At 38.0% G+C, this 72,089-nt stretch overlaps 3 protein-coding genes across 3 annotated transcripts in view; 1 reads left to right on the forward strand and 2 right to left on the reverse strand.

The window, feature by feature from the left end:
- Positions 1 to 2,882, reverse strand: part of LOC110864911 (endoplasmic reticulum-Golgi intermediate compartment protein 3) — a 6,400-nt gene extending 3,518 nt beyond the window's left edge. Inside the window, exons 1-5 of the mRNA XM_022114078.2 lie at positions 2,710 to 2,882; positions 2,357 to 2,485; positions 1,593 to 1,675; positions 1,437 to 1,512; positions 1,275 to 1,342 (exon numbers count right to left, since the gene is read on the reverse strand). Coding sequence (XP_021969770.1) covers positions 1,275 to 1,342; positions 1,437 to 1,512; positions 1,593 to 1,675; positions 2,357 to 2,444 — 315 coding nt within the window. The 5' untranslated portion in view covers positions 2,445 to 2,485; positions 2,710 to 2,882. The remainder of the gene's footprint in view (positions 1 to 1,274; positions 1,343 to 1,436; positions 1,513 to 1,592; positions 1,676 to 2,356; positions 2,486 to 2,709) is intronic.
- An 8,253-nt stretch (positions 2,883 to 11,135) lies between these two features.
- On the reverse strand, positions 11,136 to 31,655 carry LOC118479506. The gene is made up of 2 exons (XM_035974056.1): positions 31,617 to 31,655; positions 11,136 to 11,897 (listed from the first exon to the last, which is right to left on the reverse strand). The coding sequence occupies exons 1-2, from the start codon at positions 31,653 to 31,655 to the stop codon at positions 11,136 to 11,138; spliced, it is 801 nt and encodes a 266-aa protein (XP_035829949.1).
- Positions 31,656 to 62,663: 31,008 nt separating this feature from the next.
- Positions 62,664 to 63,143, forward strand: LOC110944475. Its single transcript, XM_022186139.1, has one exon. It carries the CDS (start codon positions 62,664 to 62,666, stop codon positions 63,141 to 63,143), a length of 480 nt encoding a protein of 159 aa, XP_022041831.1.
- The last annotated feature ends 8,946 nt before the right edge of the window (positions 63,144 to 72,089 follow it).

Raw genomic sequence — 72,089 nt, forward strand, 5'->3', positions numbered from 1 at the left:
GGTGGCCGTTTCTCAAAGATGCTTAACTGAACCCTAGAATCTGTACCAAAGCAAGCATATTACCTACATTCTGTTGATCCTTATCCCTAGAGTTTCTTAATCAATAAATACATATGTTGCCCTTTTAACTAATTAACCCTAGAGTCCTAGACGTAAAAACTAGCTTGGGCTGAGGCCCATGCATGGGTCTAAGACTATACGGTGTGGGAGGGCATGAAAAGAGGGCCATGTGGCAGCCATGTCAGCACCTGTCAGAAAAGTAGCGTGGTGCCAAAAAGTGTGGGGTGAGATGGGGCGTGAAAGGGTGGCGTGGTGTGACACGTGGCATTCACTTTTTATTATTATTTTATATCCAAAAAAACAAACAAAACTAATAAAATTTAAAAAAAAAAACATTAATATTCGGCCAACCAACAAAAATCGGCCACGTCATCACCATCACCTCCACAATGCCGGTCGAATCCTTGCCGCCCCTCCCCCACGCCATCATAAACGCCAACGACAGAGTGGTGTTCCGGCATGGTTGAGGCTTCCACGCCACCACACCGCATGGTCTAATAGTTTCCTTTGCCTTAAATTCAGCTATTCTGCCACAACTGTATGTTAAATATGTGTGTACTTTACTTGGAAGGACCCTAGAGATGGATTTCATGGTTCTAAAGTTATGTATCATTCTAATTAACAATAGCATATGCGTATTACCGTGATTGTACAGTACATCTAGATATTAAATGGGTTTGAAGTGAGAAAAGAACAGCAGAAACTCTATAACCATTAAGCCAGCATGATTCTATATCCTGACTCCTCAGATGGAATAATAGGTGTTGATCATTCCAAACAAAACAGAGGTATAAAGTTCAGAAAACTAGAAAAAGGGGACACTGCAAGATTATATCACACTCTAATATTATCCTCAAGAGTCATATTATCACTTATCAGGAACAAGCAGTTCCTGATAATTTATAATAAAAAAATTATTCATCTAATTCTATATACCGTTTCTAGAAATGTGTATACCTAATATTAATGTCAACGCACTTTGGTAATTAATGTAAAATAAAGTAGGAGATCCATAGTGAGACGATAATTTTTTTTCTTAATATGTGATTCTTAAACGTGAAGTTTAGCAACTGAACAAGCAAATCACTGCTTAAATAGTTAAAACATATTGCTACAGTAAATGTCAAGGTCTTGCATGTCTACATAAATATCAAAAATCTTATTCATCTACATAAAGAGCATGTTAAACTGTAACAACATAACATAAACCATACCTTCCATATATTTGTATCTAAATCCACTTCATGTTTGCCAGACATATCAATAGCATCTACACTCAAAACTGTCCAAAAACAAATGTGAAAAACAGAGGTAACTTCTAAAATCTAACTATATAAACTAACCAAGGGAGTTAATTTTACTACACAGTTAATAACCTTGACAGGGTAAAGAAGGGAATGACATATTTATATGGATTGGTAATGTTTCTCCACGTTTCAGGTCAACAGCCATCTGCCAACATGTTAATATTTAGAACATATATAATAATATAAGGCACATGCTCTAGTAAATGTAAAGTTGTGACCACAAACCTCGTGGACTTCATATGTAGAAATGTAGTATGTTAACTCATGCAAGAATAATGTTGCCATTATGAACAAACCTACAATTGAAACTAAACCAAAAAACAAGATGGTAAGAGATAAACAGAGACTCCAATTACTAAGATAAATCATTGAATTGGTTATAATACCAAGAATATATACCAAAACCAAATTCAATCCATACTATCCTTAGGGCCGGCTCAACCTTTTTAAGGGCCTAAAAAAGCCGATTCTAAAACCAGGGTCCTTTTTGTTAAAAAAAAACTATTTTTTTTGCAAGATCCTAACACATTGTAATATGATGACACACGTTTTTTGTATTCGATTTCTAAGAGGCACAAAATCACACAATTCCATCAGAAAAATCGAGAGACCGAGACCTTAGAGAGTTGTGGTCTGAGAGGAAGGTAGTTAAACCCAAAAAAAATTCAGGTTATTTTTTTGTGCATTCAAAGCACCCCTAACTATCCTATTAATAAGTTGTGTAATTGCTTTTTTAGTTGCAAAAACTACAGCAACGAAGCGACTTGCTACAACATAATGCCTCTCATTGGGGACTGAGTTCATGTAAATTTGACAGTATTCTTTCCGATTGCTAACAAAACTAAAATTCATTTAACTTTCTTGAAATAATCACATTTACTTTGAAAAGCTTGAACCTTTATGGCAGTCATCTATGTGAAGCCACACTCACTATCACAAGTTCATACAAAGATCAAGCAAGGGATCCTTAGTGTCAAATGAAAACTTACCAACAGCACCAGATTGTGTTTTCTGTAACAAATGATCTTCTGCACGCGGAAACGCATCCAGATTCTTTATAACTTGCTTCATACCCATGATGTATATAATAATCTTTACAAAAAAAACTTCACACACACCTGTGATTTTTACAATAATTAAACAACCATTCTTCAAAATTAAACTGAAAAACAGCCATCGTGCAATCCAGCTTAAAACAGTCAAAACCTAACAGAAATTATCAATATCGTTTAGAGGGTTCTATTAATGAACGCCCAATATTTCAATTTCAACAGCACAATTATTAATTATGTAATTAATCAATCTAAGATTATAGAATAGAAGAGAAACAATATGAGCAGACCTGAAAGGACGAAGAGAAGGTGAAGATATGGTGCAGTGATCCGACCAAAGAAGACGCGGAAATCAAGACTGGAGGATTTGACCGGTGACGAATCCGAAGAGGACGATGAGTTGCGAGATGCGTCTTTGGTTTTGCAACAACGGGGTGTTTGGCCTACATTTTATTTTTTTTGGTTATATTTTATTTTCTTTCATTTGATAAGCTATTTTTAAGTGTTTAGATTAGCTTATATTCTACAAGTTGATAATAAAAAGAATATTGTTTTTCTCATCCGAATACAATAGATACAATTGACATATATAGGACCCAACCGAATTTCTTATTTCGGTGGAGATATACACAATAAACCTATACAATAATTTCCTATAATACGAAGATATACAATGATTCTATTACACCCCCGCAATCGAAGCGTAGGGCGGACGGATGCTGAGACTGGACCTGAAATCATCAAACAGAACACGTGGGAGTCCTTTTGTAAAGATGTCAGCTATCAGATGACGCGAAGAAACGTGGAGGATACGAACACAGCCGCGCTGAACATGTTCCCGGACGAAGTGAATGTCAAGCTCAATGTGTTTGGTGCGTTGATGTTGTACCGGGTTTCCTGATAGGTAGATAGCACTGACGTTGTCGCAGTAGACGAGAGTCGCACGAGTCAACGGGTGATGTAACTCAAGAAGAAGATTGCGAAGCCAGCAGATCTCGGCAACCACATTTGCTACGCCGCGGTATTCAGCTTCTGCACTAGAACGAGAGATGGTGGACTGTCGCTTAGATAACCAAGAGATGAGATTGTCACCCAGATATACACAATAACCAGATGTAGAGCGACGAATGTCGGGGCATCCGGCCCAATCGGCATCTATGTAAGCAAGGAGAGAAAAATCCTGAGAAGGACCTAGGTGAAGACCATAGTCAGATGTGCCCTATATGTATCGAATAATACGCTTTAGTGCATTCCAATGGTCGACACGAGGAGAATGCATGTGTATACAGATCTGTTGAACCGTATATGCTATATCAGGTCTGGTGAATGTAAGATACTGTAATGCTCCAGCTAGACTACGATAAGTGGTGGGGTCATCGTGTAGAGGGCCTGATTCTGCCGATAGTTTAGCTTGAGTATCGACAGGAGTGGCAACTGGTTTGCAAGAATCCATGGCGGCCCGATGTATGATGTCTTTAACATAAGCTTGTTGAGACAAAAACATATGATTACCAGTACGCGTTACCTGTATGCCTAAGAAATAAGAGAGGGGACCAGATCCTTCATAGCGAATTCCCCAGATAAGGCGAGCATGAGCCGCTGACGTAGGGAATCAGAAGAGGTAGTCAGAATAATGTCGTCCACGTATATAAGTAAGTAAGTAAGCAATGTCTGACCCGCGGCGATACACAAATGAGTTGTCAGATTTGCTTTGTTGAAATCCCTGCAAATAGACAAAATCAGTGAACCGCTGGTACCACGCCCGTGGAGCTTGCTTAAGACCATACAATGATTTCTTTAGAAGGAAAACATGATCCGGATAATATCTGTGACGAAATCCCATCGGTTGATACATGTAAACTGTTTCTTCCAAGTTACCGTGGAGGAAAGCATTTGTCACATCGAGCTGATGAATGTTCCACGATTTGGCTAACGCAAATGATAAAACCAAACGTATGGTAGCCGGTTTGACAACCGGACTGAAAGTCTCCCCACAATCAATTCCTGTCTGTTGCTTTCGACCATCACAAACCAACCGAGCTTTGTATCTCTCTAAACTGCCATCAGATCTATATTTATGTTTGAACAGCCACATGCTACGAATTGTCACACCCCCAAAATCCACTCGCGGAGTATCACCGCATGGAGGCGTGACTGACCAGGATTAAGCCACCAATCATATTGAACATAGGAAGTAATTAATAAAATTCAACCCATCAATACAAAAGGTGTTCAAAACAAAACATAGTTAAGTGTTTAGCGGAAGCATAATTGTGAAAACCCAAACATAAGTATTAAGTTCAAAATGTCATAATGTTTTTAACATGGTATCCACTGTCCATGTCCCACAACGACCGCGCCTCCATGTGCAAGCTCCATGAGTACCTATCGACCTGCAAGGCATGTAACAGAGAGTCAACAACAAAGTTGAGCGAGTTCACAGTTGATTGTTCAGTTAATGAGTTCGTTCAGAAATCGTAAGTTCGTTCATAACCATGCGTTTACCCAGTACCCTTGTTCCCAAACCTTTACAGTAATAAGTGGGGGCTTCCCATGTTGTATGTACTAGACTAGTTGTATCTATAGGTGTCCTTCCCAATCCGAGGACAGTGGTAAGTATGAGTTTACGTAGGTTTTACGTAAGTGCCCTTCCCTAACCAAGGACAGTAGTACGTATCAAGTACGTAGGTTTAGCGCTGGTGTCCTTCTCAACCCGAGGACAGTAGTACGTAGGTTTTACGTAGGTTTTAACACTGTTGTCCTTCCCAAACCGAGGACAATAATACGTAGGTTTTACGTAGGATTTAGCACTGGCGTCCTTCCCAATCCGAGGACGGTAATAAGTAGTCTAGTAATGATGAAAGTACGGGTAGTCATACAAATCCCATTCCCAACCCACCGGGAATCCCATGCCTTGGTAAGAGTGTGAACTCACCTTGGTTTGCTCGGTTTGGTTAACTACTTGGTTCCAATTAATCAGTCAAGGCCTATGGTATGCACGTGTACATAATCAGTTTATATTCACGAAGTTCACGTATAAGTACAATCACAGTGGGTATTGAATTCAGTGATCACCAAATAACACAAAGCACAAATTCAATCTCATGCAAGTCATGCTTATCATTTAACAATAGTTAGCTAACCCAGTTAACCCTTAACAGAATTAAACTAAGTTACTGTGCAGTTTACCCACTCGACGAAACACACTTGTTTCATCGTGCAACCCTTCGACGAAACCCATTCCTTTCGTCGTACATGTTCTCGGCGAAACACCCTTGTTTCGTCGTGGCTATCCTCCGGCAAAACGCCCTCCGTTTCGTCATATTTACTCTCGGCGAAACACCCCCTGTTTCGCCGTGATTTGTGTTACGTCTACAATGTCAGTTACGTCGCGTAACTGACGATTACCCAGAAACCCAACCAATAACCACAGCCGTTATACACTAACATCGATCATCATCATACGGCAAATCATACAGTCAGTAATCATTGATACACCCAAGGCTAATACATGTATTCATTTAACATTCAATCCAGTGACGATTATGGTATACAGATATCCAAATCAAACATGAACAATAGCATAACGATTTCATTCATGAGCATCGGGCTTAGTCTAAATGGTTCGAGACAGAACATCGAGCCCTAACTACTAACCGATTAATCATCACGCAAAACCAATCTCGACATACGAATCTATAACCGATAATCTAGACCCTATTATAATCAATTTATCATCTAAACATGACATGAACATAACTTATTAATCAATCCATACTGATTTCGATTAAGTGGTTAGCGATGATTTCACCTAAACAACCAACAAAGATTAAACGCTAACCTAGATAGAAGGAATGATGGTTTGAACGTTAAAGAGGGCTTGGTAGACACAAAGCTGCCGTCACACAGAAGAGGGGGCTCTAGGGTTTATCAATTCTGCTAAAAAGTGTGACGAATGAACAGTGGGACTCAATAAATATCCGTGCAACGTATTGGGCCCTTAATGGGCTTCGGCGAATCATGGGCCGGCGAAACACCTCGTTTCGTCGAGGTGTGTGTGTGACGAAACACACTTGTTTCGTCACCTGTTTCGTCGTCAATGTTTATGGCGAAACACTTTGTTTCGTCGGGTATAGTTCTAATCTCAACAGTATACAAGTTCATGTTCATGAAACATGAAGCCAAACACTTTAATCACATTAAACAGATAACATATCAAACAACCATCTCAACTTATAATCCAGTGTACAGTTACAAGGCAAACAAGTCGTGTAAGCAAACAACTAAACAATTAACATGCAATTAATGCGAAGATGGAATCTTGGAAACTCGAGTTGTCACACAAATGATATTCATATTAGGTTGCCTCGATACAAGCTCCCAGGTCTTGTTTTTAATAAGGGCACTAAATTCATTGGACATGGCAGCGTACCACTCGGGAGTGGCTAAGGCGACCTGAGGGTTTTTAGGGAGAGGCACAACTGTGGTGGTGTTCAAGTTAAAGTGTTGTTTGGGTTTTATTATGCCGCTCGTAGAGCGGGTGTGGATGGTGCGAGCAGGAGGTGGTGGAGGAGGGGGTGGGGAGGTAGAGGGCGGTGAGGTAGTGAGGTGTTCGGGTGAGGGCGATTGGGCAGGGTGGAGTGGAGAGTGAGCTGGAGGGCTTGAGGTAGGTGGTGGGCTGTGAGATGTAGGTAGGGGGCTGTTGGGTGGGGACGGGTGAGGAGATGGGCTGGAATTTTCGGACGGGTTCACTTGGGCTTGGGTGGTATTGGATGAGCTGAGGTGGGTATTGGATGGGCTGAAGTGGGGTTCTGGGCCGAGACTGTTATGGGGAGTGGCAGTTGTGTAGTTGTTGTTGAGGGATGGGCCGTTGGTTTGGGCTGAGGAGGAGGAATTGGTTTGGTTGTGTGGAGAATGTGGGGTAGGTATAGTGGGTGTGGGGTCACTGGTACCGATATGATCCCATAGGGATGAGTGAATGGTAGGATTAAGGAATTCATAGGAGGGGGGATTGAATAGTATATGGGAAAATTGACTCTTCAAATTGAACATGGCGGGATATAATTATTTGGCGAGTGGACAAGTCTAGACATTTGTAGCCTCGGTGATTGGGCGGATACCCAAGAAACACACAAGGTTGGGATCGAGAACTGAGTTTATTTATTTTGGTGGGTGGGGAAATGGGGTAGCAAAGGCAACCGAAAACACGAAGATGTTCATATTCGGGAATGCAATTATAGAGGAGGGATGTAGGTGAGCGAAAATTATGGGTTTGGTAGGTAAACTATTGAGGAGATATGTGACGGTTTCGAGAGCATGATGCCAAAAATTAGGAGGTAAGGAGGCTTGAGCCAAAAGTGTTCGTATCATGTTATTAATGGTACGGATTTTGCGTTCTGCTTTCCCGTTTTGAGATGAGGTGTAAGGGCACGAAAAACGGAATTGCATGCTATTTTGATTGCAAAAAGTAAAAAATTGTTGGTTAGCTGATGTAGGGTAAAATATACATATTTGTCCCGTGTAAATTGTATAGTTTTAGTTTAGTTTTTATTTATTCTTTTTAGTTTTTAGTATTATGTTATATTATTTTGTGATGGTTCAGGTTTTGGTGCAAATGGAGCGAAAAAGAGTAATAATTAAATGACCAGCCAGTTGAGCAGAGTAGAACGCCAGTGCCTGAAAGAAAATTCGCTACTATTTTCTGTGAGTGGGCCGAGCCCGCTATCTATATGTTATAAGAAAGGCAATATGAATTATATAGTTCATATATATAGACGTGCCATATGTGAAGCCTATTATTAAAAGAAAAGAAAGGGACCAGTTGGGCTGCACTTTATTTATATTCGTTGGCAAAAGGAACGAACAGTGAGAATATATGTTAATAAGGATGGTGGCTATTATAATAGAAAAAGTAGTTGACTTCTTTTCATGTGCTATGGGCCGCCAAACTGCCAAAGACATTCAAGGCCAGCAGAAACCATAAATTATGAGTATTGGACCTTTTAATTAATATATGTAATATTATTATTATTATTATTATGATGAATTCTAAAAGGGAGCCATATACCTCCACGCAATATACATTGGAATGGAAAGAAAGAAAAGAAGGCGGCTATATTGTTGGGCCGAAGCCCATATATACTTGGACGGCTGAAGGGTCCAATATAAAAAGAATCACATGGACGCCACTTTTGGAGGACAATTAAAAATATCATCATCACATTGACGGCTGGGTGATGGGCCGCCAAAGATAAACAACCCAACAGAATTACATCTCATTGGGCCGCACATGAAAGACAATTCAGCGAGACTTTGTGGGTTTATTTTGTGGGTTGTGATTTCTTTTATAATATATACACATTAAATTTGGCGGCAAGATATGCAGACAAAGAGGGGAAGCAGTACACGTGATGTTATATTTGGCGGCTAAAGGGCCCTCACGAGTGGGCTCGTAGACTTTTGAATCTTTTTGGATTGGGCCTATTAACAAAACACATCATTATATACGAAGACATCAGAGGTGCGTGAAAAGAGGAGATCAGACGCAACATTAGACGGAGCCGACCTTGGAGACGCACAGAGAGACGAACTTAGGCGATTTTTTGGAGCTGGTAGAAGGCTGTTTTGGAGTTCTAGGACATTCGGGAAGCCAAGGAATCATCGGGGAGCATTCGGGAGCACTCGGGATCGAAGTTCACGGGTTATATCTTCTTGTTCTTCGGTTTTCGTTTGTTTTTGATTGTTTAAAGATGAATTCAGATTTGTTTAAGTTTGCTATTATGCTTTTGACAATGATTATTGGCTAGACTTCTTGTTACTACCTAGACATGGATGATTGATTGCTATATGTTTTGATTATATTATGGATTTTTGGAAGCTATGGTTTATTCATAAATTGTAAACGGCTTGTTCTATCAGTTAGATGTGTTTGCGTGCTTGATAGTATTTAAATATTGATTATTGCTTCGCATGAATCTTGGTGACGATCTTTATCACATAATAGAGTCATGCTAGGATTTTAGGTTTTGGTGAGTGTCTATATCACATAATAAATCTCTAATCCTTTAGGGTGAAAATTGCATAAGTAGCCTTAGAAGTAATAATTGGTAATCTTATAAAATCAAGTGTTCTACTAATCGTCAATAGCTGTAAGGTGCGAGATTATTGCTAGGTCTAAGTGATTAAACCGCAAGGTGGGTCCTTTTTAGGAAGTTAACCTTTTGGCTGCTGTCTAGCAAGTCTAGCTGAGGAAACAAGCCTATCCTAGGTTTAGGTCTCGTAAGGGAGTGAGCCTTTTAGGATACTTTTATAAACCCATTAGATGTCTTGTAAAGGAGTCTAATAATCGGTAATTTAACAACCTTTAGGGGATCTTAGCGTGCTCTTGAGAAGGGTTAGGGGTCCTTAGATTTCCCGAGAGGTGAGAATTTTAAGATCCCGGTTCCATAGCAGCCAACTTCCAATTATACTCATAACTAAAAGCAATCAGGATTCCTGTCTAGGTAGTTCCTTCACCATCCTTGAGTTCAACCTTCGTGTGAGTTGCGTCTGGTTCGTCTAGTTAGTTTATTTTTAATTATATTTTTAGGATATTTAGAAAACCCCCCCCCCCAATCAAATACACAATTAGTTAAGTCCGTGTCAGTCTAGGTCTAGATAGAGTCATTAGCGTAATTTATTAGAGTCTCTTGGGTTCGATACTCGGACTTCCTTAGGCTATACTGCATCGTTCGGTACACTTGCCGGTCGTGTGGTTTAGGGTTTAGAGAGTCTTAGTTTTATAAATTTAAAGCTTAGAGAGTGTAGAATTAGGGTAATTTTAGTAGTTTTTATTTAACCACTTTTAACACATCATTAGCATATTCTTTACCGTTATCACACTGAAATTGCTTGATTTTTCTTTCAAATTGGATGTGAATTAAGTTGTGGAATTGGGCAAAAACATGGAACACCTGTGATTTATTTGATAAGGGAAAGGTCCACAAGAAATCAGTAAAATCATCGAGAAAGAGGATGTAGTAACGGTGACCACCTGTGCTAATTTTGGGTGATGTCCAAAGGTCACTGTGGACAATATCAAATGGTAAATGAGTACAATTTTAAGAATCATAAAATGGCAAACGCACACTTTTACCAAAAACGCAAGGTTCACATAGAGTCTTATTAATTTTTCCACAATCAATAAAAGAAGACAATTTTAACGGATGCAATAAAGTGTTGCCAGGATGACCCAAGCGTTGATGCCATAGGTGCCCGTGTTTTGAGATCCTTCACAAGAAAACCAAACGGATCAAATTTGATAGACACTAAATTATCAGTGGTTAGACGACGGACAGAAATCAGGTTTTTGATAATTTTAGGGGCAAAAAGGACATTATTTAATTTTAAAGGTGGAAAAGGTGGGGGTAAAGTTTGGTTTCCAGTCGCCACAACCGGGATACGCATGCCATTACCAAAAATAATATTCATATTAGTGCAAATTAGACGGGGAGTATATACCTTGTTCGTTGGTGGAATGGGAAGTAGCTCCGATGTCCATGAGACCATGATCTGGCGGGTTCAATGCCATAGAGTAGAGTGCCTGCTCGATATTAGTCGGTGTGTACCCGGTGTTGAAAGCTTGATCGGGTCTCGGACCGAGGATGCCCTATGAATTATGGTTATTCTGTTTCGAAGGGTAAGGGCATGGCGGGGTTTGCGAGGACTGCTGCATGTTCTATGGAGAATTGTTAAGAAGGCCGGCCCATTGTGCGGCGGTCCAGTTGCTTGGAAACACAATATATGGGTGAGCCGGTGACTGAGACGAAGTATTGTAACCGCGTCCACGACCATTGGAGCTGCGTCCACGACCGCGACCTCTTTGTCTTCCATGATCGCGTTTTGAAGTAGAAAAATATGGTTGTGAACCGGAGTTCTGGTTGGACGATGAAGCCGTAGCCGCCAAAGCCGTGGCTGACTGTTGAGCCGCACGTGAAGCTTGTCGTTTCTTCTTGCTTTCTTCCATATTCAGACGGGAGCGGACCTCATTAAAATCAGGAAGCGGGTCTCGGTTCTGTAGTACCGTGGAAATACCGTCATATTGATCGGTGAGACCCGTGAGGATGTTAATAACCAACATACGGTCATCGACCGGAGCACCGACGCTCTCAAGTTGAGTAGCTAAATCTTTTGCGTGTTGGCAATATTTAGCCATGGAAGAGAAGTTATCCTTATTGTCGTTGAACTCGTTCTTGACAGCAGTCCAGGCACTGTACGCAGATTGACCGGGCTGCAGAATGACACGAAGAAGAGGCTGAGATATTGTTGCGTAGGTCCACTGCAGCACGATGGCGTCGAGACGAGCCAATAGTGCTTTGGCAGCGGCAACAACAGTTTTGTCGGCATCAGAGGAGGGTGGAGCGGCTGTAGCGGGTGGAGAAAGATGGTCCAGTACCTCGAAGGCTTGGCAATGGACTTTAAAGAGGGTGGACCAAGTAGTCTAGTGAGTGATCGATGTCGTAAGGTCAGACAAAAAATAAAGTAAAGTGTCCTATTCACCTTTTACTAGTAAAGGGTAAGTAGGGTGTCGAATCCACGGGGAATCAGTGGAAAGTATGAAAGTTCGTTGCTTTAATTACCATCTACGTCTAAACTAATTGCTTTTTGCAGTTTTTAGAATGACTGTGAAAACAAAATAAATTAGAGTTGTAAACTATTGTGATAAAAGGGACCAATCTCTGGGTTTCAGGTTATGCAGAAAATCAGTTTACTTAGTTACTACCAATTGGAAATCACATGGACATGATTTGAAAACTTGTTTTGATAAATAATTAACGGACAATATATTTGATTGCAATGATCCACGATCGAAACCGAAAGATTGATGCAAATGAATAGTAGTCCAATTAATTACCAATTTTAGATTTCATAAACATAATCCAGTTCAATGATTAAAGGTTTAAAACAATGACATCCTAGAATCTAATCCCGGTTGTTGATGAACAAACCAAATAATTGATGAACAAGAATGATTACGATAATCAAATATTGTTTAATCAAAACAAAAACAATAGGAACGACTAACCAAATGTTTAACCGAATCCTAATCCAAAAAAAATCGTAACATACGCAAACCCAATGTTCAAGCATAAACCCTATTCCCGGAGACAGTCACGGGAAATCTAGCCGCTCATGAGGCTTGTACGATCTTCCGAAGCTTGGTAGAATGTTGAAGGCATGATTGACTTGGTGGTTTGCGAGATATCTGTGATAATGAATGATCTTGGACGATGAGTTTAGAGCCCCCCCAAAAATTATGTTCTACGGCTGCCCCCTTATTGATCATATCAAGGTATGTCAAATATTAGGGTTAAACCCTTTTAAGATACCCCCCCATGCATAAGCATGTGCTGCCCATATGATATAATATTCCAACCGTAAGTCTCATGTTGAAACCGTAAGCCACATGTTCATGTTTCTGTTCACAGTTTTGTGATACCATGCAAACAGCCTCCAAAAGTCACGTGACTAGCTGCCGATTTCTTCCCAAAGTGTGCATGCTTGTTGACTTGGTTAATTGTAGGAATGATTATTATGATGATGTTAATTATGAGAGCCACAAGATCGATGTTTGCTGCCCAAAGTCAACCAACCCCTTTTTTACTTGCACCAATGATCGATGATGATGATGTATTATATTGATGATATATTGCCATGACATATGATGAAGAAATTAATTGAATAACCCTCCAACAATCTGCCAACCCTCACGTTTTTCATATATTATGTGTGAATGGATGGATTTATTATATGGTCCAATCCAAAACAATCCCTCCTCATCTGTGTGTATCTCTTTGATAATCATCCGCGCTTATTCCGTTTCATTACTAATCTCTCTACTTCGTCATATTACGCGTTTCATCTGTAAAATCATAAATACCCGTAGTTATCATACTCACGACGCGTAATCACTTAAAACACAATAAAATACGTAATTTAGCACATTTAACGCTCGTTCTTTGCACTCTCCATCACATCCCCACACTTATCTTTGATTGTTCTCAAGTAAACCGATACGAAACTACTCATGATAGTAACAATACCTCTAAATCCCTAAACCGATTCAACAGTTTAAGTCCCAAGTCATACCCGTTCCATAGACTAACACAATCAAGATTGACAGTCCGACAAGCAATTGATGCAAATTCTAAAATTTGAGACTTATTTATTCAGAACTAACATGCTTAGGATTATACACATGCTACACGCCTCTCACAATAAACTCTCCTCTCGGTTTAAAAATATGAACTAGCTTGTAATGTGCTAGCATGTATGTCACGGCCCCCTGTCACACCCCAACCAATGGCGGAAACATCGGGATGAGACGAAGTGTGAAGATTGCTAGAGACATCATAACGCTATTTGTGACAATATTTAGAAAATCCAAATTTCATTTCATTTCATAACTTCAAATAGTCATCATTACAAGAAATTCAAATACAACAAGTTTAACGAAACAACATGATAACATAACAAAATTTGATACAACATATTAAACCCTAACGTCTATATGTGTATCTAGGCATCAACGCTATTTCTTTTCTTAGCATCGTCCTCATCAACCTGTAACATGTTTAAAATAATTCAATGCAAAAGCAAAGGCGAGTATACAAGTTTGGTACATACATAGCATAAGATAAAAGTGTGAACAATTCCTCATAGCAAGCATGCGATTCAAGATAAACATTAAATATGGCATGTGTATAACATATCAAACCAAGAAAAACGCAACTTGCTCATGACATAACCAAAGTTTCAGTAGAGGCGGGTCGTTAATCCTATAGCGCTACATATGTCAAGGTTTGGCTCGTACGAAGTTAATGATAAGTTCTACACATAAGAATCACCCAAATTTAAAGTATCAAGCCATCACATATACAAGCATGTTATAGGAATGTTCATGTGTTTAGACAAAAGTTCATGTGTAAGTTTCAATAGGTAAACATGTTACACCCCAAAAGTGATAAAAGTAAAAAGGGGGAATACGAGTATACTCACAAAGTTTGCATATGTTTTCCGATTATCCAATTGTTGACGAGTAGAGATTTAGAGTCCGAATGTATAAGGGTTAAGGTTCAAGTATGTTTAGAGTCGAGATTCGGTGTTTAAAACAACATAAAAATAAGATATGAGAATAACATGGAAAATAATCATTTAGTACATATGATGCTTGTTCTTGACACTAGGAAACTCGAAGGAGTTTAGATGTTTTCATGGAACAAGGTTCCATTAGAATCGTGACAAATTATCATAGTCTAGGATGATGTAATCTAGTACCCCGACATATGAACACTAGTTCATCATCAAAGATTCGATTATTCGAATAATATATTTAGGTTATATAATATATGTCCAATAGTTCAAGCATGAGGTAGAAGATTAAAATCTTCATTTTGGTACCTCTAAATGTCATAGAAGTCATGTAGGAGGTAGGAAGATCAAGTCTTCCATTTAGGCACCTCTATGTGTTCACCACTACACTTGATGTAAAAAAAACAACCAAGGAGGGTCATGAACATACAATAAAGAATAAGAAATATACACACTAACTAAGAGAAATCATCAAATCATGTGAGGATTGTATGTTTGGACAACCCAAGTTGTTCCATAATCACTCATGTATCAAAGACAAAGTTTGACATGACTTGTGGGTTAAAAACCCTAAACAAAACACCAAGTTTATGAGGTTTAATCCTCTGATTTTAAATGTCTCAACCTTGTTTTTAAGCTTAACCAACCATGGGATAAGTTGTAAGCATTAGGACATAGGTATGAGATGTGTTAGACACAAGTTGCATAGGTTTAAACAAGTTTTTGATGAACATAAAAACAAACAGAAAGTTTATGGACTATTTCGGGGCATTTCCAGGTCTGATTTCTCCAAGGAGAAGTCTAGGAATCGAACCCCATGATTATACAAACAAGTAGGAAAAAGAATCGAGTGAATCGGATAAGAATTGAGTGAGTTATGCTCATTTTCGTGAAGGGGTGTCAATCTACTCGAACCCTTACTTTCAGCTACGGTTTGGTGGATGTTTTGTGAGTTTTTAGGGTTGCAAAAGTGGTAGGGAGGCTGGTTATAAGTGGTATTTATAGGGAGAAGGATTAGGGTTTCAATGGGTTGGGCTTTGGAAGTGTTTAGAAGGGGTTACACCTTGAAACTAGCCCACAAAACCCAACTATATGGGGCTGAATTTTGCTGAATTGGGCTGCCATATTTCTTTATTTTTTTATTTTTTTAAAACATTATAATGAGTAATTTTGTTAATTAAGTTGTGTAATAATATGCAACAATGTTTCCCCTAACTTGTAACAAGGTGAAATATGAAATAAAACATGATTTAACTAGGTAAAAAGTGTAATGTACAAGCTTTATTTACGAAGCAAGTTCCGTATTTTACAACGATAACGATGAAAGAATGGTTATAAGAACACAAGATTTCCAAAGATAGAATTTCACGTAAGGTTTCTAAATGTAGGATGTTTGAAAACGCAGGGCGTTACAGTCTCCCCTCCTTTAGGAAATTTCGTCCCGAAATTTATTCAAGAGGAAGGCTTGAAAGAGTTTTTGGCATAAAGGTGATCATTAAGAATTGAAACTTGGGAAGTTTGAAAGTTTTGAAAAGTACCAAATTTTGGAGAACATCAAGGTAGATTTGCAAGGGGAAGTTTTTAAGGATAGTATAAAAAAATCATACTTTCGTAAATCCTGTTTATTGAGAGGAACGAAAAGGTTTGTTACTTTAAATAAAGCAATAGAGGTATACTAAGTATAGTTACACAAGAATCAAGAATAGGGAGGCTATTTTATAGGTAATGAGGTAAGTTAGGACTCAAATGTTTAAACAAGCTGGATTGCGAACGAGTTTTGTATAAAATAATACGAGTATAGAATGAACGAATGGCTCTTAAAGAGTACAAGTATGTGAATAGCATAAGTGTTGGATAGATGAACATAGTGTGTTAAGGATGAAGTCTCGTCATGAATAATCGGATATAATGCGTTTGTGAGTTGCGTGAAGTTGTATTAGGTCCAAAAGGTCTGCAACACACTGAATTTCTCATGGCACGTTTTACGAAAGTTTGGTAACATGGTGAAAACACTTATATATAGGAAGTACCAGCGGCGTATCCACCATGTTTTAACCACATTACGTCCGTTTCGTTACTCGGGGTCATGTTACGTTCCGTGTCTTACCATACACAGTAGTACACTCTATGGTTCTCATACGCCTATCACTATAATCCCGTGTGCACCCGCGATTATACTGATCGTCGCATGATCCACATAGCTTGTACTAGTTATGTATGAATCAAGGTATACATGAATTTGAAAATAAGAATGTGTACGTAGAAGAATGTCGTATGTAAGCATCTTTATGTTTAAGCATGTATGGGACCCACGTAAGCGAATCCCTCGGATTACGCTCGCGTATAGGTACGAATGTACGAATCATGAGTAAGGATGAAAGTATGAGCATAAGTTCAAGTATGAATACGCATGTATATATGAGCATAAACATAAAACGTGTAAGTTGTATGTGTACAAGTAGAAGCGTAAAACGTATAAGTAGTATGTGTATGAGTACAAGCATAAAACGTATGAACATAGGTGTAGGTATGAAAATAAATATTGCGTATATGGTGTACGTTGAGACATTGCGGAGAAAAAAAAAGTTAAGTATGTAGGTACGAACGATATAAATGATGTTATCGCGAGATATCGACTAAAATGTGTATGATGATGTGCATGTATAGTTGTTTAAACAAAACGTTGAGTTTGCCGAATCAAAATTAGATTGAGCTTGGTTTGAAAGGTAGAATATAGTTTGTATATGTAAAGGAACATAAAGTACTCATTGGTCATGCTTAACGTATTTTGTGATGATTGAAATGCTACTTTTGTTTAAAAAAAAAGTTCACGTATGTTGAAAATTTTCGGTCCCCATGAAGTCTTCTAGCCCACGTGTTTTGAAATTTGGATGACGAGTTAAGCGTTGTAGAGAAGGTTTTTTTTTTTTTTTTTTTTTTTTTTTTTTTTTTTTTTTTAAATAACGGGTTTGTTTCATTTGCATCAAAACATGAAAATTTTGGACTTTGAAAGTTCTTGTGAAAACGTCGACCCTTAGAAAAGAAATTTAGTAAAAGAATTTAGTGATTGTTTAAAAATAATTTTAACAAAGGATTTATTGATGTTGGAAAGAGTATTTGGTAAACGGTCATATAACATCTACGAGGTCTTATAAGTAATTGAGAAAGGTTAGTTTGATTTCGATTAAGAGTGGAAGTCTCTAGTATGATGATATAATGTGAACGTGTTTCAATTAATAAATCAGATGTGAAGTTCATGGGCAAGAGATTCATTAGACCGATTAAATTGATAGGTAGCATTTCGTAAGGTTTGGAAATTCGTGTAGTAAAACGGTAAAGACATGATTAAGAATCTCGTGTATATGATTTGAGTGAAAATGGATGGTAGAATAAGAAGTACGTTTGATAAACAATGTATTTTGAAATCGGTATAAGTAGGTATTTTGAATAATGATAAATGATTTAGGTATAAAACATGATCGGGTTTGCATAATAAAATATTTTGAAAGATAAGTTTTGGGTAACGGTCACCTAAGTAAGGGAATCACCCCTAACTCGTTGGTGAAGTCGTTTTAAGGGAAGAGGGGTGGAGTCAATCGTCAAGGTAAGGAAGTCACTCCAATCTCGATGATACATCTCCACTAGTTGTTACAAGGAATATGAATTTAAATTATATGAAAATCATGCGTATATAAGTGTATCGAAAAGGTTCGATATGTTGTGCGTGTGAAAAGAGAAATCAAAGGTAAACTCGAGGTTGAAAGATTGCATCGTATAAAATGAACAATAGAAACACATGTTTGACCAAAGTTTGGAGTGTTCCAAAACGGAACTTTGACTAACCAAAGTGGTCGAAAAGTCTTTTGAATTTGAGGAGCATGTTTTGGCCTAATAGGTAAAATACTCTCGCTGACAAGTCGGTTAACGGTATTTACCCTTCCGGTTACTACATGTCCCAAATCAATCAAAATTTCGAGACTTGGCGGGATTTATGAAAAAAATGCCAAGGAGTGGAACTAGTCGACAAGGTGCGGGTTTCACCCCTAACTTGACGATTTCGTATCCTAAGTGTGGTTGGTACTCGTCGGGTCAAAATTTAACTTCGACGTGTTGACGAGGGTCCACTAGAACTTGAAATTTGAGATTTACCATTAAGATGTGGATTTCACTCCTAGCTTAATCGCGATATCTCGTGTAAAAAAAAAGAATAGGTAGATTGAGAGTCGTTCACCAAATTGTGGGTTTCACGCCTATTTTGGTGAATTCGTCCCATTTGTATAATGTGAGGGTTTACGGATTTAGAATAGTCAAGTAAAATGCATGAGGAAAAGTGTATATTAAAGATTAAACAAACAAGTATAACATGTCAAGATTATCACAATAAAAGTGAAATGATGAAACGAATATTAACGCATAAAAAAGTATGTCAAGAACACACATAAAGGATAAAACGATGAAACAAGTATTAACACATAATAAAAATAAGTATAGCATGTTAAGTGTTAACACATAAGTGACACATATGCTTACAAGATCAAAAGAGAATAAATAAAAGCAAATAAGATAGCATGCAAGTAGTTTCAAGTAAAACGTACGAATAAGGCTCTACAACTATAGACTAGGTTAAAGCATTCCTACTTTTCCTAATTCCCTATAGTTATGGCTCTGATACCAATCTGTCACACCCCAACCAATGGCGGAAACATCGGGATGAGACGAAGTGTGAAGATTGCTAGAGACATCATAACGCTATTTGTGACAATATTTAGAAAATCCAAATTTCATTTCATTTCATAACTTCAAATAGTCAACATTACAAGAAATTCAAATACAACAAGTTTAACGAAACAACATGATAACATAACAAAATTTGATACAACATATTAAACCCTAACGTCTATATGTGTATCTAGGCATCAACGCTATTTCTTTTCTTAGCATCGTCCTCATCAACCTGTAACATGTTTAAAATAATTCAATGCAAAGCAAAGGCGAGTATACAAGTTTGGTACATACATAGCATAAGATAAAAGTGTGAACAATTCCTCATAGCAAGCATGCGATTCAAGATAAACATTAAATATGGCATGTGTATAACATATCAAACCAAGAAAAACGCAACTTGCTCATGACATAACCAAAGTTTCAGTAGAGGCGGGTCGTTAATCCTATAGCGCTACATATGTCAAGGTTTGGCTCGTACGAAGTTAATGATAAGTTCTACACATAAGAATCACCCAAATTTAAAGTATCAAGCCATCACATATACAAGCATGTTATAGGAATGTTCATGTGTTTAGACAAAAGTTCATGTGTAAGTTTCAATAGGTAAACATGTTACACCCCAAAAGTGATAAAAGTAAAAAGGGGGAATACGAGTATACTCACAAAGTTTGCATATGTTTTCCGATTATCCAATTGTTGACGAGTAGAGATTTAGAGTCCGAATGTATAAGGGTTAAGGTTCAAGTATGTTTAGAGTCGAGATTCGGTGTTTAAAACAACATAAAAATAAGATATGAGAATAACATGGAAAATAATCATTTAGTACATATGATGCTTGTTCTTGACACTAGGAAACTCGAAGGAGTTTAGATGTTTTCATGGAACAAGGTTCCATTAGAATCGTGACAAGTTATCATAGTCTAGGATGATGTAATCTAGTACCCCGACATATGAACACTAGTTCATCATCAAAGATTCGATTATTCGAATAATATATTTAGGTTATATAATATATGTCCAATAGTTCAAGCATGAGGTAGAAGATTAAAATCTTCATTTTGGTACCTCTAAATGTCATAGAAGTCATGTAGGAGGTAGGAAGATCAAGTCTTCCATTTAGGCACCTCTATGTGTTCACCACTACACTTGATGTAAAAAAAACAACCAAGGAGGGTCATGAACATACAATAAAGAATAAGAAATATACACACTAACTAAGAGAAATCATCAAATCATGTGAGGATTGTATGTTTGGACAACCCAAGTTGTTCCATAATCACTCATGTATCAAAGACAAAGTTTGACATGACTTGTGGGTTAAAAACCCTAAACAAAACACCAAGTTTATGAGGTTTAATCCTCTGATTTTAAATGTCTCAACCTTGTTTTTAAGCTTAACCAACCATGGGATAAGTTGTAAGCATTAGGACATAGGTATGAGATGTGTTAGACACAAGTTGCATAGGTTTAAACAAGTTTTTGATGAACATAAAAACAAACAGAAAGTTTATGGACTATTTCGGGGCATTTCCAGGTCTGATTTCTCCAAGGAGAAGTCTAGGAATCGAACCCCATGATTATACAAACAAGTAGGAAAAAGAATCGAGTGAATCGGATAAGAATTGAGTGAGTTATGCTCATTTTCGTGAAGGGGTGTCAATCTACTCGAACCCTTACTTTCAGCTACGGTTTGGTGGATGTTTTGTGAGTTTTTAGGGTTGCAAAAGTGGTAGGGAGGCTGGTTATAAGTGGTATTTATAGGGGGAAGGATTAGGGTTTCAATGGGTTGGGCTTTGGAAGTGTTTAGAAGGGGTTACACCTTGAAACTAGCCCACAAAACCCAACTATATGGGGCTGAATTTTGCTGAATTGGGCTGCCATATTTCTTTATTTTTTTTATTTTTTTTAAAACATTATAATGAGTAATTTTGTTAATTAAGTTGTGTAATAATATGCAACAATGTTTCCCCTAACTTGTAACAAGGTGAAATATGAAATAAAACATGATTTAACTAGGTAAAAAGTGTAATGTACAAGCTTTATTTACGAAGCAAGTTCCGTATTTTACAACGATAACGATGAAAGAATGGTTATAAGAACACAAGATTTCCAAAGATAGAATTTCACGTAAGGTTTCTAAATGTAGGATGTTTGAAAACGCAGGGCGTTACACCCCCGACCCGGTTTGACCCGTTTCAGGAGCCGCGGGACAGAAATCCCGTGATATATATTTAATTGATTTTAGCAGCAGAATTTTTATCATCAGGATCTTTTTAAAGCTAAAAACTTTTCCCGATTATTTTATTTCACAACTCGGGATAAAACCCCGATAATTTACAATAACAAGATTTTACTGAGAAATCTTTATTTTTACAAAACATATTTCGTTATTTTATAATGAGCCACTTTCTTAAGCTTGAAATGCTCCCTAGCACTTTTTCTGAATTACAATAGATCACCTGAAACATGTTTAAAAAATGTTTTGTCAGCGGGAAATACTGAGTGAATCATTCTATTTATTAAAATGACTCGTTTATTATAATTTACAGTATTAAGAGTTTTTACATATGTTTCTGGTATCTACCAACTACCCACAGTATTTGTCACTCGACCGGATCTGTGACTATGGTCATATCACCATTGGCTGCCCCAATGAATGACGTATATCACTTAATTTTAGGTTCGCCCACCTAAAGTGATAGAAACAGTAGTAATGTGCACAATACCCCACATACCGGCTGTAATTTGGTGATTATATAAACTTAATCACTGTAATTATAATTCTGAAAATAATTTGGAGTATTGTAAAACATTTGATAAAAAGAGAATGACTCACATTGCAGATTTAATATGGACAGAATATGGATTAGCCTTGTTAACCTAGTTTAAATAATAATGCACACAAAACCGGGTTAGTGATCAATACAGCATTTACGATAACTCACGAGATCAAATTCTCACAACGAACGACAAAGTGCGATACTTAAACATCCATCGAATTAACGACGAACGACAAAGTATAACCCTATGTGGGCGGCACTTAAACATCCATTGGATATATTGATCGGTCGGAAAATGAATCGTAATAGCGATCGAGTTATTACCCTGTTTTGCGGCAGCAATTCGAGACCCGTGTGTGTTTAATTGTAATAATACTATGATAATTCGACGTACAGAAAGCTTTTGGCCGTCGTTTCTAACACAGAATTCAATTGCCAATGTCTGCTATTTATACTGATTTTTGGACACGCTTACGAACCGTATGCCATTTCCCCTTACGGTCCGTAAGGGAAGCAGTCTAATTATATAGGCTAGCTGGGTTCGGGACTAGCCTTGCTGACTCACTTTTAAATCGAATTTCAATCTGGACAACGTATTTGATGGATAATTATCACTAGGGTTTATCCCCCCCCCCCTGAGTTTTAGGGGCCCTGATCCTAATTCCGATTGTTCTGGAAATTTTAGGATTAGTGCAGAATTACTTGGGTGTCTCAATTAGGGTTTTCTTATTGACTAATTATCATTCTAATTATTGATTTTAATGAGAGTTGTTACATCCTCCTCACCTTAAGAAAAATCTCGTCCTCGAGATTCACTGAAATAGATGAGGGTATTTCCGCTTCATTTCTGTCTCTAGTTCCCAAGTATATTCTGGTCCCCTCTTTGAATTCCATTTGACTTTTACCAGTACTAGTCGCTTGTGTTTGAGAAACTTGACCTTCTTGTCTTCTATTTGCAGTGGTTTTTCTATGAATTTTAACTTTTCATTTACCTCCACATCTTGAAGAGGTACTACCAGGGATTCGTCAGATAGACATTTCTTAAGATTGGATACATGAAATACATCATGTACTCCAGCTAATTCTTCTGGTAGTTGTAACTGATAAGCTACTGGTCCTATTCGTTGGATCACTGGGAATGGTCCAACATATCTTGGACTCAGTTTTCCTTTCTTACCAAATCGTACTACTCCTTTCCAAGGAGATACTTTCAAAAGTACTTTGTCTCCTATCTGGAATTCTAGTGGCTTGCGGCGATTGTCTGCATAGCTTTTCTGACGATCTCTGGCTGTTTTCAATCTTTCCTTGATTTGAGTTATTTTGTCTGTGGTTTCTTGTACGATTTCTGGACCTGATAATTGACTTTCTCCTATTTCTGCCCAACATACGGGAGTTCTGCACTTGCGTCCATACAATGCTTCGAATGGAGCAGCTTCGATGCTTGAGTGATAACTAGTATTATAGGAGAATTCGATTAAGGGTAAGTGGTTATCCCAATTACCACCAAAGTCAATTACACATGCTCGGAGCATGTCTTCTAGAGTTTGGATTGTCCTTTCACTTTGTCCATCTGTTTGTGGATGATATGCAGTACTTAGATGGAGTCGGGTTCCCATTGCTTCTTGGAAGCTTGTCCAGAAACGGGAAGTGAAACGACTATCTCTATCCAATACAATGGAGAGTGGAACTCCATGTAAGGATACTATTTCATCTACGTACAACTTGGCTAACCTTTCCATGCTAAAGGTTTCCTTTATTGGTAGAAAATGAGCGGATTTGGTTAACCGATCCACAATTACCCAAATAGCATCATTACCTTTTCTGGTTTTAGGTAACTTAGTAACAAAGTCCATTGTTATGAGTTCCCATTTCCATACAGGCATTTCTAACTGTTGTAGTAGACCTGAAGGTTTCTGATGTTCAGCTTTAATTTATGAACAGGTTAGACACTTAGATACATATTCGGCTATATCCTTTTTCATTCCTATCCACCAGAAATTCTTTCTTAAATCTTGGTACATCTTATTGTTTCCTGGGTGTATAGTATACCTAGATTTATGAGCTTCCTCTAAAAATTTTGATCTTAAATTTCCCTGCTTAGGTACCCAAATTCTTCTTTTGTGGAATTTCCAAATTCCATCATTTCCTTGTTCCAATTCTTTTAGGTAACTTTTCATTCCTTCACTATCATCCTTGATTGCTGTTTCCTGAATTTCTTTCAATTGTTCCATTAAATCTACTTGTAGATTTATTCTAAGAGCACGGACTCGCCTTTGCTTCTCATGATACTTACGACTTAAGGCATCTGCGACTATGTTTGCCTTTCCTTCGTGATATTGAATATCACAGTCGTAATCACTCAGGATTTCCATCCATCTTCTTTGCCTCATATTTAACTCTTTTTGCCCAAATATATACCTTAAACTTTTATGATCTGTATAAACAGTAAACTTACTTCCATACAGATAATGTCTCCATATCTTAAGGGCAAAAATTATAGCTCCTAATTCTAAGTCATGAGTCGTATAGTTTTCCTCGTGCTTTTTCAATTGTCTGGAAGCATACGCAATTACCTTCTTGCGTTGCATTAACACACATCCGAATCCTAATTTTGAAGCATCACAATATACTTCAAAATCTTCTGTTCCTTCTGGTAAGGCTAAGATTGGAGCATTGGTTAATTTCTGCTTCAAAATTCTAAAGGCTTCTTCTTGTTTAGGTCCCCATTCAAACTTAATGGCTTTACAGGTTAGCTTAGTTAATGGTATAGCTATCTTGGAAAAATCCTTAATAAACCGTCTATAATACCCGGCTAAACCTATAAAACTTCTAATTTCCATCGCGGTTTGTGGAACTTTCCAATTGGTAATTGCTTCTATCTTAGCAGGATCTACGTGAATACCTTCATGATTCACCATGTGTCCTAAGAATTGCACTTCTTGTAGCCAAAATTCACACTTCGAAAATTTGGCGTACAACTTTTCTTTTCTTAACAAAGTTAAGAGTGCATGCAAGTGCTGACAATGTTCGTCGTGACTTTTTGAATAAATAAGTATATTGTCTATGAAAACAATTACAAATTTATCCAAATATGGTTTACAGATCCTGTTCATCATGTCCATAAATGCTGCAGGTGCATTAGTTAACCCGAAGGGCATGACTGTAAACTCATAATGTCCATACCTAGTTCTAAAAGCAGTTTTAGGTATGTCTTCTTCTTGAACCTTTAATTGATGATATCCGGAGCGCAAGTCTATCTTAGAAAAGTATTTAGCGCCTTGTAATTGATCGAAAAGATCATCAATCCTAGGTAATGGGTATCGATTCTTAATTGTAACCTTATTCAACTCTCTATAATCGATACACATTCTCATCGATCCATCTTTCTTTTTCACAAACAACACTGGTGCACCCCAAGGGGATGAACTAGGTTGTATAAATCCTTTGCTTAGTAATTCATCTAATTGCTTCTTCAATTCTAGCATTTCGGTAGGAACTAATCAATAGGGTGCCTTGGCTATCGGTGTAGTTCCTGGAATTAGATGAATCCTAAATTCTACCTCCCTATCTGGTGGTAACCCAGGTAAATCTTCCGGGAATATATCTGGGTATTCTGAGACTACAGGAATTTCCTTAAGTTCTTTACCTTTAGTACTAATGATTACTGAAATCATATATACTATTCCTTGTTTTCGTTCATAATTAGCAACTTTCATTACTGATATGAACTTCAGTGGCTTTCGAGGTTTATCTCCTGTAATCATGATTACTTCTCCAGTAGGTGCTTGAATTTCTATAGAGTTTTTTTATCACAAATGATTTGAGCATGGTTGGCTATTAACCAATCAATTCCTAACACAACATCAAATTCAGCTAATTTCATAGGTAATAGGTTTGCAGCAAATTTATGACCTGAAAGTTCTATTTCTACTTTTTGCAAAACCTGATTGATTTTTACTGAATTCCCATCTGCGGTTTCGACTGTAAAAATCTGCCTAATGGTAGTTAAGGGTAACTTAAGAGCTTGACAGAATGAAGTATTTATAAAACTTTGGTTTGCACCAGAGTCAAACAATACTTTTGCATAAACGTAGTGAACTAAAAACGTACCGGCTATCACATCCGGGATGAGCTCTGCTTCTTGAGTGGTTAGCTGGAATGCTCTGGCATTCTTCTTAGTAGCTCCTTCGGTCGCCTTGGGTTTGTTGTCTACTGGTTTGACTAACTTAGGACATTCTGTTTTGAAATGTCCGGCTTCTCCACAATTGTAACAAATTATGGATTTCTTTCTGCGGTTTTCTTCACGATGTCCTATCGTTTTGCAAAAATTGCAAATTTTATTACATTTTCTAAAATGTTTCTTTTTGCAAGTTTTGCAGAATGGCAAAGTTGAAGATTGCCCTGCTCCTCTTTTCTTGAAACTACTATTACCTACCTTAAATCCTTGGGTAATTTTCTAAGCTAGTTCCTTCTTCCTGTCTTCATCTCTTGTGCGTATCAGTTCATCAGTCAGAGTGTTAGCTAATTCTACGGCATCGTCAATAGTGCGAGGTCTTGCAGCCTTAACGATATTGCGAATTTCGCTAATTAATCCCCAAATATAGCGAGAAATGAGTACCGGTTCTGGCGAAGCCAGTGTTGGTACCACTCTAGCATATTCAAAGAATGTCGAAGTATAACTACGACAATCCACACCTATCATCCGATGATTTAAGAACTTATTTGCCATTTGTTCCTTTTCATACTCAGGACAGAATTTTCTTTCTACAAGATTCTTAAATTCTTCCCAAGTCATAGCATAAGCCCTATTTCTTCCTTTAGCTTGTAACACAATGTTCCACCATTCGAGTGCTCCTTCTTTAAACAGATTTGATGCGTACATGACCTTATTATCTTTGGCACACTTACTTATTGCAATTACTGCTTCAGTTTTCTCTAACCAACGCAGTGATGCAGTCGCCCCTTCATTGCCTGCAAATTCAGTGGGTTTACAAGCAAGGAATTCTTTGAAAGTGCAACCGGGTGTTGCAGCTTTCAGTTTCTTAGGGAGCGGCGTGTGCTGGGATTCATTATCATGATTAACATGATTATTGCCCCCGTTTATACTATTACTGAAGTTATCTTCAGAAGTACGTTTACTAGGAACGATATGTTGCGATTCGATTGGACTTTTTACAGCAGCAACGAATGCTGGAATAGCATTGGCTATCCCTTGAGCAACAATATTTTCAATATCTTGTCTAGTCATATATTGATCCCCTGGATGTTGCTCCGACTGATTAACCTCATTTACCGGTTCATTACCAATATTTGCCATCTGATAATATATATATATAATTTTTATTAGTATCTGATAAATAGCAATTATACATAAACAATCAGACAATTTACAATACACGTATAGTCAAAACTATCGATTTCTCGATTTCATTTTATATCTGTTATAGTATGCATCAATACACACCAATATTTTACAAAGTTTTATTCGTAGTTATGTTACAGACTGATTTTACTATTACTTTTACTATTACACAACTATAGTTTTACCATCCTCCTATCTCTCGTCACTTGTCGTCCTAAAAACGAAGTTCCCTTTCATCATACTTCCAGGCAATTTGTCCCCCTATCTCCCTAATTCTATTTCCTGCATCCATCAATTCTTCACCGTAATGGCGAAGTTCAGCCATATTTTCATTACTCATTGGTGGATTAGGTAGGGGTTCTGGATCGAATTGTGGAAGAAAGGAATAAGGGTCGTTGACAATATTTTGAAATTGCCAATCATTCGTCCACCATTCGTCCATTCCTAGAGGTTGGGAGTGGACTATTGGTTCTGGGATTGCTGGTTCAAAATTCATAGGGAGTGGATTTTCAATAGGATAGGTAAAAACATTAGTATTAACAGGCTGAATAGTCTCACAGCTTGCCAATAAAAAATCTATTTCCTCCTGAAAAGTTATTCCCTGGTTTTGGGTGGGAGCTCTCTCCAATTTCTATCTGAGTTGGTCTAGAACCTTGTCCAACTTCTATTTCTATTTCCTTAGAATATTCCTCAAACTGCATTTCCATTTGCCTAGAATCTTCCTTGACTTCAGTTTCCATCTCTTGCTGTTTAGAACTTTCCTTGATTACAATTTCTTTTCCTTTTTCTAAAGGGTTGTTTATTTTAGGAAGTTTTGTAGCTGGCTTTTTCCTACGTATACGACTTCCCCATACATAATTCTTTCTTTTCTTTCGTTTTTGCTTAGTCAAAGGTGGAGCATTGAATTCTACAGGTTGTTCCACATCAGCAAAGTATCCAGTAAAATCTTTGGAAACTTCTACATTCACCGGGTAAAGATTGAGGTTCTGAAAGGCTTCAGATATCTCATTCATGCTGTGTAGCATATATGCAAAATGCACAAAAAGGCTAGGTTAAATCTTTGGAACAAATTTTAACAAATAAACATTGAAGTTTTATTGCACACTATTTGTACAAAATAACAGGAAAGAACACACTCGGATTTATTTATTTATTTACTGGGAAGTGCTATTACTAGACTTAGGGTATTTTAAAGATCTGCATATTCTGCACAGTGGCTAGCATATACAAATTTGCCCATTTCTCATCTAGCTTGTCTTCCCAAGGTGATTTATTGATTAATTCCTGGGTTTCCTTTTTAATCTTCTTTTCTCGGATTTGCTCTTTACTTTTCTTAATAATCATACTCCTTTTTCTAGGAGAAAGCGGTTTCTCATATTGTGCTTTTCGCACAAATATTCCTTCTTCAGGAATTGTAGGGAGTTTTGAAGATTTGTTTTGGGATGAACTTCCCTCTTCGTAGACTGACCTATCTAATTTAAGATAGATATTTTGCAGCTTTTGCTTACCCATACTGTAACTAACAAATAGTCAGTTTAATAAAACACATAATCACATAATAGTAATCAGGAAAAATTAAGTATCTCTAAATACTTAATTAGCTTAACTCTGCGGCTCTGATACCACCTTATTTCTGTCACGGCCCCCGACCCGGTTTGACCCGTTTCAGGAGCCGCAGGACAGAAATCCCGTGATATATATTTAATTCATTTTAGCAGCGGAATTTTTATCATCAGGATCTTTTTAAAGCTAAAAACTTTTCCCGATTATTTTATTTCACAACTCGGGATAAAACCCCGATAATTTACAATAACAAGATTTTTCTGAGAAATCTTTATTTTTACAAAACATATTTCGTTATTTTATAATGAGCCACTTTCTTAAGCTTGAAATGCTCCCCAGCACTTTTCCTGAATTACAATAGATCACCTGAAACATGTTTAAAAAATGTTTTGTCAGCGGGAAATACTGAGTGAATCATTCTATTTATTAAAATGACTCGTTTATTATAATTTACAGTATTAAGAGTTTTTACATATGTTTCTGGTATCTACCAACTACCCACAGTATTTGTCACTCGACCGGATCTGTGACTATGGTCATATCACCATTGGCTGCCCCAATGAATGACGTATATCACTTAATTTTAGGTTTGCCCACCTAAAGTGATAGAAACAGTAGTAATGTGCACAATACCCCACATACCGGCTGTAATTTGGTGATTACATAAACTTAATCACTGTAATTATAATTCTGAAAATAATTTGGAGTATTGTAAAACATTTGATAAAAAGAGAATGACTCACATTGCAGATTTAATATGGACAGAATATGGATTAGCCTTGTTAACCTAGTTTAAATAATAATGCACACAAAACCGGGTTAGTGATCAATACAGCATTTACGATAACTCACGAGATCAAATTCTCACAACGAACGACAAAGTGCGATACTTAAACATCCATCGAATTAACGACGAACGACAAAGTATAACCCTATGTGGGCGGCACTTAAACATCCATTGGATATATTGATCGGTCAGAAAATGAATCGTAATAGCGATCGAGTTATTACCCTGTTTTGCGGCAGCAATTCGAGACCCGTGTGTGTTTAATTGTAATAATACTATGATAATTCGACGTACAGAAAGCTTTTGGCCGTCGTTTCTAACACAGAATTCAATTGCCAATGTCTGCTATTTATACTGATTTTTGGACACGCTTACGGACCGTATGCCATTTCCCCTTACGGTCCGTAAGGGAAGCAGTCTAATTATATAGGCTAGCTGGGTTCGGGACTAGCCTTGCTGACTCACTTTTAAATCGAATTTCAATCTGGACAACGTATTTGATGGATAATTATCACTAGGGTTTATCCCCCCCCTGAGTTTTAGGGGCCCTGATCCTAATTCCGATTGTTCTGGAAATTTTAGGATTAGTGCAGAATTACTTGGGTGTCTCAATTAGGGTTTTCTTATTGACTAATTATCATTCTAATTATTGATTTTAATGAGAGTTGTTACAATGTATAACACTCAAAACCAAACATGAAATCCTGTAATCATAGGCTTGTATAACAATCATACCTCCACTGCATCATATAACACGGCATGCATCAAAAGGACTTTCGGTTTTGGGCTTAGGCTAAGGGTAGGAAATTTTTTGGCTTATATTTATATTTTTATGTGGCGAACAAACAAACAAACCAACTGTGACAACTTATTTGCAAACATAACATACTTTTGGGTTGGTTTCTACCTAAGACATAAACAATATTCAAAACACTTCTATTTTTGCCTTTTTTTTCTTTTTCTATTTTTTCTATCTTTTGTTTTCTCTTTTTTTTTCTTTCTCAATTGTTCATAATATGTCGTTCACGGTCGGTATCAAACATTTCACAGTGGGTGGACAAACGAAAGGTAACTAGGCTCAGCAGGGCTACTAAGGGTGATAATTAGGTAAACACAAAACAAACAAACAGGTGTACGGGATATCCTAATGCCTTTATCATTTACGTGCACATGTAAAACCACAGTCTCAGCATGTATCAAATCATACAAGTTCTAACACAGAATAACACGTGGCCTGCTCTCAACAAATGAATTCAATATGTAAATCATTCTATCATTCTACAGGCTCAAAATTCTCACCAAGAAAAGGGTAAAAGGGTTGCCGGCATGTAGCATTTGCAATCTGAAGCATGTTACCCCTAAATAGACATCTCTTTTCAGTTCTTTTTTTTTTTCTAAAAACACCTGTCGGACCTACTCTCATGAAACTTAAAGGAACGACCATGACAAGGGACTATGTAAGTTACTACCAGCAAGGAACCCATTAGTGATTGAAACTTTAGGTTTTCGTATCCATTTAGCTCACTTAATGCGATGAAATTCTTTAAAATTTTCAAAATTTTCAATTTTTTCTCAGTTTTCATCGTTTTCAATCACTTTCAACCTCTTTCAAGCTTTTCCCTTCCCGTGTTTCCACATCCCCACACTTGGGTGACATTGTCCCCAATGTACAGTGCTTTTAAAACAAACTAGAGAATACCAACTAACAAACCTCATGAGCGACCATTCCTAAAACAAATAATTTAACACATTCCCTAACACATAAAGTTTAACACCACCAAATACAAAAACACACATAAAAGAACATGACCACTAGGCAACAAACAAAGATAAAGGAAAGATTACATGTACCTGAATAAACGAAACTTCCCCACACTTGTCTGCTGCCATGGTGAAGAATAAAACGGACACTAACACACAAACTCGGGTTGCCTCCCGAGAGCGCTAAGTTTATGGGTCTTCAGCCAGACCGTACATGACATTCGTTCATGGGGGTAGAAGTGAACATTTACCCACCGAGTTTCCTGCATATGCTCGGTAATTGACATTCCAAGTTCCTACCTGCTCTCTTCTGCCAACGATATTTTTCGAATCAAATTGGAACAAATGAAATTCACATTTGCCTACCGAATTTCCCAGGTGTGCTCGATAATTAACATGTCGAGGCTTCACCTTCTTTCCTATCACGAACACGTCTGTTGGATCATTATATAGCCACTTCAATATACCTTGTCTGAGGTCTTCTCTACTCACCTTTCTCTTATTCCCACTCCAGCCATCATCCCCAGCTTTGTTAGTTGGAGTAATCAAAATATCCAGCGGTTCGGAATAAACTTGAATTACATCAGTCTCGAGTTCTTCGGTAGGTGCTAAGTCTTCATGTAGGTTTAAACATATAACTTCTAGTTCAGGAAGACTTCCAACCTCTTCTTCATCTTCATCAACTAAGACAGGTATTTCTTGCGTTTCTCCAACAAATGCAGGAATGGATGTGGTATTATCCTTCACAACCTTCAACGTTGCAATCTGTTCGTCTATTTGATTCGATCGTCGGACCATAGCCTCAGTTCTCAACCTGCTCTCTTGTGCCACCTCCTTCATAAAATTCATGATTTCATCAAGTTTAGAATTTTGGTGTTTAACTTGACAATCATTTTGACTTTGGTGCGGCTGATCTGAACTCCCTTGGTAATTACCATGATTACACCATTGATTTTGCATATTAAAATCATCGTATGTTGACTCAGAGTAGTCATGGTAACGACCATTATAATCTTCTTGGTATCTTGAGAAGGGCACCACCTCGGATTCGTACTCATCATAATCCAAATTTTGCTCATACCTTTGGTTGACATTTGACTGATAGTGTCCCTGATATGAAGGTGCCTTGTACCCAGACATCAATGTTTCTTTCCAAAACACTGGATCTGTCCAAAACACTAGGCAATCTTCATCTGTGTGAATTTTCCCACAACAAGGGCATGACTGATGAGCTCTATCCATGATCCAAAGGTTTCACTTCCTGCACAAACAAACTAAAATACCCGCGTAGAAACTAACATATAAAAAAACTAAAAACTACAAGAAATATTTTTGGATTTTTGGTTTTTTCTATTTTTTTTAAGAAAAACAACGTACTAAACACTAAGCGCACCGACTCCCCGGCAACGACGCCATTTTGATCGTGTCGTAAGGTCGATCAAAAAATAAAGTAAAGTGTCCTATTCACCTTTTACTAGTAAATGGTAAGTAGGGTGTCGAATCCACGGGGAATCAGTGGAAAGTATGAAAGTTCGTTGCTTTAATTACCATCTACGTCTAAACTAATTGCTTTTTGCAGTTTTTAGAATGACTGTGAAAACAAAATAAAATAGAGTTGTAAACTATTGTGATAAAAGGGACTAATCTCCGGGTTTCAGGTTATGCAGAAAATCGGTTTACTTAGTTACTACCAATTGGAAATCACATGGACATGATTTGAAAACTTGTTTTGATAAATAATTAACGGACAATATATTTGATTGCAATGATCCACGATCGAAACCGAAAGATTGATGCAAATGAATAGTAGTCCAATTAATTACCAATTTTAGATTTCGTAAACATAATCCAGTTCAATGATTAAAGGTTTAAAACAATGACATCCTAGAATCTAATCCCGGTTGTTGATGAACAAACCAAATAATTGATGAACAAGAATGATTACGATAATCAAATATTGTTTAATCAAAACAAAAACAATAGGAATGACTAACCAAATGTTTAACCGAATCCTAATCCAAAAAAAAAATTGTAACATACGCAAACCCAATGTTCAAGCATAAACCCTATTCCCGGAGACAGTCACGGGAAATCTAGCCGCTCATGACGCTTGTACGATCTTCCGAAGCTTGGTAGAATGTTGAAGGCATGATTGACTTGGTGGTTTGCGAGATATCTGTGATAGTGAATGATCTTGGACGATGAGTTTAGAGCTCCCCAAAAATTATGTTCTACGGCTGCCCCCCCCCCCTTATCGATCATATCGAGGTATGTCAAATATTAGGGTTAAACCCTTTTAAGATCCCCCCATGCATAAGCACGTGCTGCCCATATGATATAATATTCCAACCGTAAGTCTCATGTTGAAACCGTAAGCCACATGTTCATGTTTCTGTTCACAGTTTTGGTGATACCATGCAAACAGCCTCCAAAAGCCACGTGACTAGCTGCCAATTTCTCCCCAAAGTGTGCATGCTTGTTGGCTTGGTTAATTGTAGGAATGATTATTATGATGATGTTAATTATGAGAGCCACAAGATCGATGTTTGCTGCCCAAAGTCAACCAACCCCTTTTTTACTTGCACCAATGATCGATGATGATGATGTATTATATTGATGATATATTGCCATGACATATGATGAAGAAATTAATTGAATAACCCTCCAACAATCTGCCAACCCTCACGTTTTTCATATATTATGTGTGAATGGATGGATTTATTATATGGTCCAATCCAAAACAATCCCTCCTCATCTGTGTGTATCTCTTTGATAATCATCCGCGCTTATTCCGTTTCATTACTAATCTCTCTACTTCGTCATATTACGCGTTTCATCTGTAAAATCATAAATACCCGTAGTTATCATACTCACGACGCGTAATCACTTAAAACACAATAAAATACGTAATTTAGCACATTTAACGCTCGTTCTTTGCACTCTCCATCAGTGAGGAGAGTCCTTCTCTAGAATGATCGGAACATGGGTTTTAATATTCGAAACCGTGAGGGCTGGATGAAGTTTCTGGTCCATGGTTGAAAGGAGGGAAGAAGAGACAAGGGTAGCAGGGAGTGAACGAAGAGAAAGAGAATCGGCGGGCAGAAAAGAAAGAGGCAGCAGACAACTGATTTAGGGTTGCAGGACCGAGATAGAGGGTGATACCATGAAGGAATATTGTTTTTCTCATCCGAATACAATAGATACAATCGACATATATATATAGGACCCAACTGAATCTCTTATTTCGGTGGAGATATACATAATAAACCTGTACAATAATTTCCTATAATACGAAGATATACAATGATTCTATTAATAATTAATAATTAATTTTTAGTTGTTTGTTAAGTTATTTAGTATTATGGGAAGAGGTATAATATCATTGTGTGTAATGAGTAAAAAACCATCTTCTTCAAATAAGCTTATTCAAATAAGCTAAAAAACCGTGTTCCCATAAGCTTCTTGGAATTAGCTTATATAAGCTAATAAGCATAAGCTTAAAAAGCTAAACCAAACACCCATTAGTGCTTATTTTGTAAAAATAAGCTAAAAAAGCTATAAGCTTAGATAAAAAAGCTAGACCAAACACCCCCAACGTTCAACAGCAATGGGTCGTGGGTCGGGTTGGAAGTTGGAACAACACTCTAAAATTTAGCCCACATTGCACCGGCATCGAAAACACGATATTGCCATCAAATGGAAACGTATTATATTATACGTGGATTTGTTTCTGAACAAATTTTACGTCAAAATGTAAACCAATTAAAAACAAACATACAAAAATAAAACATATTATATTGACCCGACTCGTTTCCGAAAAAAATTACATCGAAAACTAAGTCAGCTTGAATTAATACCGACATGTACATAAAATTAAGCACGTAAGAAAATAGTGTTTTTATTAAGTTAAACGATGAATATATGTGGTAAACTTGAAACTTTAGAAGCTAAGGGGGTGTTTGTTTTTTGCAAGAAGTACTTCCTGACCTCTTATGTCTGCGTCACGCATACCTTTGGGTCTGCAGCGTGTTTGTTTTTTGGAAGAGATTTCACTAAAAAAGCTCTTCTAGAGCTCTTCCTCGCGCAGATCTGGACCAACCTCTTCAAAACATCTCTCTCTTTCAAAACATCTTCAGCTCTTCAAACCTCAAAACCCTAGCACCCATCTCACTTCTCCAGTCGTTCACCCTTCACCAGCCGTTCAACCTTCTCCGATCGACACCCATCTCAGCAGGTCAACCTTCTCCGATCGACACCCATCTCCAGCCAGTCAACCTTCTCCAGCCGACACCATCTCAGGCGACATCGTCATCAACAGCAGCTTAGTCTACTGCACTGGAGGAAGATGAGCTCTTGAAAAGAAACACCGGTTGCGTTTATTTTCTTGCTTCTCCATTAACCTGCAAAAAGGTACCTTTTTGTTATTTAATTTCATTTCATGCTAGTGGTAGCTAAATTATGGGTTTTTGCTCGTTCTGTCTATTGCTTCAGATCTTTGATGCTTCTAATCGAAATTGGTTTATTAATTTGGGGATCTTGAAATTACTGTATCTGGTTTGATTTTTTTTTATTATTTGGATATTGGGTTGAGCTGATTAAAAATATTGTATAATTTGTGGTATATGTCATACTAGATGTATAACTTGCAGAAATTAAAAAACAAACAGTCTTCTTCTTGCAGACCGCAGCAGTTTGGTCCACCTCTTCAGCTGCAGATGTGGCCTGCAGACTGCAACGTTTTAACTCTGAAGAAACAAACAACACCTAAGTAGTGCAAATGACATTTTACGAAGTTTTTAATAAATTAGGGATGTTTAAGTGGAAATACTAAAAGTTGAGGGGCCAAAACTGATGGGAGAATTCCCCACCTACATTGTTTCTAGTATTATTATATATCTATATATACTTAAAAATTTAGTTATATCAACTTTTTTACAACCTTTATTATGAGTCTCTTAAATACATTTGTGTCTTTATAAAGCATTTCATAAGGATACCTGCAAAAAGTAAGTAATTACAATTTATAGTGCTTAGAGTACAACACTTGATTACCTTGATAAGGGGTATAATTGTCCTTCTCCAATTAATAAAGAAAAAAGGAAATGATTTATTAATCGTGTTTCTCATTCGAGGACCGTAAACCCAACTAATAAAGAACATAAATGATTTTAGATTACATTAAAGCATTTAATTAAATTAGTGAATATCCAATATACAGTGATCCGTCCATTTGAATTCTTACTACAACTAACCAATATGTTTTATTAGTGAATGAATATAAAGTCTTCCTTCTATTTGAATTCTTACTGCAAGTAACTAATATGTTTTAATTAGATAAAGGAACAACTCACCAATATTTAAACCACATTAATTCAGATACTCCGAACAGTCATCATCGCATGAAACCGTTACCATTTATTGAAGAAACTTTAATGGCCATGATTGGATTAGCCAACTAAACATTTCTTAAAGACCTGAAATGAGCCACAAATGTTGGATCACTACTTCATTTCTCCCTCTCGCACTCTCTCTTCCCTCATACCGTACCCGGATTCAACAACACCATTGTCATCGTACGGCGGCAACACGTCTTTTGTTATCATGAATCGAACTTTGAGTGTTTCATACAGTTGTGCACCACCACCCACCAACCGTAACCTAATTCAACAACACGGCCGTCACTTTTTCATACGCGACAGAGGTAAGTCACCAACTTCAGTTCCTTTATTTTCTTTTATAGATGAATCCAACTTTGAGTATTTCATACAGTTAGTGCATTATATGATTTTAAATTAGGATCATTTCATCTATTACTTTATAGATGATGAGATATATAAAAAAGACAATCTCGAAATAGAAAATAAAAAGAAAATCTTAAAAGGTAAAATTCATCATCTAAATAATAATAAAGAACAAAAAAATATGAACTTTCAGATGAGAAATAATAAAGAACAAAAAAATATAAACTTTCAGATGACAAAAAAACACAAAACTGAAAATTCATCATAAATACTCCCGTTCAAAAACAAAAACAATAAGCGGATACAATATGGGAACCGATTTAATACCTTGAAACCAAAAATATTATTACAGTATAAGATCATAAAAATAGAGTGAATATTATTTAACTTAAAATTATTAGAAACTTAAAGTCATTAAAAACTTTGAATTATTCAAAGTGTAATTGATTAGTATATGATAAATCAAACATATATGTTTTTTAATGTGAATTAGATATCATATTTTAGGTAATAAGAATTTCAGGTTGTAACCATGTAAGATTTTAAACGAGCATATTCAAAATTCAGAGAACATGATGACGCTGAATATAAAATGAGTGTAGGTTTAAGATCAATGATTAACCCTTGAACATGCTTCCATAAACTTCACAATTTCAAGAAAACCCATTTCAAAAATCACACTCTCTCTCCCTTAAACAATCTCGGCCGAACACCCCCTAATACACTATCACTTTCATTTTCAAATCTAAATCTTGAAGAATCATGTCAACATGAGAAAGTAGTAAGGGCAAAATGGTCAAAATCATTTTTTTTGTTATTGTATGACAAGAAGCAACCCCCCCTGATTTTTGTACGAACATAACCTTTATAATACTCTAATATTTTTTATTTAAAAAATGCATCATAATGTTTAATAATTGCAAAATTTTTAAGTAAAAAGGAATAACATGAGAGAATGCGTCTACATAAAGGTTATATTATCATATATATCGTCTTATGAATTATTCATAACCATCTAAGCATCTTAAGTATCATGATAGAGGAGCTTCGCTTAGGTTACACCATCTTACTATCATATGAATTATTGATAAACATTTACTCAAATAGCACATAGGTTTACATTATGCCTTTTGACTTATCCATGTCATCTAATAACAATAATAATACTGTTAATAATTATAACATAAGAGACAATCATAATAATTGTATATGTTACCTAATTTACTATGTGTTCTTAACCATATTTTAAAAATACTCAATAGTTAATGTTACTTAGTGATATATTGTTATACATGTTCCTTACAGTATGTATGGTTTCTAATTTAACATGACATTAAATTATATTCTAACCATACATCAATTAAAGGACATTGATTCCAGACCCTAACTACATATTTACCTTCATAAATACAGCTTTAATGATGTTTTTAATTCTACTTTACTATATTAATGTGGCTATAATTGTTATGTCCCTTTGTATGCAAACCCCTAACTTCTCAGTTTCACTCTAATAAAAGTAAGTGACTTATCATTCCCCATAACAATCATCATTTAATTTTGTGTTAATTAATCTTGTCCATTCCAAAAGATCATCTAATGGCTTTATAAATCTTTGTCCATATTGCAGCCCATGCCCACCTTCTCTCCAACAACCTATAACCGCTCTGTCTACATGTGTGGCCATGGCAAGGAACGATTCTGTTGCTGGGTATTCAGAAAAATGGACAACACTAGAAGCCATCTTGACCCACGGTAGAAGAAACAAGCATCACATGGTATGCCCCCTACAAACTACATTGTATATATAGAATATTCATTTTAGATTATGTATCTTTATCGAAATCGAAGAGTAAAGGACAATATATCTCTATCTCTACACATAATATTATCGAGGACGCATGACACGATTCCAACCTTCGTAATTTGTTATCTCGACCGTCTCTTTTATAAAATTATAATGTTAAAGAAATATATACTTTTAAATTTAATATTAACTTAACTATATATGCTAAATATTTAATTATGGATAATTATAATATGATTACCCAAATGAGTTTATATATTTTTTATTTTGATCTTAAGTTAATTAATTTAATTGTGTTAAAAGGATACTTGAAGGATTATTTACAAAGGTAACCCAATAACCAAAAACGCATTTAGTGGGATCTTGGTTCTAGATTTTCTATCATACATTTTGGGTTAGACAGCAAGATTGCCACTAAATAAATATGGATGTTTTTTATTAGTTAAGACTCAAAAAGAACCATATGTACACTATATATATACATTCATCCTTTTATGGTATTATTATAAATCAAGAAATGACTTCGTGACAGGTTGATTGTTATTACATATGATCATACAATTTTCATATGCATGTATGAGTTGATTGTTATATGAAGGCACAAGCTTATTTTTTAATAGTTTTCTTTTCGTTATTTCACTGCAGTCAGTTGGCTGGTGATGGGATTAGGGATGACGGTGGCATGCGTTAGCTAAAGTTTGGTATGTGTTATCCAATAAGATAGGAAGGCGTGCGAGAGTTTATGCGTTTTTCCTTTTTCTGTTTCATGTTTTTTTTTTCCTTGGAAGACATCTTTTTTTCACTTCTTTTTGGCCGGCAAGTTTTGCCAAGGAAACAACTTATGGTTGTTGGTGCAGTTGTCTGTCGACTACATCTTCGTTCGAGTCTTAGGGTAGGGCAGATCGTATTGTGTATGAAATACGAGAAATAGGAAAATTGTATAGGTTTGAGTTTCTTGGATCGCTTATAGAACCATTAGGATAGTGGACCGCTCGAACGGCATGTATGCTGGACCGCTCGAATGACAGGTTAATGGGCCGCTTATGTGACAATATGTGGACCGCTCGAGTGGCATGTGTTTGGGTCGCTTATTGGACCATGTCATATAAGCGATCCCAAATACCTATATATAGGAGATTATATGAGCGATCCAGGTGTGTGTTTTTCAAGGTGTAACGGCGAAGCCCTGCCCGTTTGTCTCCAAGAACTTGTAATTTGACAGTTAATCAATAAACGAGACATTAAATAGTGAAATCAAGCTTTACGAAGACTAATTCAATGAATTTCGCCTCTGAATTAGTCTAAGCGCTCTTCTGAACGACTCGTTAGGATGTCAAACGATCCTACAAGTGGTATCAGAGCTCAGGAGGAAGAGTTCTTACTGTTTAGCTCGATTTTCGCTTGATATTCTCACTTCTACACCTTCTTTTCTAATTCGGGAAGATTTCACGGTCGGAATTTGCTCAAATTTTCACAGACTGTGCGCAATAGTACTTAGACAAACCCTGGAAAGTTTCGTGCCAAAATTCGAAGAAAAAGTGGGTCAAAATGATGTTCGAATCGTGTTCGCTTTTCTGAACTAGTCTGGACCGCTTGAAATTTCACATCTTTGGACCGCTCATTCGGTCGATTGGAACCGCTTATTCGAACATAGCTTGAACCGCTCGAACGAACAGTTCTTGAATCGCTCATCCGGATAAGTTGTGGATCGCTCGATCGAACAGTTTTGGACCGCTCATTTGAACGATTGATTAGAACCGCTCATACGGTCGATTTTGGATCGCTTATCTAAACATTATTTGGACCGCTTCAAGGACAGTTGTTAGTTCGCTTTTGTGGTTATTTGTCTGGACCGCTCATCTGATCAATAGTTGGTTCGCTTATTAGTCAACTAGCACGTGTTGGATTTGTGAAAAAAAATGACGATGGTATTTGATGAACAAGAAAACATTAAGCTAGAGGATTTTAATAATTGGTATATGAGAAATATGGATACCGATTATAGAAATGTAAATTCGGACACTTGGGCTAAAAGTTTTGAATTATTCATATGCCAAAAGGAGGAAACGTTGAAAGAGATAGAAAATCGGTTTAAAATCTTAACGGACAATATGTGGTATAGGGGTATTAGGATGTCAAATGATGAATATCTATCAAAATTGACAACTGCTTTACCTGCGAAATGGGATGAGTTTATGGTTGAACTAAAACAGAAAGATTTCTTTCCAGAACTTTTTCCACATCAGTTCTTTAATGAAGTTAGAGCAGAGTGGTATAAGGAAGAAAAGAAAAGGAGGGAATTTTTGTCTGAGATGGAAAAGAATTTAGATAGATTGGAGCTGGATGTACTCATTGAAGTTGATAGAAGAGTTTGTGGTTTTCTTGCAACAAAGAGTACTCTGAAATATGATATCAAGAGGAAATGTTATATTGATGATAATATGAATCCTTTTGATTTTGTTAAACTCTTTCGTGCAGGAAACGACAAGATGGAAACGAAGGATGCTCCAAAAGATGAAGAATCTGTAGAGATTGAATCTTCAAGTTCTGCATCAGTATGCTCAAAATGTGACAGCTTTAAGACTGATAATGACAAACTTGTCAAAGATGCGGAAAGTTTGGCATTAAAGATCAAGAAGTTGAAAGATGAGAAGCAGACTGATGATAATCAGATTCTTATGTTGAAGGACAATTGTGAGAAACTGAAGATTGAAAATGACAAACTGTTAAGTAATTTGAACAGTTTGACATTTGAAAATGAGAAGCTGAAAGAAAAAGAAAAGGTTTTTGAAGAGAAAATTAAGGATTTTGAAATTGAAAAAACAAAAAGTGAAAAGGAATTTCAAAATCAACTGAAAATTCTTGAAGATGGGAGAAATGTTTTTAGCCAAAATAACATTGAGAAGCAAAAATTGATCAATTCTCATCTTCAGAAAATTATTAAACTTGAAAAAGAATGTGAATGTGCTCGAAAGAAAATCAAAGAGTTGGAAAAAGAGTTTGAAAGCAAAAAGAAATCTTCAGAAGATGAGGATTTTTGGATTAAGCTGGAAAACAAAAACCTGAAAGCCAGTGAATCAAAATTTCAGGAACAGATAAAAGTTTTGATGAATGAAAAATCTGTTCTTGAAAATTTGAAGATTGATAATGAAAAAACTATGAAGTCTCATTTTGGGAGAATATCTCAGCCTGAAAGTGAAGCTGAGAATTCGAGGAACAAAATCGATGAACTTGAAAAGAAGTTGATCGGTTTTGTGACTTCATCTGACAAGTTGAATATAATCCTTGTCCAAAACCAATCAACTCTGTTCCAATGAGTGACAAGGTCACAAACTTTGACAAAGTCAAAGTTAAAGATTGTGATGAAAAATCTGATGATAAAAAAGAAAAATTTCAGAAAACTGTTCTGCAATCAACTGAAAAGGGTGAATGCTCGAAGCAAAAACCTTTGAAGAAGAAAGTAGAACAGAAACAAAAAATTAAAAATGAGAAAATCGTTCAAAAGGATATTAAAAGTTCATCAGATCGTTCATCCAATCAAAAGAAAAAAACACAAAAAGTAAAAATGAAAACTCAAAAATTGTTGGTAATAAGTGGTGCAGGTCGGACCACAGTGCTTCAAAGCCAAATCCAGCAAGTTTGAGAAAAGAATATCACCAAGCCAAACAATGCTTTGATCTGAGCGTTTGGACTCAAAATGGTGATTGGTACGATAACAGAGTGTGTTACAGCTGTGGATATCACGGACACATTGCTGTTAACTGCCAGTATTGGAATTATGAGACTAGGAGGTGCTTTAACTGCAATATCAAAGGTCACATTGCTAGAGATTGCCCAAGGAGATTGAATGAAAGATTGAGGGCTAATTCTCAGAAATCGGCAAAGATTCCAGTCAAAGTCAAGCCCTAGGAACAGAAGGTTCTGAAACCTAAAGTTCAAGAACAGTCAATTCAGGAAAAGAAAGTGAAACTTTCACAGGGGCAGAAAGACAGACTGAGGAAAAAGAGGAAGAAGGCAAGAGAGTATCTTGAGAAGATTTTGTCCTCGGGTTCACCCGACAAATCGAATAAAAGTTCTGATGAATCTACTCCCTCAGTTGCAAAGACAAGCAAAAAGAATTCATCAGATACAAATCTGGGGACAAAAGAGGAGAAGAAGAAGGAAAAGGTCGGCGATAAATCTGACGTGCCAAAGTCAGACAAGTCACCTTCTGGCGATGAATCTGTTTTTTCGGAAACAAAGGAGCCACATTCTGGCAATGATTCTGGTTCGTCAAAGCCAGAGGAGCCATTGGTTGAGGTAAAATTGTTGAAAACACCCAAGGCTGGTCGGGCTTGGGTGGATCTTTTTAAATGAAAAACCTGACTTGCCGGAGATCCCAAGATGGTATCGTGGATCATGAATCGGCATCTTTCTAAATCTGTTTATGAAGTTGCAGGACTTGCCGGAACTCCCAGGTTTGTAAGCGAGGAGTAGGAATCGGCACTTTGAGAATTCAACCAAAAGATGGTAATTGGTTGAAAAACAGGTTTGAAAAGCTTAATTGCTAAATCTACAAGTGGTTGTATGCTTATGGAGTTGATCTTACAAGTAGTTAAATCAAGGTCATTAAATTGAACTTGATTTAATTATCATTCAGGAAATTGGTAAACAATGTGATGATTTTGCCCCATTTTACAAAAGGTAAAAACAACGAAACTTATTTTCCGAAAAAAACCATTCTGATTAAAACAAACTTAAGTGTTTTGAAATCATTATGGGAAAATAGTTTGTTGTGAGGGGGAGTTCTGATTGTTTATGCCAAGTGGATGGAGAATTGAAGTGATTCTCATCAAGTTGTCAAGTTTGTACAGTTTGTTTTCAAATTTTCCCAGCAAATCAAAATTGAAACATATTTTGATTTTAGGGGGAGAAAAATTTAAAAAAAAATTAGAAAATTTGAAAATGTCAAAAAACATTAAAAATTAAAAAATGAGTTTTGTTGTAAACAAGAGGAAATGATAGTAAATCAGTGGACTATCACAGCACGCTAAAGAAATGTAATGTAAAATGTGATAAACGGTCTCACTGATGATGTGACGATAGGTTTTTGTACATTTAGTAGATTTATTCGGGATATAAACCTAAAATTTCAAACTTGTCAAATTCGTGGGGAACACTACTTGGATATATAGGTAACCCCTGAAATCTCGTTTGAAAGGTCTCGTATTCTGATATACTAGGTGTTTATATTCTATGATGTCTGGGGTATTATTCCGGGACTTCTGCTGAACGGTAGTTCTGACCTAGTCCTTGGCTAATACTTTCCGCAAAATGCTTGAAATATAGCATAAAGCCCTCAGTTGATTAGACAATAAAATTGATAATCATCTGTTGTAGCTGAAAAGATCCTCTAAAGGGGACACACTGCTAAGTCGAAGCTGATATCTCTCTGCTGAACGGAAGTTCTGACCTGAGATCCCTCAGTTCTCGCATCTTTCCCCTAATTTATATACAGACATCATTGTAGTGTTCATACCTGTAAGACTGAATATTGGGATTCTGGATACGGGAGTATATTCAAGAGGTGGGACACATGAATTGAACTAAGTTCATAAAATACCTAAATAGTATCCTGAATAGATTGAAAATTGTATGAAAATTTAAGAGGACAATTATATCGTCAATCTACGTGAATCGTTTAGAACTTAAAACAATTAGAAGCTTAACGGTGCTTGTGATGTGTCTCAAAAACTGATATGATCCTCTTGCACAAACTCACAAAAATATGTTTGTTTTGCATTTAAATTTCTGTCTTTGCATTTATGTTTCATGATGTGAAAATCCAAAAAGATTTTCGACAACTGATGTTGAAGAGCTGATTTTCAAAATCTCAAAGGCTAAACTTGATGAACAGACAGGTTGGTTAAGTCGTTTGAAATGTTTAAAATGATTCATTAGATTGAATCAGAAATTGGAATGTTTCAAATTTGTGAATCAGTGTTTAAGTGTAAAAATTATCAATGCTTAGTTGATTCATTAAATTGAATCACAATCATTTAAGTTTGTGATAGAATGTTTGAGTGTTGCAGGTTTCTGATCCTGTTGCTACAGATAGCCAGGAGATACATCAGAACCAGAGAAGAGCTTAAACAGAGAAAGCCAGGAGTTGATTTCAATGGTGATAACGATTTCCAGACAGAGATCCCAGCTTGATGATAGGGGGATTCTGACGAAACTTAAAACCAGAGAAAGATCCAGGCATATGGTTTCAGGAAGGAATTTCTGAAGAAGATTTGATTCCAGGCAGAGTTCCTGAAGAAGACCGAACAAGATTGAAGAGCTGGGAATGATTGAAGACTCTCACTAAAGATTCCGTCAACATTCAAGGGGGAGTCTGTTGGTGCAGTTGTCTGTCGACTACATCTTCGTTCGAGTCTTAGGGTAGGGCAGATCGTATTGTGTACGAAATACGAGAAATAGGAAAATTGTATAGGTTTGAGTTTCTTGGATCGCTTATAGAACCATTAGGATAGTGGACCGCTCGAACGGCATGTATGCTGGACCGCTCGAATGACAGGTTAATGGGCCGCTTATGTGACAATATGTGGACCGCTCGAGTGGCATGTGTTTGGGTCGCTTATTGGACCATGTCATATAAGCGATCCCAAATACCTATATATAGGAGATTATATGAGCGATCCAGGTGTGTGTTTTTCAAGGTGTAACGGCGAAGCCCTGCCCGTTTGTCTCCAAGAACTTGTAATTTGACAGTTAATCAATAAACGAGACATTAAATAGTGAAATCAAGCTTTACGAAGACTAATTCAATGAATTCCGCCTCTGAATTAGTCTAAGCGCTCTTCTGAACGACTCGTTAGGATATCAAACGATCCTACAATGGTCCATGGTTTAATAAAGTTTAAGCACGCCCCTTTGTAGGCGTATTGTCTTACATGTTATGCACCGGCCGTGTCAGACGTCTTACCACGAACAAACAATAGCTATTATGCATGCCGTGCATCGCACGGGCTTTCTCCCTAGTATAATATAATAATTGAAGAAATTGTTAGTTATAGTAAAAATTATATTAACATATATGTGACTCACAAGAACATTCATATCCACCCATAAATTTATCTCATAAATTCATACATGTTTTACATGACCAATCTAAATTAATATTGTTTTAATTTTAACGAGTTCTGTATTTATTTAATAAATTTCATTTTTGAAGGTAACATCCTTTTTTATAATTTAATATGAAATCAAAATGAATAACAAATAGAATTAACTTTCATGAAATGATATGGGTTTAGTATTTGTATCGTGTGTATATTTATTAAAGTCTATAATTAATTGAAAAGCTCAATTTGAAACCGTCCATAAGATCTTACTACGATTAATAAATACAAAATTGTGCTAAGATGTGGTTTCAACTGTATTAACACACCATAAGATCCATGATGTATTGCAAAATACATCCTTTATTCGTATATAGTTTGTTTTATTTCTCGTTATTTCTAGTTTAGTTTTAGTTAGAATTACGTGCTATTGATTAAATGGCGTTTTCCAGGTCTTGGTACATAAAGTTGCTGAAAATGGAGTGAAAACGAGCTACAATGCTGAAACACTAAGTCCCGGAACTATTTGGAAAAAGAGTTAGAATTATTTTGAAGATTTTGGGAGTTTAAGCTGGAAAATTCACGCAAGAGTCTGTGAAAAAAGTGTCGTGGCATCGCGCCACGGCAGAACCTCCCATCAGTCGCTCAGCGCCAAGAACAAGCAAAGAATTTCTTATTTTATACATGGTGGCGTCGCGCCACCAGGAATGTCCTAGCCCGTCGCGGGACGCGACGGGGTTACATGACGACCCAGATTCGTTAATTGCTAGGGTTTAGTATGTAATTCCAAGATAATCATCATTAACAAGTGAGTTACGAAATCAAGAAACCCTAGGCGATTTTCAGAGCAGTTTTTACGGTTTTCGGAGTACTTTGGCTTGCGGGAATCATCCGGTTGGAGCTCGGAGCATAGGAAAGAAGATTGTTCGGGTCTTATCTCCCGCTTTTCATTATTTTCTTGTTTTGATACTTTTACGATGAATTCTTGTTTTGAAACTTGTGTTTTGATTTTGAATACTATGTTTTCAGGCTAAAACCTTCGTTACTACCTAGGTTAGATGATAGTTTAATCAAGTTTGGATTTTTAATGGTTTTCTATTGTTTGTTATGGATTGATCTTTGAAAGTAAATTATTCTAGAACCACTGATTTGGTGCATATGCGTAGGTAATTTTGATTGTTGATTATTTACTGTTTCACATAGATTTTGGTGAATGTCTTTCACATAATGAATTTGTGTTGATTATTCGTATCTTTGCGGGTTCGGGTGATCTTTGGGTAAATCGGCCAGTAGATCTCGGTGTGATATATATGTAAGATAGGTTTTGAGAGAAGTCAATCTTAGTTCCCTAATTGCACCTGTGTCTATTAAACCAAATTAGAATCTAGGATTGCCTTAGACTGTCGCGCTGAGAGGTAGATAGTCGTTTTAGGGCACTTTTAGAGTCGTTAGAGGATTGGGAGGAAGTCTAACAATCGGTGCTCACAACAGCCTTGTAGGGTTTCCTAGGTTTCTTCCTGAGAAGGGTCGGGAAGTCTTAGTTTGAAATACCTTAGGGTTTAGTACTTCACGATCCCGATTCCATACCACAATAGTACCGTTAGAAATCCATTCCTAGTTAAACTGGATTCAAGCCTAGGTAGTCGTTAATCTCATCTGAATTAAACCTTAGTTCTTGTTCGTGTTATAGTCTAATTTTATTTTAATTTCAATTTTAGGATTTTAGTAAACCCCTCCCCCCTTAAAACACAACAATAGTTAAGTCGTGTCAGTGTCAGTCTAAATAAAGTCTTTAACGTGATTAATTAGAGTCCTTGTGGGTTCGACATCCGGACTTGCTTTTCTTTGCTAGAGTCGACCGGTTCACTTGCCGGTGAGTAGTTTAGTCAAGTTAGAGAGTCTGGATTATTATTTATTGAGTCTAAATTTAGGTTTATTTTAGTTTATTTATTTGAACTACTTATTGCACATCAAGTTTTTGGCGCCGTTGCTGGGGATTCTTGGCAATTGCGTTAATTACTTTGTTTGGATTTCAACTGATATCTACACGTGCTTTTTGTGTGTTTTTGAGTCGTAGGAGTCCAAGTAATTCTAGTGTCTTTTTATTTTTAGAGTCTTTTGTTGGAGTCGTCTTACTTGTTTGGGTTCTCGGTTTTGCAGTTCATGCCCCACACGCGTTCTCAGGGACCAGTGAAGCCGCCGATCGACAAGTCTTCCTTCTCCACACCCAGTTTTCAGGTTAGAAAATCTTCAACTTCATCTACAGCCCCTTCTGACTCTACACTACAATCTAAACCACCGAATTACGACTTCACCCCGAAGTCATCACCCCGTAACACCCCACCACCTTCCCGTCCACCTAGTCCACCACCAGTTCACCAAATGGCCCATAACCAAACTGTCCACCAATGCTCCACCACGGGTTTTACCGCAAACTCACCCATCACCCTCCCTGAAATCACCAATGACAAGTCCTCGAGAATTCCTTCATACATCATGACTGTCACGGCCCCCGACCCGGTTTGATCCGTTTCCGGAGCCGCGGGACAGAAAACCCGTGATATTTATTTAATTGAGTTTTAGCAGCGGAAAATTTTGAACATCAGGATCGTTGTAAAGCTAAATTTTTTTCCCGATTATTTTTATTTCACAATTCGGGATAAAACCCCGATAATTTACAATACATAAGTTTAGTGATAAATTCTTATTTTAAAACATCTTTATTCATTTTATATTGAGCCACTATTTTAAGCTTGAAATGCTCCTTAGCATTTTTCCTGATTTACAGCAGATCACCTGAAACATGTTTGAAAAAGATTTTGTCAGCGGGGAAATACTGAGTGAATCATTCATTTTACTGAAAATGACACATTTGTTATAATTCACAGTATTAAGAGTTTTTACATATGTTTATTATCAACCAACATTCAAGAATAGGTATTTGTCACAGACCAGCTCTGTGACTGTGGTCATATCACCATTGGCTGTCCCAATGAGTGACGTATGTCACAATTAGGCTCGCCCACCTAATGTGAAGGAAACAATAATAACAATACTGTGCACAATACCCCACATACCGGCTGTAATTTGGTGATTACATAAACTTAATCACTGTAATTATAACTTTGAAAAATGGTTTGGAGTATTGTAAAACAGTTAATAAAAAGAAGAATGACTCACATTGTAGATTTAGTACTGACAGAATATGATTTTATCCCTGTTAACCTAATTTCACAATAATGCACACAAAACAGAGTTAGTGATCAATACAGCAGTTACGATAATTTCCCGAGATCAAATATTCGCAATGAATGACCAAGTGCGATACTTCAACTCATTTATCAAAATGACAAACGACAAAGTATAGTACTTCAACTCATTATCGAATTATCGACAACGACAAAGTACAATGCTTCAACTCATTATCGAATTATCGACAACGACAAAGCATAGCCCAATGTGGGCGGCACTTAGACCTTCTTTGGGTATATTGATCCCGGAAACTGAATCGTAATAGCGATCGATTAATTACCCTGTTCTGCGGCAGCGATTCGATAATTGTGTGTGTGTTGGACTGTTTTGCTTATAACTCGATCTACGTAACTCCGATTTTCGTCGTTCAAGTGCCAAATTTCAAGTCCCAACCCCTGCTATTTATACTGAAAATTTGACACCGTCGCGTAGCGCGAGGGGGTACCCCTTTAGGCGTCGCGCTACGCGAGTGATCACCCTATTTTCATAGAGTAGCCCTTCGTGCATGTAGGCTTGCTGTGTCGATGGTTTTTAATTTTTCGAATTTTATAATTAGTTATGAAGATAATCGTTATTAGGGTTTTGCCCCCCCCCCTGAGTTTTAGGGGCCCTGATCCTGATTCTGATTGTTCTGGAAATTTTAGGGTTAGTGCAGAATTACTTGGGTTTCTTAATTAGGGTTTCCTTAATAGCTAATTACCCTTCTAATTATTAATTTTAATGAGAGTTGTTACATCCTCCCCACCTTATGAAAAATCTCGTCCTCGAGATTCACTGGAATAGATGAGGATACTTCCGCTTCATTTCTGATTCCAGCTCCCAAGTGTATTCTGGTCCTCTTTTTGAATTCCATTTGACTTTGACCAATACCAGTCGTTTGTGTTTGAGAAACTTGACTTTTCTATCTTCGATCTGTAGTGGTTTCTCTATAAACTTTAATTTTTCGTTCACCTCTATATCTTGAAGAGGTACTACCAGGGATTCGTCTGATAAACATTTCTTGAGATTGGATACATGAAATACATCATGTACTCCAGCTAGTTCTTCTGGTAGTTGTAAGCGATAAGCAACTGGTCCGATTCGTTGAATCACTGGAAATGGTCCAACATATCGGGGACTCAGTTTTCCTTTCTTACCGAATCTTACCACACCTTTCCAAGGAGATACTTTCAGAAGTACTTTGTCTCCTATTTGGAATTCAAGTGGTTTGCGACGATTGTCGGCATAGCTCTTCTGACGATCTCTGGCTGTTTTCAACCTTCCCTTGATTTGAGTTATCTTGTCTGTGGTTTCTTGCACGATTTCTGGACCTGATAATTGACTTTCTCCTATTTCTGCCCAACATACGGGTGTTCTGCATTTGCGTCCATATAGTGCCTCGAATGGAGCGGCTTCAATACTTGAATGATAACTATTGTTATAGGAGAATTCAATTAATGGTAAATGGTTATCCCAATTACCTCCAAAGTCAATTACACATGCTCGAAGCATGTTTTCCAGAGTTTGGATTGTCCTTTCACTTTGTCCGTCGGTCTGTGGATGATATGCAGTACTCAGGTTGAGTCGGGTTCCCATTGATTCTTGGAAACTTGTCCAAAATCGGGAAGTGAAGCGACTATCTCTATCCGATACGATGGAGAGCGGGACTCCATGTAAGGATACTATTTCATCCACATATAGCTTGGCTAACCTTTCCATGCTAAAAGTTTCTTTTATTGGTAGAAAATGAGCGGATTTGGTTAATTGGTCCACGATTACCCAAATAGCATCATTACTTTTTCTGGTTTTGGGTAACTTAGTAACAAAATCCATTGTTATGAGTTCCCATTTCCATACAGGCATTTCTAACTGTTGTAATAGACCTGAGGGTTTCTGGTGTTCCGCTTTAACTTGTGAACAAGTTAAACACTTAGATACATATTCAGCTATGTCCTTTTTCATTCCTATCCACCAGAAATTTTTCCTTAAATCTTGGTACATCTTATTGTTTCCTGGGTGTACAGTATACCTAGATTTATGAGCTTCTTCTAAGATCTTTGATCTTAAATTTCCTTGTTTAGGTACCCAAATTCTGCTTTGGTGAAATTTCCAAATTCCATCATTTCCTTGTTCTAATTCTTTTAGGTAACCTTTCATTCCTTCGGCATCGTCCTTGATTGCCGTTTTCTGGATTTCTTTCACTTGTTCCCGTAAATCTACTTGTAGATTTATTCTAAGAGCACGAACTCGCCTTTGTTTCTCATGATACTTACGACTTAAGGCATCTGCTACTACGTTGGCTTTTCCTTCGTGATATTGAATATCACAGTCGTAATCACTCAGGACTTCCATCCATCTTCTTTGCCTCATATTTAACTCTTTTTGCCCGAATATATACCTTAAACTCTTATGATCTGTATAGATAGTAAATTTACTTCCATACAGATAATGTCTCCAAATCTTAAGGGCAAAAACTATGGCTCCTAGTTCTAAATCGTGAGTCGTATAGTTTTCTTCATGCTTTTTCAATTGTCTGGAAGCATATGCAATTACCTTCTTGCGTTGCATTAACACACATCCGTATCCTAGTTTTGAAGCATCACAATATACTTCAAAATCTTCTGTTCCTTCTGGTAAGGCTAAGATTGGCGCATTGGTTAATTTCTGCTTTAAGATTCTAAAGGCTTCTTCTTGCTTTGGTCCCCATTCGAACTTAGTGGCTTTACAGGTTAGCTTAGTTAATGGTACAACTATCTTGGAAAAATCCTTAATAAACCGTCTATAATAACCGGCTAAACCTATAAAACTTCTAATTTCCATTGCAGTTTGTGGAACCTTCCAGTTGGTAATTGCTTCGATCTTAGCAGGATCTACGTGAATACCTTCGTGATTCACCATGTGGCCTAAGAATTGCACTTCTTGCAGCCAGAATTCGCACTTCGAGAATTTTGCGTACAACTTTTCTTTTCTTAACAGAGTTAAGAGTGCATGCAAGTGCTGACAATGCTCGACTTGACTTTTAGAATAAATAAGTATATCGTCAATAAACACGATCACAAATTTATCCAAATATGGTTTACAGATTCTGTTCATCATGTCCATGAATGCAGCTGGGGCATTGGTTAATCCGAAGGGCATGACTGTAAACTCATAATGACCATACCTAGTTCTGAAAGCAGTTTTAGGTATGTCTTCTTCTTGAACTTTCAACTGATGATATCCGGATCTTAAATCTAGCTTAGAGAAATACCTAGCTCCTTGTAATTGATCAAAAAGATCGTCAATCCTAGGTAATGGGTATCGATTCTTAATTGTAACCTTATTCAACTCTCTATAATCAATACACATTCTCATTGATCCATCTTTCTTTTTCACAAACAACACTGGTGCACCCCAAGGGGATGAACTAGGTTGTATAAATCCTTTGCTTAGTAATTCATCTAATTGCTTTTTCAATTCTAGCATTTCGGTAGGAGCTAATCGATATGGCGCCTTGGCTATCGGTGTAGTTCCTGGGATTAGATGAATCCTAAATTCTACCTCTCTGTCTGGTGGTAATCCAGGTAAATCTTCTGGAAATACATCTGGGTATTCTGAGACTACAGGAATTTCCTTGAGTTCTTTGTCTTTAGTACAAATGATTACGGAAATCATATATACTATTCCTTGGTTTCGTTCATAATTAGCAACTTTCATTACTGATATGAACTTCAATGGTTTCCGAGGTTTATTTCCTGAAATCTTAATGACCTCTCCAGTAGGTGCTTGAATTTCTATAGAATTTCTATCACATATGATTTGAGCATGGTTGGCTATTAACCAATCCATTCCTAACACAACATCGAACTCAGCTAATTTCATAGGCAATAGGTTTGCAACAAACTTATGACCTAAAAGTTCTATTTCTACTTTTTGCAAAACCTGATTAATTTCTATGGAATTTCCATCTGCAGTTTCGACTGTAAAGATCTGCCTAACTGTAGTTAATGGTAACTTAAGAGCTTGACAAAATGAATTATTTATAAAACTTTGGTTCGCACCAGAGTCAAATAATACTTTTGCATAGACGTTGTGGACTAAAAACGTACCGGCGATCACATCCGGAATGAGTTCTGCTTCTTGAGTAGTCAGCTGAAATGCTCTAACATTCTTCTTAGTAGTTCCTTCAGCTGCCTTGGGTTTGTTGTTTGCTGGGTTGATTAACTTAGGACATTCTGGTTTGATATGTCCAGCTTCTCCACAATTGTAACAAATTATGGATTTCTTTCTGCAGTTTTCTTCCTGATGTCCGGTTGTTTTGCAAAAATTGCAAATTCTATTACATTTTCCAAAATGTCTCTTTTTGCAAATTTTGCAGAATGGCATAGTTGAAGATTGCCCTGTTCCCCTTTTCTTGAAATTACTACTATTACCCATTCTGAATCCTTGGGTAATTTTCTGAGCTAATTCCTTCTTCCTATCTTCCTCTCGTGTGCGTATTAGTTCGTCGGTTAAGGTATTAGCTAATTCGACGACATCGTCAATAGTGCGAGGTCTCGCAGCTTTAACGATATTGCGAATTTCGCTAATTAATCCCCAAATATATCGAGAAATGAGTACCGGTTCTGGCGAAGCCAAGTTAGGTACCACTCTCGCATATTCGAAGAATGTTGAGGTATAACCACGACAATCTACCCCTGTCATTCGATGATTTAGGAACTTATTTGCCATTTGTTCCTTCTCATACTCAGGACAGAATTTTCTTTCAACAAGATTCTTAAATTCTTCCCAAGTCATAGCATAAGCCACCCGTCTTCCTTTTGCCTGTAGCACCGTGTTCCACCATTCTAGTGCTCCTTCCTTAAACAGGTTTGAGGCATACATGACTTGATCTTCGTCAGCACATTTACTTATTGCAATTACTGCTTCGGTTTTCTCTAACCATCGCAGCGTTGCAGTTGCTCTTTCGTTGCCTGCAAATTCAGCGGGTTTACAAGCAAGAAATTCTTTGAAAGTGCAACCAGGTGTTGCAGCCTTTCGTTTCTTAGGGCGCTGCGTGTGCTGAGATTCATTGTCATGATTTATATGATCATTGCCCCCGTTTATACTGTTACTGAAATTATCTTCGATAGTATGTTTACTAGGAACAATATGTTGTGGATCGTTTGGATTTTTTCATAGCAGCAACGAACATTGGAATTGCGTTGGCTATTCCCTGGGCAACCATATTTTCAATATCTTGTATAGTCATATATTGATCCTCTGGGTGTTGCTCTGATTGATTAACTTCATTTACTGGTTCGTTATCGTTATTTGCCATCTGATAATAATTGGTTATGAATAATTAGCAATTAGCAATTTATACAAGTAACTGAACAATTTACAACACATAAAGCCAAAATTATCGATTTCTCGATTTCATGTTATATCTGTATAGTATGCATCAATACACACAAATATCTCACAACGTTTTATTTGTTATGTTACAACTGGTTTTGCTATTTACTTTTACTATTATACAAAGATAGTTTCCATCCTCCTATTTGTCATCCTAAAAACGAAGTTCCCTCTCGTCATACTTCCAGGCAATCTGTCCCCCTATTTCCCTAATTCTATTCCCTGCATCCATCAACTCTTCACCGAAATGGCGAAGTTCAGCCAGGTTCTCATTGCTCATCGGTGGATTGGGTAGGGGTTCTGGGTCGAATTGTGGAAGAAATGAGTAAGCGTTATTGACAATATTTTGAAATTGCCAATCGTTGGTCCACCATTCTTCCATTTCTACAGGTTGGTTATGGACTATTGGTTCAGTGAGGGTTGGTGCAAAATTCATAGGAATTGGGTTTTCGATAGGATAAGTAAAAATACCCGGACTGACAGGTTGCATAGTTTCACATTTTTCTAGTAAAATATCTATCTGATCCTGAAAAGTAACTTTTTTTTTGGTTTGGTTAGAACTTTCTTCAACTTCTACTTGGGTTGGGTTAGAACCTTGCCCTATTTCTATTGCTATTTCCTGAGAATACTGATCGAACTGCTCCTCCATTTGCCTGGATTCGTCATTGGCTTCAGTTTCTGGTTCTTGCGGATTAGGGTTTTCCTGGATTACAATCGCTTTTCCTTTGTCTAAAGGTTTACTAGTTTTAGGGGTTTTTGTAACTGTCTTTCTCTTACGTATACGGCTTCCCCATACATAATTTTTCTTTGGCCTCCTTTTTGGTTTGGTCACTGGTGGAGTAGGGAGTTTTACAGGTTGGTCCACATCAGCAAGATATCCCGTGAATTCATGAGAAACTTCTATGTTCACTGGGTACAGATTGAGGTTCTGAAAAGCTTCAGATATCTCGTTCATGCTGTGTAGCATATATGCAAAATGCATAGAATATCAAGTTAAAACTTTGGAACAAAGTTTAACAAATAACATGGAAGTTTTATTGCACACTATTTGTACAAAATACAGAAAACACACTCAATTTTTTTATTTTACTAACTTTTATTTATTTACTTATTGGGAAGTACTGCTTGCAAAGTTTAGGGCATTTTTAAAGATTTGCATGTTCAGCCACAGTGGCTAGCATATATAAATTTGCCCATTTTTCATCGAGTTTATCTTCCCAAGGTGATTTCTTAAGTAACTCCTGGGTTTCCTTTTTAATCTTCTTTTCTCGGATTTGCTCCTTACTTTTCTTAATAATCATACTCCTTTTTCTAGGAGAAAGCGGATTTTCATAATTCGCTTTTTGCACAAATATTCCTTCCTCAGGAATCGTAGGGAGCCTTGAAATTTTAGTTTTAGACGAACTTCCTTTCTCGTAAATTGATCTATCTAATTTAAGATAGATATCTTGCAACTTTTGTTTACCCATACTGTAACTAACAAATAATCAGTTAAAAGCATATAATCACATAATCACATAATAGTAATCAGGAAAAATTAAGTATCGGTTAAATACTTAATTAGCTTAACTCAGTGGCTCTGATACCACCTTGTTTCTGTCACGGCCCCCGACCCGGTTTGATCCGTTTCCGGAGCCGCGGGACAGAAAACCCGTGATATTTATTTAATTGAGTTTTAGCAGCGGAAAATTTTGAACATCAGGATCGTTGTAAAGCTAAATTTTTTTCCCGATTATTTTTATTTCACAATTCGGGATAAAACCCCGATAATTTACAATACATAAGTTTAGTGATAAATTCTTATTTTAAAACATCTTTATTCATTTTATATTGAGCCACTATTTTAAGCTTGAAATGCTCCTTAGCATTTTTCCTGATTTACAGCAGATCACCTGAAACATGTTTGAAAAAGATTTTGTCAGCGGGGAAATACTGAGTGAATCATTCATTTTACTGAAAATGACACATTTGTTATAATTCACAGTATTAAGAGTTTTTACATATGTTTATTATCAACCAACATTCAAGAATAGGTATTTGTCACAGACCAGCTCTGTGACTGTGGTCATATCACCATTGGCTGTCCCAATGAGTGACGTATGTCACAATTAGGCTCGCCCACCTAATGTGAAGGAAACAATAATAACAATACTGTGCACAATACCCCACATACCGGCTGTAATTTGGTGATTACATAAACTTAATCACTGTAATTATAACTTTGAAAAATGGTTTGGAGTATTGTAAAACAGTTAATAAAAAGAAGAATGACTCACATTGTAGATTTAGTACTGACAGAATATGATTTTATCCCTGTTAACCTAATTTCACAATAATGCACACAAAACAGAGTTAGTGATCAATACAGCAGTTACGATAATTTCCCGAGATCAAATATTCGCAATGAATGACCAAGTGCGATACTTCAACTCATTTATCAAAATGACAAACGACAAAGTATAGTACTTCAACTCATTATCGAATTATCGACAACGACAAAGTACAATGCTTCAACTCATTATCGAATTATCGACAACGACAAAGCATAGCCCAATGTGGGCGGCACTTAGACCTTCTTTGGGTATATTGATCCCGGAAACTGAATCGTAATAGCGATCGATTAATTACCCTGTTCTGCGGCAGCGATTCGATAATTGTGTGTGTGTGTTGGACTGTTTTGCTTATAACTCGATCTACGTAACTCCGATTTTCGTCGTTCAAGTGCCAAATTTCAAGTCCCAACCCCTGCTATTTATACTGAAAATTTGACACCGTCGCGTAGCGCGAGGGGGTACCCCTTTAGGCGTTGCGCTACGCGAGTGATCACCCTATTTTCATAGAGTAGCCCTTCGTGCATGTAGGCTTGCTGTGTCGATGGTTTTTAATTTTTCGAATTTTATAATTAGTTATGAAGATAATCGTTATTAGGGTTTTGCCCCCCCCCCCCTGAGTTTTAGGGGCCCTGATCCTGATTCTGATTGTTCTGGAAATTTTAGGGTTAGTGCAGAATTACTTGGGTTTCTTAATTAGGGTTTCCTTAATAGCTAATTACCCTTCTAATTATTAGTTTTAATGAGAGTTGTTACAATGACCGCCATTAACAACTCTTGTCAGTTTCACGGTCGTGATGATGAGGATGCGCAGGCACATATCAACCGTCTCACCCGTCTGTGTAGCACCTTCGGCATCGAAGGTGTTAATCTTGATGCCCGCTATCTCCAAGTCTTCCCTTTTTCGCTTGCTGGCCGCGCAGTCACATGGCTCGATTCGCAGCCAGCAGGTACTTATACCACATGGGTTGGGCTTAGAGATGTTTTCCTTGCTAAGTATTTCCCACCTGCGAAGGCCTCTCGCCTTCGAGATCAGATCCATTCATTCTGAATGGAGCCTAACGAACCATATCACTTAGCTTGGGAGAGGTTTCAAACTTTACTCTCGCGTTGTTCCCAACATGGGCTTTCGGATTGGGCTTTAGTAGAAAAATTTTACAATGGTCTCACCCCTGAGTGTAAGGCCCGATTCGAAACATCTGCAGGAGGCCATCTTATGGGATAGAAAACTGTGGCTGACTGCAATGATCTCTTTGAGAGCTTCGCCCATGCTGATATAGATCATAGTGCTACCAGTAGGAATTCCAATCCTGTGACTACTTCCTCATCTTCTCGAGGAGTAAACCAAGTCGTCTCAGACTCAAAGGTGGCATCTCAACTCGACTATATCACCAAAGAGTTGCTAGAAATTAAGAAGAAGGTCGATAGGTGCGAAGTTTGTAGAGGTGGACATGACAACGTAGATTGCCCAACACTTACCCTAGAACAGGTTGAGTATATAGCAGGTCAAAATAAGGGTCCAACTAACCCGTTTAACAATAGTAACTCTAATTGGCGTGCTAATAATTATCGCTCTTCCGATAACCCCTGGTTTTCCATCAGGTCAATATCAAAGCAGGGGGCCAGGTTTCTATTCTAGTGGGGGTTCGGGTCAAACAGGTCAATTTGCTAGTTCAGGTTTAGGTGGGCAGTTCAGAGGTTAGGGGTTAAACCAAGAGGTTCAACCTAGGAATGAGGGGTCAAATGGTAGTTTGTCTAGGATAGAGGACCTTCTTACCCAGCTAGTGGTTAAGGATCAGGCTACCCAACGTACCTTAGAAGAACACCCTACATTCCTAAAGAATAATCATTCGAATTTCCTAGATCTTCAAAGGCAAGTTGAGGATATTGCACGCCAGTTGCAAGAACGAACCCCCCGGTCAATTTTCGGGAAATGCCAAGCCCAACCCATTTGGTACTTTGAAGGCAATTTCGACCCGTAGTGGTTGGACCTTAGGAGAGGTAGTGAGACCCGAGAGTGTTGAGATAGAAGATGAGGAGCCTGTAGATGAAGAGATTGAAATGGAGGCTCCCGGTAAAGTGCAACCTAGGTTCATCCCAGCAAGTACCGCACACACCGGGGGGCCTTCAAGTGAGAAGAGTATAGGAAAAAGGCCCATACAAGTTGTTCCATAACCCACTATTGATATTTCCCGTGCTCCATTTCCTTCCCGTCTTAAAAATCAAACTTATTCTAAAGAGTACGGGAAATTGTTAGAAATCTTTAAGCAACTTAGAATTAATCTTCCCTTCATAGAGGCCCTTCAATCAATGCCTAAATATGCAAAATTTTTAAAGGACCTTCTAAAACCTAAGGATAGGTTAGGAGAGGTTTCTAACATTCCCCTTAGTGGGGGGGTGTTCCGCCATAGTCTTGAACAAGGTCCCGGAAAAATTGACGAACCCGGGCCTTTTTACCATCCCGTGCTTGTTTGGGAGTGATACCGAGTGTAGGGCCCTAGCCTATTTAGGAGCGAGTATAAACCTCATGCCATATTCCATGTATGAGAGGTTAGGTCTAGGAGAGTTATCCCCTACACGTATGTCTTTTTCTCTAGCCGATAGATCAGTGAAGTATCCACGTGGCATAATAAAAAACCTTCTAGTCAAAGTGGATAAATTCGTCTTTCCCGTAGACTTTGTCGTTCTTGATATGGAAGCCAACAAGAAGGTTCCTATCATTCTAGGACACCCATTCTTGTGTACCACCAAGGCTATCATCGATGTCTTCGACGGTAAAATCACACTCCAAGTCGGTGAGGAGAGAGTTACTTTCGAGATAGCACGCTCCATGGAACACCCTAGTGGTTCCGATGATCTTATTAGTCCTTGTCATTCGGTCTATTTCATAGAGTCTTTCTTGTCATGTGTCGACCATTGCTTTGACTATATTAGTGGAGCCGATTTAGTGGAGGGTAAGTTAGATGAGGTAGTTGAGAAGGTAGAGGAAGTTGTGAGTGAGAGCGAGGAGGTAGAAGAGATCGAGTGGGTCCCCAAAGTGCTAGAATTGAGTGAGGTGAAAAGTGAGTTTGAGAGTACACCCTTAGAGAAACCCGCCCCGCTAGAGCTTAAGGTTCTCCCATCCCACTTAGAGTACGCTTTCCTAGGTGAGGGGTCCGATTTTCTCGTCATTATTTTGTCTAAGTTAGAGGAGGGGGAGAAGGGTAGGTTGTTAAAGGTGTTGAGAGAGAATAGGGAAGCCATTGCATGGCGACTTTCGGATATCAAGGGCATAAGCCCCGCTTATTGTACCCACCGGATACTCATGGAAGATGATTATAAGCCGGTGGTGCAACCTCAACGGCGCCTAAATCCGAACATGCAAGAGGTTGTTAAGAAGGAAGTTCTCAAGTTGTTAGATGCCGGGGTGATATACCATATTTCCGATTCACCATGGGTTAGCCTGACCTAAGTCGTCCCAAAGAAAGGAGGGATGACGGTGATCATGAACGAAAAGAACGAATTAATCCCTTCCCGTACCTTTACCGGTTGGCGTGTATGCATAGACTACCGAAAGTTAAATGACGCCACCCAGAAAGACCATTTCCCCTTGCCATTCATTGACCAAATGTTGGAGCGTCTAGCGGGTCAACAATTATACTGTTTTCTCGATGGATTTTCGGGTTATTTTCATATCCCAATAGCCCCGGAGGATCAAGATAAAACGACGTTCACATGCCCTTACGACATTTATGCGTATCGCCGCATGCCTTTCGGGTTATGCAACGCTCCGGCTACTTTCCAAAGATGCATGGTTGCTATATTCCAAGACATGCTTGAGACCTCTATGGAGGTTTTCACGGATGACTTCTCGGTTTATGGTACCACTTTCGATCAATGTCTTCTCAATCTTGATAGGATGCTTAAGAGATGTGTAGAGACAAACCTCATGTTGAATTGGGAGAAATGTCACTTTATGGTGACGGAGGGGATAGTTTTAGGTCACAAGGTGTCTAGAGAGGGGATAGAGGTGGATAGGGCCAAGATAGATACCATAAGTAGATTGCCTCCACCTACTAGTGTCAAGTTCGTTCGTAGTTTTCTAGGTCATGCGGGCTTTTATAGGCGTTTCATTAAGGATTTTTCTAAGATTACGCGCCCCATGACCCGACTTTTAGAGAAAGATGTACCTTTCGTCTTTGACGAAGAGTGCATAAAGGCTTTTGATGTTTTGAAGGAGAAACTCATTAGTGCCCCTATCCTTGTTTCGCCCGATTGGAGCTTGCCTTTCGAGCTCATGTGCGATGCAAGTGATTACGCCGTAGGTGCGGTCTTAGGTCAAAGAGTCGATAAACATTTTCATCCAATTTACTATGCGAGCAAAACTTTAAACGATGCTCAAGAGAACTATACCACCACGAAAAAAGAGCTCTTAGCCGTAATGTTTGCATTTGATAAGTTTCGCTCATATCTCGTTCTATCCAAAACCACCATGTTCACCGACCACGCCGCTTTGCGCTTTCTATTCTAAAAGAAAGACGCAAAGCCACGCCTCATTAGATGGATTCTTTTGCTCTCCGAGTTCGATATCGAAATAAAGGATAAAAAGAGAGCGGAAAACGTGGTCGCCGACCATTTGTCACGCTTAGAGGATCCTAAAAGAGAGGAAGTTCGCGAGGATTCAATAGGAGACACTTTTCCTCATGAAACCATAAACTTTGTTAGTGCCGAGGTAGAGGGTGTGCCACGGTTTTCGGACTTGGCAAATTATTTAGTGACCAGAGATCTTGTGAGGGGTATGTCCTACCAACAAAAGAAAAAGCTTCTTAGGGATGCTAGGAAGTACATTTGGGATGACCCGTACCTTTTCAGGATAGGTGGTGATAGAATGCTTAGGAGGTGTGTTTCAAAAGAGGATAGGATGGACATCCTTAGACATGTGCACGAGGGTTTAACAGGAGGCCATCACGGGCCAAATGGGATGGCACAAAAGGTTTTTGATAGTGGCTTATATTGGCCAACGTTAGTTAAAGATGCCATAGAGTTTGTTTGGACATGTGACCGTTGCCAACGTACCGGCAACATCTCATCCAAGGATGAAATGCCCCAAAATCCCATCCAAGTTCTTGAAGTATTTGACGTTTGGGGTATTGATTTCATGGGACCTTTCCCCTCATCGAGTGGAAATAGGTACATCCTCGTGGCCATTGACTGTGTCTCAAAGTGGGTGGAAGCTCAAGCTTTGCCCACTAATGACGCCCGAGTGGTGGTGAGATTTCTTAAGAAATTATTCACACGTTTCGGAGTTCCTAAAGCCATCATAAGTGACCGTGGTACGCACTTTTGCAATTCCGCCATGGAAAAGGCACTTGCGCGCTACGGTGTCACTCACCGTCTTTCCACCGCATATCACCCACAAACTAGTGGCCAAGTAGAGAATGCAAACCGAGGGGTGAAGAGAATCATAGAAAAAACGGTAGGAAAAAAGTAGAAAGGATTGGTCGGAAAAGCTCGACGATGCATTATGGGCATTCCGCACCTCCTACAAAACACCGCTAGGAACCACGCCCTTCATGATTGTGTATGGCAAAGCGTGCCATCTTCTGGTAGAGTTAGAACATAGAGCTTTGTGGGCATTGAAAACTGTTAACCTCGACCTTACCGAAGCCGCAAGAAGGAGGTTCTTCCAAATCCATGAATTGGAGGCTCTAAGGGATGCCGCCTATGAACGATCTTGGAGTATCAAGGAAAAGACTAAGGCGTTGCATGAGAGGAGGTTGCGACGGTTGAAGGAGTTTAAGGTAGGTGATAGAGTGCTCTTATTCAATTCAAGATTGAAATTGATAGCGGGGAAGTTGAAATCGCGATGGACCGGACCGTACGTGGTAAAGGAGGTGTTTCCATACGGTACCGTCGAGTTATATGACGAAGGCGATAAAGGTGTGTGGAAAGTTAATGGTCATAGATTGAAGCACTACTTGGGAGGTCCCATTGATACTACCGAGGAGGAAGAAATTCCTCTAGAGGACCCACCCACTTTCACCGAACAATGAGTGAGAAAAGCTTCGTTTGTAGAGTATGTACCGTTTGTAAATTTCGTTAATTTTTTGTATTTCTCGTAGTTTTTCGTGTTTGTGTTTTGTGTGTTTGAGAAATTTTGCAGGAAACGTACCCTTGAAGAGCTGAATTTGCGAAGAAAATGACGTTCCACGTAAGTCCCATACTTAGAAAAAATTTGGGATGGTTTGGGGAAGGTTTGAAAAAAGTTAGAAATTTTTCTAAGTCCCAAAACTCAAATTTTTTCGAAACCTTCTGTTGAAAATCGCCCGTGGCGTCGCGCCACTATGAATCTCCCACCCCGTGGCGCAGCGCCACCCTTGGGGTCACCAAAAACCATTTGAACCCCCAACTGTTGAACCTTTTCCCCTGAACCCCGCCGTGGCGCTACGCCACGACTTACCCTATATGTCTTAGCGCGGCGCGACGTTTTGAATTTCGAATTAAAACTCGTTTCAATCACCAGCTACCCCCAAAACCCTTTCTTTTGCCTCTCCACCACCGATAAACCTTTACTCACCCTCTATCCTCCATTAACCCACTAAATCACCACCGTTTTCCTGCGTCCAACCACCTTTGTGCTCGGTTTTCTTCACCAAACAAAACCCACATAAAATTTCCATCAATCAATCACTGTAATACCTTCGATTCGGGACCCATTATTAGCGAAGATTTCATCTTTTCCTGCAAACAAATCATCGATTCAGGTACGTCTCTCTTCATTACTCTTTTATATTTGCTGACTAGAGTCCTGTTTGATTCTTTTTGGGGTCAGATGTGTCGAGTCAGTGTGTAAGGTTAGTGTTGAGTCGGTCCATTGGTCCTGTCGAGTCAGTTTCTTGGTTTTTGGTTTCGAGTCAGCTGAGTTGATGTTGAGTCCTTGTTGAGTCAGGCTCAGGTTCGTCCTTTGTGATGTCGAGTCGGTCCATGAGTCCTGTCAAGTCTTGAGTAGGTCTTGTCGGTTGGGAGCTTGGTTGAGTTGAGTCTAGTCCAATGATTGTCTTTGTCGAGTCAAGTGTGTCATGTCCTGTTTGAGTCGTCTTTTGGTCAGATTGTCGGTTCATGTTAAGTCCGGTTGAAGTCTTGTGAGGTCGAGTTGGTCTTTTGATTTGGCATGCTAGGTCAGGTTTGTTGAGTCAACCATGAGTAAAGTCCGAATCAGTTTAGTGTCTAACCAATTCTGTTCACGTGTAGTTTATTTAGGTTTGTTGGTATGATACATGGTTGCGGCATGGGATTGGTTTGGGAATTTTATTATTTGCGGATTACGACTGGCTTGGTTTGAATTTATGCACATAATGCTATGATTTCGCTCCACTTACCATTGCATTTTGACATATAAATTTGGTATTTGGTTGTGAGTTATTATTGTTGGGTGCGGATGGCTCGGTATGGGATTTTTACATGTGTTGAATATTTTGATTGAATTGGTATGGTACATTGACACTTGAAGTTCCGATATTGCGCATTAAAATTGAATTTTTGCGTTCGAAAGAAACCTCCTTTAACTAGGCGGAATTTTTCGACGCTAAATTTGTTTTAAAACATCTAAAAAAAACCAAATGATTTTAAGCGCGGATTGGACTTCAATATCATTGTTTAGGCACTTGTTTTTAATTGCGGGCAATTAAAAGTGTTGAGGGGGGTAGTGTACATTGAGTCTAGTATGTGTCTTTGCGTCGTTTTAGTGTCGTTTTAGCCTAGTTTAGTCTTAGTTAGTTGTGTTTGGGGTTTACTTGCACGTACAAGTGGTTTAAATTCGCTCGTACTCAATCTCCATTCGGGCGAGTTTAACTATCACTTAGCATTTGTAAAAGGTAACCCGTTTGTTTTAGAATTAGCCGCGAATGAAATGTTATACGGCTATTCTTTCTTTTTCGAAAAAAATTATAAAAATCCAAAAAAATATAAAAAATTTCAAAAAAAATAAAAAAAAATTAAAAAATGAAAAATACCAAAAATAGTTTGTTATGACTGACTGTCTGCATGTTTTGTCTTGATTATATCTGTTTTGCAGGCATGGCTAGTAGTTCCCGCTGAGGTAGGGTGAACAAGACAGGTGCGGGTCAGACGGCACCGCAACAGGATCCACCTCAGCAGGACCCGGTCCCACAGGAGACACCGATCATTCAGATAGCTGCCGATGATCCGAAGCTGAGAAAAATCGAATATCAAGCGTCTTATAATTTTATCCCAGATATGAAAGTTCGTAGAGCTAATCACCCGATATTGAAGTTTGAGCCGAGTTCGCCAGAATGGAACAAATATGACAAATTGAAATACACTAATCTACTCCAGCACAGGGTGATAGACTGGTTGTGGTTGAGTGAAATAGGCTCGAAGCAGGAGGTCAGGGACCTTTTAGGTCAAAGGTTGATTGATGCGTTGGAGTGTATAGAGCCTCAGTATGAGGAGTTGGTGCTAGAGTTTCATAGCACTTGGGCGCATAAGGAGGGAAAGTTCGAGCAGGGCACAACTGTGTCATTCAGTTTAGGTAGGCTGGTGTATGAGATGAATATGGCGAGGTTTGCCATAGTTTCGGGGTTGTATACTAAGGAGGAAGTGAAGAGGCCAGAGTTTGTTACTTGCTGGCGGGGTGCTTATTCTAAGCCTAGGGATCTTGGGGTTGGTGCGACTGAGTTGCGAGAGTTCTGGAGTACGATTTCTGACCACCCGTTCACGACTACGAACCTGATCACTTCAGTTCGTAATCTGGTTTATAGGTATGTGCTGAAGATCTTATCTACTACACTTGTGGGTCGGAAGTCGGGGAGAACAAAGTGAACTGGATAGAGTTGTTTATCTTGATGTGTAGAGTGCAGAACAGGGAGATGAATCTGGCTACGGTCTTAGCAGATTCGTTTAGTAGGAGTCGTCGAGGAGGTCCTCATGCTGGTTTGGATATGGGCCCCTATATTACTCGGATTGCAAGAAATTTGGGGGTGTTTGACAAATATCTTCCCGAATTTCTAAACGAGGGGCCCAAGACGATGGCATTTGGGTTGAAGGAGTTACAGCAAGCGGGAATAGTGTCATGGACGGAGCCCTACGGTTGGGAGCCGATCAGACAGGGTCCACAAGTGCAACCGCCACAGGGACATCCAGCTGAGGATGTGATGCTACAAGTTGATCCTACACATAGACAGCGGCCACCACAGCGACACGAGTTGCCAGCACACCAGTATCCTACAGACAGCCACCACCTGCACCTCTTACTTTGGAGTCGTTCTCTGTGTATGTGGAGCAGAGGTTCGACAGGCTGGAGCACCTTATTTTGACAGGTCAGGATAGGCAAGAGGATGCCCTCCGATATATTATGAGTAGGCACGGTATGGGGATCCCAGATTTCTTCAAGTCAAGGCAGCAGGGTAGCTCGGCTGGTACTGCTGAGAGGTTTGATCTGATTCCCCCGATTCGTGTATTTGGAGAGGGCAGTTCAGGTGCAGGTGGGCAAGAGGAGAGCAGTCATGAGTCTGATAGCGAGCATGACGAGGATTAGTGTGGGGATAGCATGAGGATGCAGGAGCACCAGCTGACGACTATATCTTTTGTTGATTTTTTCTTTTATGTTGTTTTTTAATCCTCATATTTTTGGTCTGTACTGATATTTATACACGATAAATAGGTTGGTTCGGGAGGTTGGGTTGGTTAATGTTGAAACCGATGATCTGATGATGATATATATATTATGATATGTTTTGGTAGTTTGTGTTGATGATTGATAGGTTGATTGTGTTAGCCGCTTTCGTTCGCGTGTCCGAGGTTAGAGTTGTTTGCTGAGCGCATTTCGAATTGGAGGGCTTATGTGGAAATGACTGGCACTTTGACAGTCTCACATATCAGCTAAGTCGTTTCCCTTTTTGTTGTTGTGTTTTATTTATTTACTTTGTTATTTCGTTCGTTATTTATTTAATTAGTTCGTTAGTAGTTTAGTAGTTGTTTTTAGGTAGTTTTGAGTCGTATTTCCATTTTTGCATTAGGGACAATGCAATCTTTAAGTGTGGGGATGTGATACATGTAAATAATCGAGTCTTATATTGAAAAATACAAAAAAATTAAAAAAAATTTGAAAAATCCAAAAAAAAATTGAAAAATTAGAAAAATGTCCTTTGAAATGAGAAGTTTGCATATTTAAAACGGAAAATGATAGAAAAGGTGAATTTTTACTTGGGTTCAAATAATAATAATATGAGTTTTAAAATAAATCGAGCTTGCGTCTAGTTAGGGATATGTGGATAGGCCCGGGTTTGGTTTTAAGTCCCTTTGAGTTAATATACCTTAATTGTCGGTCTGCTAGTGGGTTTTCGCCTAGGAGATATGGGAAATTAAAACTGCCGATAATAGTATAAGAGGCACCATTATAAGTTAAAGCTGTTAGAGTTTGTGATCATACAAAAATAGGAAAAATAAAAAAAAAAGTGAGCTAGAAACTAAATGAAAGTAGCGCAGTCCTATGTAGTCTGGGTTTGGGGATAGTGACTCTACAACCGGATTACCGCTAGGGTGTGTGAAATCGACCTTGCAAAGAAAAGAAAAAAAGTACCCAAGCTTAAGTAATCCAAGTTGGGGATAGCGACTCTACAGCCGGATTGCCTCTTGGTTAGGGAAAGCATCGTCTATGCTCATGGAAAGAAAAAAAAAAGAAAAGCGAAAAAAATGGAAAAAGAAAAAAAATTTAATTGTAAACTCTGTTGGTTTTGATATAAGACGATTGGGAATTGGTCCAGTGATCGTTCCTTTAGTCCTATAAGCTTGAGGTGGGAGTAGATGGACCGTAGATTCAAGTGTGAGGCCCTAGGTAGATTGACCGCACTTAAATTAAATTCACATGATAAGGGCTTAGGATCGGACTTAGGTTTAAAGGGACAAGTATATTCGCAATCGCAGCTAACACAAGCCTTGGTTTTAATAAGATATAAATAATTTTTTACCCAAGTGATTATTCGTCTCTGATTTCGTTGCATAATTCTTTTTCGAGGACGAAAAAAGAGTAAGTGTGGGGATATTTGATGTATTGCAAAATACATCCTTTATTCGTGTATAGTTTGTTTTATTTCTCGTTATTTCTAGTTTAGTTTTAGTTAGAATTGCATGCTATTGATTAAATTGCGTTTTCCAAGTCTTGGTACATAAATTTGCTGAAAATGGAGTGAAAACGAGCTACAATGCCGAAACACTAAGTCCCGGAACTATTTGGAAAAAGAGTTAGAATTATTTTGAAGATTTTGGGAGTTTAAGCTGGAAAATTCATGCTAGAGTCTGTGAAAAAAGTGCCGTGGCATCGCGCCACGGCAGAACCTCCCATCAGTCGCGCAGCGCCAAGAATAAGCAAAGAATTTCTGATTTTATACATTGCGGCGTCGCTCCACCAGGAAAGTCCTAGCCCATCGCGCGACGCGACGGGGTTACATGACGGCCCAGATTCGTTAATTGCTAAGGTTTAGTATTTAATTCCAAGATAATTGTAACAACTGTCACTAAAATCCATAATTAGGATGGTAATTAGGTAGTAAGGAAACCCTAATTGAAAAACCCAAGTGATTCCGCATAAACCCTAAAATTTTCGTAACAATCGGAATTAGGATCAGGGCCCCTAAAACTCAGGGGGGGTTAAACCCTAGTAACGTTTATCCTCTAAATTTGCTGTAGAAACGAAATTTGTTCGTTTAACTTACTCAGCAAGGCTATCTAGGACACGAAACAACCTAGGCTAGTAAATAGACCCGTCGCGCCACGCGACGGGTATACATGTCTTCTTCGCGTGGCGCGAGGGAGGACATTTTTCAGGTATAAATAGGGGACGTTGGCACTTGAATTTTGGTGTTCATTCGACGTCCAAATTCTCTGTAACCATCGAGTTATAGACGAAACAGTTCACAACACACACACGATTCTCGAAACGCTGCCGCAATCAGGGTAATAACTCGATCGCTATTACGATTCAACGTCCGATCGATTATAACTATCCAATGATAGTCCGGGTGCTGCTCAATCGAGCTTGTACTTTGATTATTCGTCGTGATTTCGACTTGAATATTAGAGTGCTGTTCGAATTCGGACTATGCTCTGTTATTCGTTGTGAATCCGATTGAATTATCGAGTATTGCACTGATTAATCGTTGTGAGGGTTTAATCTCGTGAATTGACGTAAATGCTGTATTAGTTACTAACCTGCCTGTGTGTGCATTGTGTTAAACTAGGTGTAGTCAAGGCTAATCAGTAGGCTTATCTATTTGCTCGTTAATCTGCAATGTGAGTCATTCTTCTTTTAAACTGTTTTCTCATAGTTTGTGAGTAAGTATTACAATACCTCAAATTATTTTCAAGGTTATAATTACAGGGATTAAGTCTTTGTAATCACCAAATTACAGCTGGTATGTGGGGTATTGTGCACATTACTATTTTTGTCACTCTAGGTGAGTGAGTATCACTCTATGTGAGTGAACCGTCACTATTGGGGCGACGGGACCCAATAGTGGTATGACCACAGTCACAGATCCGGTCGAGTGACAAATACCCATTCTTGATAATTGGTTGATAGAAATATTGTAATCGCTCTTAATACTGTGAATTTATAACTAACAGGTCATTTTAGAAAACAGAATGATTCACTCAGTATTTCCCCGCTGACAAAACCTTTTTCAAACATGTTTCAGGTGATCTGTGTGATCCAGGAAAAGTGCAGTAAAGCACTTCAAGCTCAGGGAAGTGGCTCATTGTGAATAAATAAATAAAACATGTTTTGGAAAATAATGATTTCTGTGTGAAATCAACTGATTGTAAATTATGGGATTTTATCCCTATAAAAAAAAACTTTGTGTAATATATTAAAACGAGCATTCTTACGGTAAAAAGATCCTGTAATAAAAGACTTCCGTTGCCATCAGATACCACGGGTACCACTGGAACTGCTCGCGGCTCCCGATTCCGTCCAGGGTGGGTCGGGGGTCGCGACAGAAGGTGGTATCAGAGCTAATAATTAATAACTATTGAGCCACTGATTGAGCCACTGATTCAAGCCTATTACGGAATTAAGTATTTGACAAAATACTTAATCCTACTAGTTATCATTCTGTGATTATTCGTTGTATTAACTGATTATTTGTTAGTTACAGTATGGGTAAACAAAAGCTGTCTGCTATCTACCACAAATTAGATATTGCATCTTCTGCTAGACACCCAGTAAACCTAGAAGAAGGAATCTTTGTCCGCAAGGCAAACTATGAAAATCCTCTTTCCCCAGAGAAAAGGGATTCGATACTTAAAAAGAGTCAGGAGAAAAAGAAAACCCGAACCAAGAGAGTTAGGTTTAACCCAGAAGTCCAAGAGTTGGGTAATAGTACACCTTGGGAAGATAAAATAAACAAAAAATGGGCAAATCTCTATATGCTAGCTACTGTAGCAGAAAATGCTAATCTCTAAATATCCGATAAGTTGGGTCTAGTAAGAGAAATCACAATCCAGTAAATAAATAAAGTCCTAGTGTGTTTATTTCTGTTGTCCTTTGTATAAATTGGTATGTAATAAAACTTCAGTGTTTGTTTGTTAAACTTTGTTCCAAAGTTTTAACATTGCATTCTTGTATTTTGCATATATACTATGCAGCATGAATGAGATGTCGGAAGCATTCCAGAATCTCAACTTATATCCAGTGCCTATCGAAGTCTCTCACGACTTTACTGGTTACATTGCTGACATAGAAGAACCTGTGGAATTCAAAGCTCCACCGTTGGAAAAAGCCAAACCTAAAAAGAAAAGAAGATACGTAGGGTGGAGGAAAGTACGCCGTAGGAAACCAACCACTAGGAGACTTCCTAAAATAGAAAATCCTGTGAGCATGAACAAGGGAAAGGAAATAGAAACTGGAGAAAGTTCGAAACCACCAGAAAAGGAAATAGGAATAGATCTTAAGCAAAAGGGAATAGAAATTGGCGAAAGCTCTAAACAATCTGAGGAAATCACGTTCCAGGACGAAATAGACCGCCTACTGGATAATTGTGATGTTATAGAGCCTATCAACGATAATCTTTTCTCTTATCCTGTTACAGCCCAATTTCCACTAAACCTAGGACCAGCTATTCCAGACCCACTAGTTCACACCAGACCATTAGGCCAAATGGAGGAATGGTGGACTAATGACTGGCAATTCCAAAATATAGTTAATAGTCCCTATAGTTTTCTCCCACAGTTTGATCCAGAACCTATCCCTAATCCGCCAATGAGCTATGAAAATTTAGCTGAGTTACGTCAGTTTGGTGAAGAACTGATAGGCACCGGGAATAGGATCAGGGAAATGGGGGAGCAGATCTCTTGGAAATACGACGAGAGGGAGCGTCGTTACTAAAACTGCCAGTGAACTAAAAGATAGGAAGGGCTGGAAAAAGTTTGTCTGTATTATAACTAATATAGTAAAACTGATTCTGTAAAATGGGCAATAAAACCTTGTAAGATATGGTGTGTACGGATGCATATACAATATACAATAACAAAATGACAGTCGAGAAATCGACAATTTTGGTTATGTTTGTATGTTGTAGTAATTTATATGTTCATCTGTGCTAAAATTATTATTAATAAGTTAGACACTAATAGTTCCTACTAATTAGCAGATGGAAAACGCTAACAATGAACCAATTAATGAAGTAAATCAATCTGAGCAAGAACAGGAAGATCAATATATAACTCGACAAGATATTGAGCACTTTATCGCTCAAGGGATAGCCAATGCTATTCCAGAAATTGTGGCTGCTGTTCAGAAACCTGCCGAACCACAATTAATTCCTAGTAAACGTGTTCCAGAAGATAACGGCAGTAACAACATAAATGGAGGCGGCAATCATGACGATCATAATCCGCAACAGGCCCCACTCCCTAAGAGAATAAAAGCTGCAACGCCTGGTTGCACTTACAAAGAATTTCTTGCTTGCAAACCCGCAGAATTT

This window comes from Helianthus annuus, chromosome 6 (assembly GCF_002127325.2).
Source record: "Helianthus annuus cultivar XRQ/B chromosome 6, HanXRQr2.0-SUNRISE, whole genome shotgun sequence".
NCBI classification, from domain to species: domain Eukaryota; kingdom Viridiplantae; phylum Streptophyta; class Magnoliopsida; order Asterales; family Asteraceae; genus Helianthus; species Helianthus annuus.

Coding starts and splice junctions, on each gene's coding strand:
- LOC118479506 (XM_035974056.1), bottom strand. CDS start 31,655: ATGGCAGCAGACAAGTGTGGGGAAGTTTCGTTTATTCAG. Junction 11,898..31,616: donor GGGAAGTTTCGTTTATTCAG/GTACATGTAATC, acceptor ATCACTCACTAG/ACTACTTGGTCCACCCTCTT.
- LOC110944475 (XM_022186139.1), top strand. CDS start 62,664: ATGATTGTGTATGGCAAAGCGTGCCATCTTCTGGTAGAGTTAGAACAT.